The sequence below is a fragment of the Heptranchias perlo genome, unplaced genomic scaffold (assembly GCF_035084215.1).
Source record: "Heptranchias perlo isolate sHepPer1 unplaced genomic scaffold, sHepPer1.hap1 HAP1_SCAFFOLD_517, whole genome shotgun sequence".
Taxonomy (NCBI): Eukaryota; Metazoa; Chordata; class Chondrichthyes; order Hexanchiformes; family Hexanchidae; genus Heptranchias; species Heptranchias perlo.
In genome coordinates, this window is record NW_027139534.1 from 102,874 (window position 1) to 163,923 (window position 61,050).

The 61,050-nt window shown below is 62.8% G+C and overlaps 1 protein-coding gene across 1 annotated transcript; it reads right to left on the bottom strand.

Moving 5' to 3' along the window:
- Positions 1–22,753: 22,753 nt before the first annotated feature.
- On the bottom strand, positions 22,754–60,287 carry LOC137314509 (GTP-binding nuclear protein Ran-like). Its single transcript, XM_067979822.1, has 7 exons — positions 60,184–60,287; positions 56,031–56,092; positions 52,370–52,454; positions 50,920–51,045; positions 35,468–35,655; positions 26,032–26,202; positions 22,754–23,141 (listed from the first exon to the last, which is right to left on the bottom strand). Exons 2-7 carry the CDS (start codon positions 56,070–56,072, stop codon positions 23,097–23,099), a joined length of 657 nt encoding a protein of 218 aa, XP_067835923.1. The 5' UTR covers positions 56,073–56,092; positions 60,184–60,287; the 3' UTR covers positions 22,754–23,096.
- Positions 60,288–61,050: the final 763 nt, after the last annotated feature.

Below are 61,050 nucleotides of genomic sequence, written 5' to 3' on the forward strand. Positions count from 1 at the left end.
TTCCACCCGGTGTCTCACCCTTTTACACACGCTCCCCGGTTCGACCCGGTGTTTTACCCTTTTACACACGCTCCCCGGTTCCACCCGGTGTCTCACCCTTTTACACACGCTCCCCGGTTCCACCCGGTGTCTTACCCTTTTACACACGCTCCCCGGTTCCACCCGGTGTTTTACCCTTTTACACACGCTCCCCGGTTCCACCCGGTGTTTTACCCTTTTACACACGCTCCCCGGTTCCACCCGGTGTCTCACCCTTTTACACACGCTCCCCGGTTCCACCCGCTGTCTCACCCTTTTACACACGCTCCCCGGTTCCACCCGGTGTTTTACCCTTTTACACACGCTCCCCGGTTCCACCCGGTGTCTCACCCTTTTACACACGCTCCCCGGTTCCACCCGGTGTCTCACCCTTTTACACACGCTCCCCGGTTCCACCAGGTGTCTCACCCTTTTACACACGCTCCCCGGTTCCACCCGGTGTCTCACCATTTTACACACGCTCCCCGGTTCCACCCGGTGTCTCACCCTTTTACACACGCTCCCCGGTTCCACCCGGTGTCTCACCCTTTTACACACGCTCCCCGGTTCCACCCGGTGTCTCACCCTTTTACACACGCTCCCCGGTTCCACCCGGTGTCTCACCCTTTTACACACGCTCCCCGGTTCCACCCGGTGTTTTACCCTTTTACACACGCTCCCCGGTTCCACCCGCTGTCTCACCCTTTTACACACGCTCCCCGGTTCCACCCGGTGTCTCACCCTTTTACACACGCGCCCCGGTTCCACCCGGTGTTTTACCCTTTTACACACGCTCCCCGGTTCCACCCGGTGTCTCACCCTTTTACACACGCTCCCCGGTTCCACCCGGTGTCTCACCCTTTTACACACGCTCCCCGGTTCCACCCGGTGTCTCACCCTTTTACACACGCTCCCCGGTTCCACCCGGTGTCTCACCCTTTTACACACGCTCCCCGGTTCCACCCGGTGTCTCACCCTTTTACACACGCTCCCCGGTTCCACCCGGTGTCTCACCCTTTCACACACGCTCCCCGGTTCCACCCGGTGTTTTACCCTTTTACACACGCTCCCTGGTTCCACCCGGTGTCTCACCCTTTTACACACGCTCCCCGGTTCCACCCGGTGTCTCACCCTTTTACACACGCTCCCCGGTTCCACCCGCTGTTTCACCCTTTTACACTCGCTCCCCTGTTCCACCCGGTGTTTTACCCTTTTACACACGCTCCCCGGTTCCACCCGGTGTTTTACCCTTTTACACTCGCTCCCCTGTTCCACCCGGTGTTTTACCCTTTTACACACGCTCCCCTGTTCCACCCGATGTTTTACCCTTTTACACACGCTCCCCGGTTCCACCCGCTGTCTCACCTTTTTACACACGCTCCCCGGTTCCACCCGGTGTTTTACCCTTTTACACACGCTCCCCGGTTCCACCCGGTGTCTTACCCTTTTACACACGCTCCCCGGTTCCACCCGGTGTCTCACCCTTTTACACACGCTCCCCGGTTCCACCCGCTGTCTCACCCTTTTACACATGCTCCCCGGTTCCACCCGGTGTCTTACCCTTTTACACACGCTCCCCGGTTCCACCCGGTGTCTCACCCTTTTACACACGCTCCCCGGTTCCACCCGGTGTTTTACCCTTTTACACACGCTCCCCGGTTCCACCCGGTGTCTCACCCTTTTACACACGCTCCCCGGTTCGACCCGGTGTTTTACCCTTTTACACACGCTCCCCGGTTCCACCCGGTGTCTCACCCTTTTACACACGCTCCCCGGTTCCACCCGGTGTCTTACCCTTTTACACACGCTCCCCGGTTCCACCCGGTGTTTTACCCTTTTACACACGCTCCCCGGTTCCACCCGGTGTTTTACCCTTTTACACACGCTCCCCGGTTCCACCCGGTGTCTCACCCTTTTACACACGCTCCCCGGTTCCACCCGCTGTCTCACCCTTTTACACACGCTCCCCGGTTCCACCCGGTGTTTTACCCTTTTACACACGCTCCCCGGTTCCACCCGGTGTCTCACCCTTTTACACACGCTCCCCGGTTCCACCCGGTGTCTCACCCTTTTACACACGCTCCCCGGTTCCACCAGGTGTCTCACCCTTTTACACACGCTCCCCGGTTCCACCCGGTGTCTCACCATTTTACACACGCTCCCCGGTTCCACCCGGTGTCTCACCCTTTTACACACGCTCCCCGGTTCCACCCGGTGTCTCACCCTTTTACACACGCTCCCCGGTTCCACCCGGTGTCTCACCCTTTTACACACGCTCCCCGGTTCCACCCGGTGTCTCACCCTTTTACACACGCTCCCCGGTTCCACCCGGTGTTTTACCCTTTTACACACGCTCCCCGGTTCCACCCGCTGTCTCACCCTTTTACACACGCTCCCCGGTTCCACCCGGTGTCTCACCCTTTTACACACGCGCCCCGGTTCCACCCGGTGTTTTACCCTTTTACACACGCTCCCCGGTTCCACCCGGTGTCTCACCCTTTTACACACGCTCCCCGGTTCCACCCGGTGTCTCACCCTTTTACACACGCTCCCCGGTTCCACCCGGTGTCTCACCCTTTTACACACGCTCCCCGGTTCCACCCGGTGTCTCACCCTTTTACACACGCTCCCCGGTTCCACCCGGTGTCTCACCCTTTTACACACGCTCCCCGGTTCCACCCGGTGTCTCACCCTTTCACACACGCTCCCCGGTTCCACCCGGTGTTTTACCCTTTTACACACGCTCCCTGGTTCCACCCGGTGTCTCACCCTTTTACACACGCTCCCAGGTTCCACCCGGTGTCTCACCCTTTTACACACGCTCCCCGGTTCCACCCGGTGTCTCACCCTTTTACACACGCTCCCCGGTTCCACCCGGTGTCTCACCCTTTTACACACGCTCCCCGGTTCCACCCGGTGTCTCACCCTTTTACACACGCTCCCCGGTTCCACCCGGTGTCTCACCCTTTTACACACGCTCCCCGGTTCCACCCGGTGTCTCACCCTTTTACACACGCTCCCTGGTTCCACCCGGTGTCTCAACCTTTTACACACGCTCCCCTGTTCCACCCGGTGTTTTACCCTTTTACACATGCTCCCCGGTTCAACCCGGTGTTTTACACTTTTACACATGCTCCCCGGTTCCACCCGCTGTCTCACCCTTTTACACACGCTCCCCGGTTCCACCTGGTGTCTCACCCTTTTACACACGCTCCCCGGTTCCACCCGGTGTCTCACCCTTTTACACACGCTCCCCGGTTCCACCCGGTGTCTCACCCTTTTACACACGCTCCCCGGTTCCACCCGGTGTCTCACCCTTTTACACACGCTCCCCGGTTCCACCTGGTGTCTCACCCTTTTACACACGCTCCCCGGTTCCACCCGGTGTCTCACCCTTTTACACACGCTCCAAGGTTTCACCCGGTGTCTCACCCTTTTACACACGCTCCCCGGTTCGACCCGGTGTCTCACCCTTTTACACACGCTCCCCGGTTCCACCCGGTGTTTTACCCTTTTACACACGCTCCCCGGTTCCACCCGGTGTCTCACCCTTTTACACACGCTCCCCGGTTCCACCCGGTGTTTTACCCTTTTACACACGCTCCCCGGTTCCACCTGGTGTCTCACGCTTTTACACACGCTCCCCGGTTCCACCCGGTGTCTCACCCTTTTACACACGCTCCCCGGTTCCACCCGGTGTTTTACCCTTTTACACACGCTCCCCGGTTCCACCCGGTGTCTCACCCTTTTACACACGCTCCCCGGTTCCACCCGGTGTCTCACTCTTTTACACACGCTCCCCGGTTCCACCCGGTGTTTTACCCTTTCACACACGCTCCCCTGTTCCACCTGGTGTTTTACCCTTTTACACACGCTCCCCGGTTCCACCCGGTGTCTCACCCTTTTACACACGCTCCCCGGTTCCACCCGGTGTCTCACCCTTTCACACTCGCTCCCCTGTTCCACCCGGTGTTTTACCCTTTTACACACGCTCCCCGGTTCCACCCGGTGTCTCACCCTTTTACACACGCTCCCCGGTTCCACCCGGTGTCTCACCCTTTTACACACGCTCCCCGGTTCCACCCGCTGTTTCACCCTTTTACACTCGCTCCCCTGTTCCACCCGGTGTTTTACCCTTTTACACACGCTCCCCGGTTCCACCCGGTGTTTTACCCTTTTACACTCGCTCCCCTGTTCCACCCGGTGTTTTACCCTTTTACACACGCTCCCCTGTTCCACCCGATGTTTTACCCTTTTACACACGCTCCCCGGTTCCACCCACTGTCTCACCTTTTTACACACGCTCCCCGGTTCCACCCGGTGTTTTACCCTTTTACACACGCTCCCCGGTTCCACCCGGTGTCTTACCCTTTTACACACGCTCCCCGGTTCCACCCGGTGTCTCACCCTTTTACACACGCTCCCCGGTTCCACCCGCTGTCTCACCCTTTTACACATGCTCCCCGGTTCCACCCGGTGTCTTACCCTTTTACACACGCTCCCCGGTTCCACCCGGTGTCTCACCCTTTTACACACGCTCCCCGGTTCCACCCGGTGTTTTACCCTTTTACACACGCTCCCCGGTTCCACCCGGTGTCTCACCCTTTTACACACGCTCCCCGGTTCGACCCGGTGTTTTACCCTTTTACACACGCTCCCCGGTTCCACCCGGTGTCTCACCCTTTTACACACGCTCCCCGGTTCCACCCGGTGTCTTACCCTTTTACACACGCTCCCCGGTTCCACCCGGTGTTTTACCCTTTTACACACGCTCCCCGGTTCCACCCGGTGTTTTACCCTTTTACACACGCTCCCCGGTTCCACCCGGTGTCTCACCCTTTTACACACGCTCCCCGGTTCCACCCGCTGTCTCACCCTTTTACACACGCTCCCCGGTTCCACCCGGTGTTTTACCCTTTTACACACGCTCCCCGGTTCCACCCGGTGTCTCACCCTTTTACACACGCTCCCCGGTTCCACCCGGTGTCTCACCCTTTTACACACGCTCCCCGGTTCCACCTGGTGTCTCACCCTTTTACACACGCTCCCCGGTTCCACCCGGTGTCTCACCATTTTACACACGCTCCCCGGTTCCACCCGGTGTCTCACCCTTTTACACACGCTCCCCGGTTCCACCCGGTGTCTCACCCTTTTACACACGCTCCCCGGTTCCACCCGGTGTCTCACCCTTTTACACACGCTCCCCGGTTCCACCCGGTGTCTCACCCTTTTACACACGCTCCCCGGTTCCACCCGGTGTTTTACCCTTTTACACACGCTCCCCGGTTCCACCCGCTGTCTCACCCTTTTACACACGCTCCCCGGTTCCACCCGGTGTCTCACCCTTTTACACACGCGCCCCGGTTCCACCCGGTGTTTTACCCTTTTACACACGCTCCCCGGTTCCACCCGGTGTCTCACCCTTTTACACACGCTCCCCGGTTCCACCCGGTGTCTCACCCTTTTACACACGCTCCCCGGTTCCACCCGGTGTCTCACCCTTTTACACACGCTCCCCGGTTCCACCCGGTGTCTCACCCTTTTACACACGCTCCCCGGTTCCACCCGGTGTCTCACCCTTTCACACACGCTCCCCGGTTCCACCCGGTGTTTTACCCTTTTACACACGCTCCCTGGTTCCACCCGGTGTCTCACCCTTTTACACACGCTCCCAGGTTCCACCCGGTGTCTCACCCTTTTACACACGCTCCCCGGTTCCACCCGGTGTCTCACCCTTTTACACACGCTCCCCGGTTCCACCCGGTGTCTCACCCTTTTACACACGCTCCCCGGTTCCACCCGGTGTCTCACCCTTTTACACACGCTCCCCGGTTCCACCCGGTGTCTCACCCTTTTACACACGCTCCCCGGTTCCACCCGGTGTCTCACCCTTTTACACACGCTCCCTGGTTCCACCCGGTGTCTCAACCTTTTACACACGCTCCCCTGTTCCACCCGGTGTTTTACCCTTTTACACATGCTCCCCGGTTCAACCCGGTGTTTTACACTTTTACACATGCTCCCCGGTTCCACCCGCTGTCTCACCCTTTTACACACGCTCCCCGGTTCCACCTGGTGTCTCACCCTTTTACACACGCTCCCCGGTTCCACCCGGTGTCTCACCCTTTTACACACGCTCCCCGGTTCCACCCGGTGTCTCACCCTTTTACACACGCTCCCCGGTTCCACCCGGTGTCTCACCCTTTTACACACGCTCCCCGGTTCCACCTGGTGTCTCACCCTTTTACACACGCTCCCCGGTTCCACCCGGTGTCTCACCCTTTTACACACGCTCCAAGGTTTCACCCGGTGTCTCACCCTTTTACACACGCTCCCCGGTTCCACCCGGTGTCTCACCCTTTTACACACGCTCCCCGGTTCCACCCGGTGTTTTACCCTTTTACACACGCTCCCCGGTTCCACCCGGTGTCTCACCCTTTTACACACGCTCCCCGGTTCCACCCGGTGTTTTACCCTTTTACACACGCTCCCCGGTTCCACCTGGTGTCTCACGCTTTTACACACGCTCCCCGGTTCCACCCGGTGTCTCACCCTTTTACACACGCTCCCCGGTTCCACCCGGTGTTTTACCCTTTTACACACGCTCCCCGGTTCCACCCGGTGTCTCACCCTTTTACACACGCTCCCCGGTTCCACCCGGTGTCTCACCTTTTTACACACGCTCCCTCGTTCCACCCGGTGTCTCACCCTTTCACACACGCTCCCCTGTTCCACCCGGTGTTTTACCCTTTTACACACGCTCCCCGGTTCCACCCGGTGTCTCACCCTTTTACACACGCTCCCCGGTTCCACCCGGTGTCTCACCCTTTCACACTCGCTCCCCTGTTCCACCCGGTGTTTTACCCTTTTGCACACGCTCCCCGGTTCCAACCGGTGTCTCACCCTTTTACACACGCTCCCCGGTTCCACCCGGTGTATCACCCTTTTACACACGCTCCCCTGTTCCACCCGGTGTTTTACCCTTTTACACACGCTCCCCGGTTCCACCCGGTGTCTCACCCTTTTACACACGCTCCCCGGTTCCACCCGGTGTCTCACCCTTTCACACTCGCTCCCCTGTTCCTCCCGGTGTTTTACCCTTTTACACACGCTCCCCGGTTCCACCCGGTGTCTCACCCTTTTACACACGCTCCCCGGTTCCACCCGGTGTCTCACCCTTTTACACACGCTCCAAGGTTCCACCCGGTGTCTCACCCTTTTACACACGCTCCCCGGTTCCACCCGGTGTTTTACCCTTTTACACACGCTCCCCGGTTCCACCCGGTGTCTCACCCTTTTACACACGCTCCCCGGTTCCACCCGGTGTTTTACCCTTTTACACACGCTCCCCGGTTCCACCCGGTGTCTCACCCTTTTACACACGCTCCCCGGTTCCACCCGCTGTTTTACCCTTTTACACACGCTCCCCGGTTCCACACAGTGTCTCACCCTTTTACACACGCTCCCCGGTTCCACCCAGTGTCTCACCCTTTTACACACGCTCCCCGGTTCCACCCGGTGTTTTACCCTTTGACACACGCTCCCCGGTTCCACCCGGTGTTTTACCCTTTTACACACGCTCCCCGGTTCCACCCGGTGTTTTACCCTTTTACACACGCTCCCCGGTTCCACCCAGTGTCTCACCCTTTTACACACGCTCCCCGGTTCCACCCGGTGTTTTACCCTTTTACACACGCTCCCCGGTTCCACCCCGGTGTTTTACCCTTTTACACACGCTCCCCGGTTCCACCCGGTGTCTCACCCTTTTACACACGCTCCCCGGTTCCACCCGGTGTCTCACACTTTTACACACGCTCCCCGGTTCCAGCCGGTGTCTCACACTTTTACACACGCTCCCCGGTTCCACCCGGTGTCTCACCCTTTTACACACGCTCCCCGGTTCCACCCGGTGTTTTACCCTTTTACACACGCTCCCCGGTTCCACCCGGTGTCTCACCCTTTTACACACGCTCCCCGGTTCCACCCAGTGTCTCACCCTTTTACACACGCTCCTCGGTTCCACCCGGTGTTTTACCCTTTTACACACGCTCCCCGGTTCCACCCGGTGTCTCAGCCTTTTCCACACGCTCCCCGGTTCCACCCGGTGTCTCACCCTTTTACACTGCTCCCCGGTTCCACCCGGTGTCTCACCCTTTTAAACACGCTCCCCGGTTCCACCCGGTGTCTCACCCTTTTACACACGCTCCACGGTTCCACCCGGTGTCTCACCCTTTTACACACGCTCCCCGGTTCCACCCGGTGTCTCACCCTTTTCCACACGCTGCCCGGTTCCACCCGGTGTCTCACCCTTTTACACACGCTCCCCGGTTCCACCCGGTGTCTCACCCTTTTACACACGCTCCCCGGTTACACCCGATGTCTCACCCTTTTACACACGCTCCCCGGTTCCACCCGGTGTCTCACCCTCTTACACACGCTCCCCGGTTCCACCCGGTGTCTCACCCTTTTACACACGCTCCCCGGTTCCACCCAGTGTTTTACCCTTTTACACACGCTCCCCGGTTCCACCCGGTGTCTCACCCTTTTACACACGCTCCCCGGTTCCACCCGGTGTCTCACCCTTTTACACACGCTCCCCGGTTCCACCCGGTGTCTCACCCTTTTACACACGCTCCCCGGTTCCACCCGGTGTTTTACCCTTTTTGCACACGCTCCCCGGTTCCACCCGGTGTCTCACCCTTTTACACACGCTCCCCGGTTCCACCCGGTGTCTCACCCTTTTACACACGCTCCCCGGTTCCACCCGGTGTTTTACCCTTTTACACACGCTCCCCGGTTCCACCCGGTGTCTCACCCTTTTACACACGCTCCCCGGTTCCACCCGGTGTTTTACCCTTTTACACACGCTCCCCGGTTCCACCCGGTGTCTCACCCTTTTACACACGCTCCCCGGTTCCACCCGGTGTTTTACCCTTTTACACACGCTCCCCGGTTCCACCCGGTGTCTCACCCTTTTACACACGCTCCCCGGTTCCACCCGGTGTTTTACCCTTTTACACACGCTCCCCGGTTCCACCCGGTGTCTCACCCTTTTACACACGCTCCCCGGTTCCACCCGGTGTCTCACCCTTTTACACACGCTCCCCGGTTCCACCCGGTGTCTCACCCTTTTACACACGCTCCCCGGTTCCACCCGGTGTTTTACCCTTTTACACACGCTCCCCGGTTCCACCCGGTGTCTCACCCTTTTACACACGCTCCCCGGTTCCACCCGGTGTTTTACCCTTTTACACACGCTCCCCGGTTCCACCCGGTGTTTTACCCTTTTACACACGCTGCTCGGTTCCACCCGGTGTCTCACCCTTTTACACACGCTCCCCGGTTCCACCCGGTGTCTCACCCTTTTACACACGCTCCCCGGTTCCACCCGGTGTCTCACCCTTTTACACACGCTCCCCGGTTCCACCCGGTGTTTTACCCTTTTACACACGCTCCCCGGTTCCACCCGGTGTTTTACCCTTTTACACACGCTCCCCGGTTCCACCCGGTGTCTCACCCTTTTACACACGCTCCCCGGTTCCACCCGGTGTCTCACCCTTTTACACACGCTCCCCGGTTCCACCCGGTGTTTTACCCTTTTACACACGCTCCCCGGTTCCACCCGGTGTCTCACCCTTTTACACACGCTCCCCGGTTCCACCCGCTGTCTCACCCTTTTACACACGCTGCCCGGTTCCACCCGGTGTCTCACCCATTTACACACGCTCCCCGGGTCCACCCGGTGTTTTACCCTTTTACACACGCTCCCCGGGTCCACCCGGTGTTTTACCCTTTTACACACGCTCCCCGGTTCCACCCGGTGTCTCACCCTTTTACACACGCTCCCCGGTTCCACCCCGATGTCTCACCCTTTTACACACGCTCCCCGGTTCCACCCGGTGTCTCACCCTTTTACACACGCTCCCCGGTTCCACCCGGTGTCTCACCCTTTTACACACGCTCCCCGGTTCCACCCTGTGTCTCACCCTTTTACACACGCTCCCCTGTTCCACCCGGTGTTTTACCCTTTTACACACGGTCCCCGGTTCCACCCGGTGTCTCACCCTTTTACACACGCTCCCCGGTTCCACCCGGTGTCTCACCCTTTTACACACGCTCCCTGGTTCCACCCGGTGTTTTACCCTTTTACACACGCTCCCCGGTTCCACCCGGTGTCTCACCCTTTTACACACGCTCCCCGGTTCCACCCGGTGTTTTACCCTTTTACACACGCCCCCCGGTTCCACCCGGTGTTTTACCCTTTTACACACGCTCCCCGGTTCCACCCAGTGTTTTACCCTTTTACACACGCTCCCCGGTTCCACCCGGTGTCTCACCCTTTTACACACGCTCCCCGGTTCCACCCGGTGTTTTACCCTTTTACACACGCTCCCCGGTTCCACCCGGTGTTTTACCCTTTTACACACGCTCCCCGGTTCCACCCGGTGTTTTACCCTTTTACACACGCTCCCCGGTTCCACCCTGTGTCTCACCCTTTTACACACGCTCCCCGGTTCCACCCGGTGTCTCACCCATTTACACACGCTCCCCGGTTCCACCCGGTGTCTCACCCTTTTACACACGCTCCCCGGTTCCACCCGGTGTTTTACCCTTTTACACACGCTCCCCGGTTCCACCCGGTGTCTCACCCTTTTACACACGCTCCCCGGTTCCACCCGGTGTTTTACCCTTTTACACATGCTCCCCGGTTCCACCCGGTGTTTTACCCTTTTACACACGCTCCCCGGTTCCACCCGGTGTCTCACCCTTTTACACACGCTCCCCGGTTCCACCCGGTGTTTTACCCTTTTACACACGCTCCCCGGTTCCACCCGGTGTTTTACCCTTTTACACACGCTCCCCGGTTCCACCCGCTGTCTCACCCTTTTACACACGCTCCCCGGTTCCACCCGGTGTCTCACCCTTTTACACACGCCCCCCGGTTCCACCCGGTGTCTCACCCTTTTACACACGCTCCCTGGTTCCACCCGGTGTCTCACCCTTTTACACACGCTCCCCGGTTCCACCCAGTGTTTTACTCTTTTACACACGCTCCCCGGTTCAACCCGGTGTCTCACCCTTTTACACACGCTCCCCGGTTCCACCCGGTGTCTCACCCTTTTACACACGCTCCCCGGTTCCACCCGGTGTCTCACCCTTTTACACACGCTCCCCGGTTCCACCCGGTGTCTCACCCTTTTACACACGCTCCCCGGTTCCACCCAGTGTTTTACTCTTTTACACACGCTCCCCGGTTCCACCCGGTGTCTCACCCTTTTACACACGCTCCCCGGTTCCACCCGGTGTCTCACCCTTTTACACACGCTCCCCGGTTCCACCCGGTGTTTTACCCTTTTACACACGCTCCCCGGTTCCACCTGGTGTTTTACCCTTTTACACACGCTCCCCGGTTCCACCCGGTGTCTCACCCTTTTACACACGCTCCCCGGTTCCACCCGGTGTCTCACCCTTTTGCACACGCTCCCCGGTTCCACCCGGTGTCTCACCCTTTTACACACGCTCCCCGGTTCCACCCCGGTGTTTTACCCTTTTACACACGCTCCCCGGTTCCACCCGTTGTCTCACCCTTTTACACACGCTCCCCGGTTCCACCCGCTGTCTCACCCTTTTACACACGCTCCCCGGTTCCACCCGGTGTTTTACACTTTTACACATGCTCCCCGGTTCCACCCGGTGTCTCACCCTTTTACACACGCTCCCCGGTTCCACCCGGTGTCTCACCCTTTTATGCACGCTCCCCGGTTCCACCCGCTGTCTCACCCTTTTACACACGCTCCCCGGTTCCACCCGGTGTCTCACCCTTTTACACACGCTCCCCGGTTCCACCCGCTGTCTCACCCTTTTACACACGCTCCCCGGTTCCACCCGGTGTCTCACCCTTTTACCCACGCTCCCCGGTTCCACCCAGTGTTTTACCCTTTTTCACACGCTCCCCGGTTTCACCCGGTGTCTCACCCTTTTACACACGCTCCCCGGTTCCACCCGGTGTCTCACCCTTTTACACACGCTCCCCGGGTCCACCCGGTGTCTCACCCTTTTACACACGCTCCCCGGTTCCACCCGGTGTCTTACACTTTTACACACGCTCCCCGGTTCCACCCGCTGTCTCACCCTTTTACACACGCTCCCCGGTTCCACCCGGTGTTTTACCCTTTTACACACGCTCCCCGGTTCCACCCGGTGTTTTACCCTTTTACACACGCTCCCCGGGTCCACCCGGTGTCTCACCCTTTTACACACGCTCCCCGGTTCCACCCGGTGTTTTACCCTTTTACACACGCTCCCCGGTTCCACCCGGTGTTTTACCCTTTTACACACGCTCCCCGGTTCCACCCGCTGTCTCACCCTTTTACACACGCTCCCCGGTTCCACCCGGTGTTTTACCCTTTTACACACGCTCCCCGGTTCCACCCGGTGTTTTACCCTTTTACACACGCTCCCCGGTTCCACCCGGTGTCTTACACTTTTACACACGCTCCCCGGTTCCACCCGCTGTCTCACCCTTTTACACACGCTCCCCGGTTCCACCCGGTGTCTCACCCTTTTACACACGCTCCCCGGGTCCACCCGGTGTCTCACCCTTTTACACACGCTCCCCGGTTCCACCCGGTGTCTTACACTTTTACACACGCTCCCCGGTTCCACCCGGTGTCTCACCCTTTTACACACGCTCCCCGGTTCCACCCGGTGTTTTACCCTTTTACACACGCTCCCCGGTTCCACCGGGTGTTTTACCCTTTTACACACGCTCCCTGGTTCCACCCGGTGTCTCAACCTTTTACACACGTTCCCCGGTTCCACCCGGTGTCTCACCCTTTTACACACGCTCCCCGGTTCCACCCCGGTGTTTTACCCTTTTACACACGCTCCCCGGTTCCACCCGGTGTCTCACCCTTTTACACACGCTCCCCGGTTCCACCCGGTGTCTCACCCTTTTACACACGCTCCCCGGTTCCACCCGGTGTCTCACCCTTTTACACACGCTCCCCGGTTCCACACGGTGTCTCACCCTTTTACACACGCCCCCCGGTTCCACCCGGTGTCTCACCCTTTTACACACGCTCCCCGGTTCCACCCGGTGTATCACCCTTTTACACACGCTCCCCGGTTCCACCCGGTGTCTCACCCTTTTACACACGCTCCCCGGTTCCACCCAGTGTTTTACTCTTTTACACACGCTCCCCGGTTCAACCCGGTGTCTCACCCTTTTACACACGCTCCCCGGTTCCACCCGGTGTCTCACCCTTTTACACACGCTCCCCGGTTCCACCCGGTGTTTTACCCTTTTACACACGCTCCCCGGTTCCACCTGGTGTTTTACCCTTTTACACACGCTCCCCGGTTCCACCCGGTGTCTCACCCTTTTACACACGCTCCCCGGTTCCACCTGGTGTTTTACCCTTTTGCACACGCTCCCCGGTTCCACCCGGTGTCTCACCCTTTTACATACGCTCCCTGGTTCCACCCGGTGTTTTACTCTTTTTACACACGCTCCCCGGTTCCACCCGTTGTCTCACCCTTTTACACACGCTCCCCGGTTCCACCCGGTGTTTTACCCTTTTACACACGCTCCCCGGTTCCACCCGGTGTCTCACCCTTTTACACACGCTCCCCGGTTCCTCCCGGTGTCTCACCCTTTTACACACGCTCCCCGGTTCCACCCGGTGTCTCACCCTTTTGCACACGCTCCCCGGTTCCACCCGGTGTCTCACCCTTTTGCACATGCTCCCCGGTTCCACCCGGTGTTTTACCCTTTTACACACGCTCCCCGGTTCCACCCGGTGTCTCACCCTTTTACACACGCTCCCCGGTTCCACCCAGTGTTTTACCCTTTTACACACGCTCCCCGGTTCCACCCGTGTCTCACCCTTTTACACACGCTCCCCGGTTCCACCCGGTGTTTTACCCTTGTACACACGCTCCCCGGTTCCACCCGGTGTCTCACCCTTTTACACACGCTCCCCGGTTCCACCCGCTGTCTCACCCTTTTACACACGCTCCCCGGTTCCACCCGCTGTCTCACCCTTTTACACACGCTCCCCGGTTCCACCCGGTGTTTTACACTTTTACACACGCTCCCCGGTTCCACCCGGTGTCTCACCCTTTTACACACGCTCCCCGGTTCCACCCGGTGTCTCACCCTTTTATACACGCTACCCGGTTCCACCCGATGTCTCACCCTTTTACACACGCTCCCCGGTTCCACCCGGTGTCTCACCCTTTTACACACGCTCCCCGGTTCCACCCAGTGTTTTACCCTTTTTCACACGCTCCCCGGTTTCACCCGGTGTCTCACCCTTTTACACACGCTCCCCGGTTCCACCCGGTGTCTCACCCTTTTACACACGCTCCCCGGTTCCACCCGGTGTCTCACCCTTTTACACACGCTCCCCGGTTCCACACGGTGTCTCACCCTTTTACACACGCCCCCCGGTTCCACCCGGTGTCTCACCCTCTTACACACGCTCCCCGGTTCCACCCGGTGTCTCACCCTTTTACACACGCTCCCCGGTTCCACCCGGTGTTTTACTCTTTTACACACGCTCCCCGGTTCAACCCGGTGTCTCACCCTTTTACACACGCTCCCCGGTTCCACCCGGTGTCTCACCCTTTTACACACGCTCCCCGGTTCCACCCGGTGTTTTACCCTTTTACACACGCTCCCCGGTTCCACCCGGTGTCTCACCCTTTTACACACGCTCCCCGGTTCCACCCAGTGTTTTACTCTTTTACACACGCTCCCCGGTTCAACCCGGTGTCTCACCCTTTTACACACGCTCCCCGGTTCCACCCGGTGTCTCACCCTTTTACACACGCTCCCCGGTTCCACCCGGTGTTTTACCCTTTTACACACGCTCCCCGGTTCCACCTGGAGTTTTACCCTTTTACACACGCTCCCCGGTTCCACCCGGTGTCTCACCCTTTTACACACGCTCCCCGGTTCCACCCGGTGTCTCACCCTTTTACACACGCTCCCCGGTTCCACCCGGTGTCTCACCCTTTTACACACGCTCCCCTGTTCCACCCGGTGCTTTACACTTTTACACACGCTCCCCGGTTCCACCCGGTGTCTCACCCTTTTACACACGCTCCCCGGTTCCACCCGGTGTCTCACCCTTTTCCGCACGCTCCCCGGTTTCTCCCGGTGTCTCACCCTTTTACACACGCTCCCCGGTTCCACCCGGTGTCTCACCTTTTTACGCACGCTCCCCGGTTCCACCCCGGTGTTTTACCCTTTTACACACGCTCCCCGGTTCCACCCGGTGTCTCACCCTTTTACACACGCTCCCCGGTTCCACCCGGTGTTTTACCCTTTTACACACGCTCCCCGGTTCCACCCGGTGTCTCACCCTTTTCCGCACGCTCCCCGGTTTCTCCCGGTGTCTCACCCTTTTACACACGCTCCCCGGTTCCACCCGGTGTCTCACCTTTTTACGCACGCTCCCCGGTTCCACCCCGGTGTTTTACCCTTTTACACACGCTCCCCGGTTCCACCCGGTGTTTTACCCTTTTACACACGCTCCCCGGTTCCACCCGGTGTTTTACCCTTTTCCGCACGCTCCCCGGTTCCACCCGCTGTCTCACCCTTTTACACACGCTCCCCGGTTCCACCCGGTGTTTTACCCTTTTACACACGCTCCCCGGTTCCACCCGGTGTCTCACCCTTTTACACACGCTCCCCGGTTCCACCCGCTGTCTCACCCTTTTACACACGCTCCCCGGTTCCACCCGGTGTCTCACCCTTTTACACACGCTCCCCGGTTCCACCCGGTGTCTCACCCTTTTACACACGCTCCCCGGTTCCACTCGGTGTCTCACCCTTTTCCGCACGCTCCCCGGTTCCACCCGCTGTCTCACCCTTTTACACACGCTCACCGGTTCCACCCGGTGTCTCACCCTTTTACACACGCTCCCCGGTTCCACCCGGTGTCTCACCCTTTTACACACGCTCCCCGGTTCCACCCGGTGTTTTACCCTTTTACACACGCTCCCCGGTTCCACCCGGTGTCTCACCCTTTTACACACGCTCCCCGGTTCCACCCGGTGTTTTACCCTTTTACACACGCTCCCCGGTTCCACCCGGTGTTTTACCCTTTTACACACGCTCCCTGGTTCCACCCGGTGTCTCACCCTTTTACACACGCTCCCCGGTTCCACCCGGTGTCTCACCCTTTTATACACGCTCCCCGGTTCCACCCCGGTGTTTTACCCTTTTATACACGCTCCCCGGTTCCACCCCGGTGTCTCACCCTTTTACACACGATCCCCGGTTCCACCCGGTGTCTCACCCTTTTACACACGCTCCCCGGTTCCACCCGGTGTCTCACCCTTTTACACACGCTCCCCGGTTCCACCCGGTGTCTCACCCTTTTACACACGCTCCCCGGTTCCACCCGGTGTCTCACCCTTTTACACACGCTCCCCCGTTCCACCCGGTGTCTCACCCTTTTACACACGCTCCCCGGTTCCACCCGGTGTCTCACCCTTTTACACACGCTCCCCGGTTCCACCCAGTGTTTTACCCTTTTTCACACGCTCCCCGGTTCCACCCGGTGTCTCACCCTTTTACACACGCTCCCCGGTTCCACCCGGTGTTTTACCCTTTTACACACGCTCCCCGGTTCCACCCGGTGTCTTACCCTTTTACACACGCTCCCCGGTTCCACCCAGTGTTTTACCCTTTTTCACACGCTCCCCGGTTCCACCCGGTGTCTCACCCTTTTACACACGCTCCCCGGTTCCACCCGGTGTTTTACCCTTTTACACACGCTCCCCGGGTCCACCCGGTGTCTCACCCTTTTACACACGCTCCCCGGTTCCACCCGGTGTTTTACCCTTTTACACACGCTCCCCGGTTCCACCCAGTGTTTTACCCTTTTTCACACGCTCCCCGGTTCCACCCGGTGTCTCACCCTTTTACACACGCTCCCCGGTTCCACCCGGTGTTTTACCCTTTTGCACACGCTCCCAGGTTCCACCCGCTGTTTTACCCTTTTACACACGCTCCCCGGTTCCACCCGCTGTTTTACCCTTTTACACACGCTCCCCGGTTCCACCCGGTGTCTCACCCTTTTACACACGCTCCCCGGTTCCACGCGGTGTCTCACCATTTTACACACGCTCCCCGGTTCCACCCGGTGTCTCACCCTTTTACACACGCTCCCAGGTTCCACCCGGTGTTTTACCCTTTTTCACACGCTCCCCGGTTCCACCCGGTGTCTCACCCTTTTACACACGCTCCCCGGTTCCACCGGGTGTCTCAACCTTTTACACACGCTCCCCGGTTCCACCCGGTGTCTCACCCTTTTACACACGCTCCCCGGTTCCACCCGGTGTTTTACCCTTTTACACACGCTCCCCGGTTCCACCCGGTGTCTCACCCTTTTACGCACGTTCCCCGGTTCCACCCGGTTTCTCACCCTTTTACACACGCTCCCCGGTTCCACCCGGTGTCTCACCCTTTTGCACACGCTCCCCGGTTCCACCCGGTGTTTTACCCTTTTACACACGCTCCCCGGTTCCACCCGGTGTCTCACCCTTTTACACACTCTCCCCGGTTCCACCCCGTGTCTCACCCTTTTACACACGCTCCCCGGTTCCACCCGGTATTTTACCCTTTTGCACACGCTCCCCGGTTCCACCCGGTGTCTCACCCTTTTACACACGCTCCCCGGTTCCACCCGGTGTTTTACCCTTTTACACACGCTCCCCGGTTCCACCCGGTGTCTCACCCTTTTACACACGCTCCCCGGTTCCACACGGTGTCTCACCCTTTTACACACGCTCCCCCGGTTCCACCCGTTGTCTCACCCTTTTACACACGCTCCCTGGTTCCACCCGGTGTCTCACCCTTTTACACACGTTCCCTGGTCGCACCCTTTCAACGGGTGGGGTTTATCTTTTTACACACGCCCCCTCGTCGCACCCTTCCACCGGGTGGGGTTTATCTCTTTACACACGCTCCCTGGTCGCACCCTTTCACCAGGTGGGGTTTATCTTTTTTTACATGTTCCCTGGTCGCACCCTTTCACCAGGTGGGTTTATCTCTTTACACACGCTCCCTAGTCGCACCCTTTCACCGGGTGGGGTTTATCTCTTTACACACGCTCCCTAGTCGCACCCTTTCACCGGGTAAGGTTTATCTTTTTACACACATTCCCTAGTTGCACCCTTTCACCTGGTGGGGTTCATCTTTTTACACACGCTCCCTAGTCGCACCCTTTCACCAGGTGGGGTTTATCTCTTTACACACGCTCCCTAGTCGCACCCTTTCACCGGGTGAGGTTTATCTCTTTACACACGCTCCCTAGTCGCACCCTTTCACCGGGTGGGGTTTATCTCTTTACACACGCCCCCTCGTCACACCCTTTCACCGGGTGGGGTTTATCTCTTTACACACGCTCCCTCGTCGCATCCTTTCACCAGGTGGGGTTTATCTTTTTACACACGCTCCCTAGTCGCACCCTTTCACCGGGTGGGGTTTATCTCTTTACACACGCTCCCTAGTCGCATCCTTTCACCAGGTGGGGTTTATCTTTTTACACACGCTCCCTAGTCGCATCCTTTCACCAGGTGGGGTTTATCTTTTTACACACGCTCCCTGGTCGCACCCTTTCACCGGGTGGGGTTTATCTTTTTACACACGCTCCCTGGTCGCACCCTTTCACCGGGTGGGGTTTATCTCTTTACACACACTCCCTGGTCGCACCCTTTCACCAGGTGGGGTTTATCTTTTTACACACACTCCCTGGTCGCACCCTTTCACCGGGTGGGGTTTATCTCTTTACACACGCTCCCTAGTCGCATCCTTTCACCAGGTGGGGTTTATCTTTTTACACACGCTCCCTGGTCGCACCCTTTCACCGGGTGGGGTTTATCTTTTTACACACGCTCCCTGGTCGCACCCTTTCACCGGGTGGGGTTTATCTCTTTACACACGCTCCCTAGTCGCACCCTTTCACCGGGTGAGGTTTATCTCTTTACACACGCTCCCTAGTCGCACCCTTTCACCGGGTGGGGTTTATCTCTTTACACACGCCCCCTCGTCACACCCTTTCACCAGGTGAGGTTTATCTCTTTACAGACGCCCCCTCGTTGCACCCTTTCACCAGGTGGGGTTTATCTCTTTACACACGCTCCCTCGTCGCATCCTTTCACCAGGTGGGGTTTATCTTTTTACACACACTCCCTAGTCGCACCCTTTCACCGGGTGGGGTTTATCTCTTTACACACGCTCCCTAGTCGCACCCTTTCACCGGGTGGGGTTTATCTTTTTACACACACTCCCTGGTCGCACCCTTTCACCGGGTGGGGTTTATCTCTTTACACACGCCCCCTCGTCACACCCTTTCACCGGGTGGGGTTTATCTCTTTACACACGCTCCCTCGTCGCATCCTTTCACCAGGTGGGGTTTATCTCTTTACACACGCTCCCTCGTCGCATCCTTTCACCAGGTGGGGTTTATCTTTTTACACACGCTCCCTAGTCGCACCCTTTCACCGGGTGGGGTTTATCTCTTTACACACGCTCCCTAGTCGCATCCTTTCACCAGGTGGGGTTTATCTTTTTACACACGCTCCCTAGTCGCACCCTTTCACCTGGTGGGGTTCATCTTTTTACACACGCTCCCAAGTCGCACCCTTTCACCAGGTGGGGTTTATCTTTTTACACACACTCCCTGGTCGCACCCTTTCAACGGGTTGGGTTTATCTTTTTACACACACTCCCTGGTCGCACCCTTTCAACGGGTTGGGTTTATCTCTTTACACACGCTCCCTAGTCGCACCCTTTCACCAGGTGGGGTTTATCTTTTTACACATGCTCCCTAGTCGCACCCTTTCACCAGGTGGGGTTTATCTCTTTACACACGCTCCCTGGTCGCACCCTTTCACCAGGTGGGGTTTATCTCTTTACACACGCTCCCTAGTCGCACCCTTTCACCAGGTGAGGTTTATCTCTTTACAGACGCCCCCTCGTTGCACCCTTTCACCAGGTGGGGTATATCTCTTTACACACGCTCCCTAGTCGCATCCTTTCACCAGGTGGGGTTTATCTTTTTACACACGCTCCCTGGTCGCACCCTTTCACCAGGTGAGGTTTATCTCTTTACAGACGCCCCCTCGTTGCACCCTTTCACCAGGTGGGGTTTATCTCTTTACACACGCTCCCTAGTCGCATCCTTTCACCAGGTGGGGTTTATCTTTTTACACACGCTCCCTGGTCGCACCCTTTCACCGGGTGGGGTTTATCTTTTTACACACGCTCCCTGGTCGCACCCTTTCACCGGGTGGGGTTTATCTCTTTACACACACTCCCTGGTCGCACCCTTTCACCAGGTGGGGTTTATCTTTTTACACACACTCCCTGGTCGCACCCTTTCACCGGGTGGGGTTTATCTCTTTACACACGCTCCCTAGTCGCATCCTTTCACCAGGTGGGGTTTATCTTTTTACACACGCTCCCTGGTCGCACCCTTTCACCGGGTGGGGTTTATCTTTTTACACACGCTCCCTGGTCGCACCCTTTCACCGGGTGGGGTTTATCTCTTTACACACGCTCCCTAGTCGCACCCTTTCACCGGGTGAGGTTTATCTCTTTACACACGCTCCCTAGTCGCACCCTTTCACCGGGTGGGGTTTATCTCTTTACACACGCCCCCTCGTCACACCCTTTCACCAGGTGAGGTTTATCTCTTTACAGACGCCCCCTCGTTGCACCCTTTCACCAGGTGGGGTTTATCTCTTTACACACGCTCCCTAGTCGCATCCTTTCACCAGGTGGGGTTTATCTTTTTACACACGCTCCCTAGTCGCACCCTTTCACCGGGTGGGGTTTATCTCTTTACACACGCTCCCTAGTCGCACCCTTTCACCGGGTGGGGTTTATCTTTTTACACACACTCCCTGGTCGCACCCTTTCAACGGGTGGGGTTTATCTTTTTACACACGCCCCCTCGTCGCACCCTTTCAACGGGTGAGGTTTATCTCTTTACACACGCCCCCTGGTCGCATCCTTTCACCAGGTGGGGTTTATCTTTTTACACACGCTCCCTAGTCGCACCCTTTCACCGGGTTAGGTTTATCTCTTTGCACACGCTCCCTAGTCGCACCCTTTCACCGGGTGGGGTTTATCTTTTTACACACACTCCCTGGTCGCACCCTTTCAACGGGTGGGGTTTATCTTTTTACACACGCCCCCTCGTCGCACCCTTTCAACGGGTGAGGTTTATCTCTTTACACACGCTCCCAAGTCGCACCCTTTCACCAGGTGGGGTTTATCTTTTTACACACGCTCCCTGGTCGCACCCTTTCACCGGGTGGGGTTTATCTTTTTACACACACTCCCTGGTCGCACCCTTTCAACGGGTGGGGTTTATCTTTTTACACACGCCCCCTCGTCGCACCCTTTCAACGGGTGAGGTTTATCTCTTTACACACGCCCCCTGGTCGCATCCTTTCACCAGGTGGGGTTTATCTTTTTACACACGCTCCCTAGTCGCACCCTTTCACCGGGTTAGGTTTATCTCTTTGCACACGCTCCCTAGTCGCACCCTTTCACCGGGTGGGGTTTATCTTTTTACACACACTCCCTGGTCGCACCCTTTCAACGGGTGGGGTTTATCTTTTTACACACGCCCCCTCGTCGCACCCTTTCAACGGGTGAGGTTTATCTCTTTACACACGCTCCCAAGTCGCACCCTTTCACCAGGTGGGGTTTATCTTTTTACACACACTCCCTGGTCGCACCCTTTCAACGGGTGGGGTTTATCTTTTTACACACGCCCCCTCGTCGCACCCTTTCAACGGGTGAGGTTTATCTCTTTACACACGCTCCCAAGTCGCACCCTTGCACCGGGTGGGGTTTATCTTTTTACACACGCTCCCTGGTCGCACCCTTGCACCGGGTGGGGTTTATCTCTTTACACACGCTCCCTAGTCGCACCCTTTCACCGGGTGGGGTTCATCTCTTTGCACACGCTCCCTAATCGCACCCATTAACCAGGTGGGGTTTATCTCTTTACACACGCTCCCTAGTTCCAGTACCCACACAAATTCGAGGTTTGCTCCCCATTCTCATGGGCGAGGGAGAACACACCACTACCCCCACCCCCCGACAAACGGGCCCCAGTGTCCATCCGGAGACGCCGCCAGCCTCGGCTTGTCGGAACCCGAGAGGACGAGACGCCCTCGAGGACCCCTCCGCTGCCCGCCGTCGGAGGAGCTGGCGCAGGCACGACGGGACGAATGGCCTCCTTCTGTGGCGCCCACGGGAGCGGGGCTAATGGGAGAGCTCTCTCAAAGGTGGAGGTGGGGGGAAGAATGCAGAGATGCGCCAACCCTGTTAAATCAGCCGGGCAGTCTTTCGGGGACAATACCACACATTCATCGATCGCCGATGTGGGATCTTGCTGTGCACAAATCGGCTGCCGTGTTACCACGCCTCGGAAAAAAACCGAAGCGCTCCCATCGGCCGTGAAGCTTGGGGGCGGCAGGCGCGGGCCGAGGCAGGAGGAGAGGGGTCGAAGGCCGGCGCGAAGAGCAGAGAGACGTGGGTGGAGGAGGGTTTGAGGGAGCTGACACGAGGGCGCTTGTCAAAATTTGACCCAGGGCGGACGCTAACCCCCCGAGGCGGGTCGCCGACCGAGCCCGTCGCCAGGTTCACGACCCTGCCCGCGCCCTCTCTCGGGCCACTCTGCGGTGTTTTGTTCGATTGCAAATCAGTTTTTTTTTTCACCCTTTTATTAATCAAAGTTCATGTAAAAAGTTCGCCAACACTTGCTGCAGATAAACCAACAACCCCACGAAAGACCCCTCTCCCCTCCCCCACGTGCCAGAATCTTCCGCTCCTGGTTCAGCCGAGTCGCACGGGAAGAGGAGGGAGGGCGATGGGAGGGGTGGGGAGCATTCCTCCAGAGCGCCAGGCAGCGACGGCGAGGGGGAGAGCAGGAGGAGGAGGAGGAGGGGTGGAATGGAAACGTCTCCTCGATGCGGTAAGTCTATAAAACTAGACCCGCTGGATGGCCCAGAGGCTCGAGAGGCCCTCCCTCCCTCCCGCCTCACAGATCATCGTCCTCGTCTGGGAGGGGGGCAAAGGAAGCAATCTGTCAGGGAGAGAGAGAGAGAGGGAGGTTAGTTATACTGCCGGCTGCTCCAACGCACAGCTCATGGGAGGCCGTGCATCTCAGTGAGAGACCCTGTATCACTGGGGATAGGGACCAGAGACTGTATATCACAGTGAGAGACCCTGTATCACTGGGGATAGGGACCAGAGACTGTATATCTCAGTGAGAGACCCTGTATCACTGGGGATAGGGACCAGAGACTGTATATCTCAGTGAGAGACCCTGTATCACTGGGGATAGGGACCAGAGACTGTATATCACAGTGAGAGACCCTGTATCACTGGGGATAGGGACCAGAGACTGTATATCACAGTGAGAGACCCTGTATCACTGGGGATAGGGACCAGAGACTGTATATCACAGAGAGAGACCCTGTATCACTGGGGATCGGGACCAGAGACTGTATATCACAGAGAGAGACCCTGTATCACTGGGGATAGGGACCAGAGACTGTATATCACAGTGAGAGACCCTGTATCACTGGGGATAGGGACCAGAGACTGTATATCACAGTGAGAGACCCTGTATCACTGGGGATAGGGACCAGAGACTGTATATCACAGAGAGAGACCCTGTATCACTGGGGATAGGGACCAGAGACTGTATATCACAGTGAGAGACCCTGTATCACTGGGGATAGGGACCAGAGACTGTATCACTGGGGATAGGGACCAGAGACTGTATATCACAGTGAGAGACCCTGTATCACTGGGGATAGGGACCAGAGACTGTATATCACAGAGAGAGACCCTGTATCACTGGGGATAGGGACCAGAGACTGTACATCACAGAGAGAGACCCTGTATCACTGGGGATAGGGACCAGAGACTGTATATCACAGAGAGAGACCCTGTATCACTGGGGATAGGGACCAGAGACTGTATATCTCAGTGAGAGACCCTGTATCACTGGGGATAGGGACCAGAGACTGTATATCACAGTGAGAGACCCTGTATCACTGGGGATAGGGACCAGAGACTGTATATCACAGTGAGAGACCCTGTATCACTGGGGATAGGGACCAGAGACTGTATATCACAGAGAGAGACCCTGTATCACTGGGGATCGGGACCAGAGACTGTATATCACAGAGAGAGACCCTGTATCACTGGGGATAGGGACCAGAGACTGTATATCACAGTGAGAGACCCTGTATCACTGGGGATAGGGACCAGAGACTGTATATCACAGTGAGAGACCCTGTATCACTGGGGATAGGGACCAGAGACTGTATATCACAGAGAGAGACCCTGTATCACTGGGGATAGGGACCAGAGACTGTATATCACAGTGAGAGACCCTGTATCACTGGGGATAGGGACCAGAGACTGTATCACTGGGGATAGGGACCAGAGACTGTATATCACAGTGAGAGACCCTGTATCACTGGGGATAGGGACCAGAGACTGTATATCACAGAGAGAGACCCTGTATCACTGGGGATAGGGACCAGAGACTGTACATCACAGAGAGAGACCCTGTATCACTGGGGATAGGGACCAGAGACTGTATATCACAGAGAGAGACCCTGTATCACTGGGGATAGGGACCAGAGACTGTATATCACAGTGAGAGACCCTGTATCACTGGGGATAGGGACCAGAGACTGTATATCACAGTGAGAGACCCTGTATCACTGGGGATAGGGACCAGAGACTGTATATCACAGTGAGAGACCCTGTATCACTGGGGATAGGGACCAGAGACTGTATATCACAGTGAGAGACCCTGCATCACTGGGGATAGGGACCAGAGACTGTATATCACAGTGAGAGACCCTGTATCACTGGGGATAGGGACCAGAGACTGTATATCACAGAGAGAGACCCTGTATCACTGGGGATAGGGACCAGAGACTGTATATCACAGAGAGAGACCCTGTATCACTGGGGATAGGGACCAGAGACTGTATATCACAGTGAGAGACCCTGTATCACTGGGGATAGGGACCAGAGACTGTATATCACAGAGAGAGACCCTGTATCACTGGGGATAGGGACCAGAGACTGTATATCACAGTGAGAGACCCTGTATCACTGGGGATAGGGACCAGAGACTGTATATCACAGTGAGAGACCCTGTATCACTGGGGATAGGGACCAGAGACTGTATATCACAGTGAGAGACCCTGTATCACTGCGGATAGGGACCAGAGACTGTATCACTGGGGATAGGGACCAGAGACTGTATATCACAGTGAGAGACCCTGTATCACTGGGGATAGGGACCAGAGACTGTATATCACAGTGAGAGACCCTGTATCACTGGGGATAGAGACCAGAGACTGTATATCACAGTGAGAGACCCTGTATCACTGGGGATAGAGACCAGAGACTGTATATCACAGAGAGAGATCCTGTATCACTGGGGATAGGGACCAGAGACTGTATATCACAGAGAGAGACCCTGTGTCACTGGGGATAGGGACCAGAGACTGTATCACAGAGAGAGACCCTGTATCACTGGGGATAGGGACCAGAGACTGTATATCACAGAGAGAGACCCTGTGTCACTGGGGATAGGGACCAGAGACTGTATCACAGAGAGAGACCCTGTATCACTGGGGATAGGGACCAGAGACTGTATATCACAGTGAGAGACCCTGTATCACTGGGGATAGGGACCAGAGACTGTATATCACAGAGAGAGATCCTGTATCACTGGGGATAGGGACCAGAGACTGTATATCACAGAGAGAGACCCTGTATCACTGGGGATAGGGACCAGAGACTGTATATCACAGTGAGAGACCCTGTATCACTGAGGATAGGGACCAGAGACTGTATATCACAGTGAGAGACCCTGTATCATTGGGGATAGGGACCAGAGACTGTATATCACAGAGAGAGACCCTGTTCGGTGAACTTACTGTGAGTTCCTGCTCGTAGCGCTCTGCCAGCTGTGGGTCCATCTGCACCTCGGGCGGTGCCAGGGCTGGCATGGCCACAAACTCCAGGTTGGGGTCACCGATCATCTTCCGGGCCAGCCAGAGGAACGGCTTTTCAAAGTTGTAGTTACTCTTGGCGGAGATATCGTAGTACTGTCGGGGGGGAAGGGGAAGGGGGAGGAGGGAGGGAGGAGAGGCGAGAGGAGGGCGGGAGAGAGGCGAGAGGGGGGAGGGGAGGAGAGGAGAGAGGGGGGCGGGAGGAGAGGCGAGAGGGGGGCGGGAGGAGAGGCGAGAGGGGGGGCGGGGAGGAGAGGCGAGAGGGGGGCGGGAGGAGAGGCGAGAGGGGGCGGGAGGAGAGGGCGAGAGGGGGGCGGGAGGAGAGGCGAGAGGGGGGGCGGAGGAGAGGCGAGAGGGGGGCGGGAGGAGAGGCGAGAGGGGGGCGGGAGGAGAGGCGAGAGGGGGGCGGGAGGAGAGGAGAGAGGGGGGCGGGAGGAGAGGAGAGAGGGGGCGGGAGGAGAGGAGAGAGGGGGGGCGGGAGGAGAGGAGAGAGGGGGGCGGGAGGAGAGGAGAGAGGGGGCGGGAGGAGAGGCGAGAGGGGGGCGGGAGGAGAGGAGAGAGGGGGGCGGGAGGAGAGGAGAGAGGGGGGCGGAGAGGAGAGGAGAGAGGGGGGCGGGAGGAGAGGAGAGAGGGGGGCGGGAGGAGAGGAGAGAGGGGGGCGGGAGGAGAGGAGAGAGGGGGGCGGGAGGAGAGGAGAGAGGGGGGCGGGAGGAGAGGAGAGAGGGGGGCGGGAGGAGAGGAGAGAGGGGGAGGGGGAGGAGAGGCGAGAGGGGGGCGGGAGGAGAGGAGAGAGGGGGGGCGGAGAGGAGAGGAGAGAGGGGGGCGGGAGGAGAGGAGAGAGGGGGGCGGGAGGAGAGGAGAGAGGGGGGCGGGAGGAGAGGAGAGAGGGGGGCGGGAGGAGAGGAGAGAGGGGGGGCGGGAGGAGAGGAGAGAGGGGGGGGCGGGAGGAGAGGAGAGAGGGGGGGCGGGAGGAGAGGCGAGAGGGGGGCGGGAGGAGAGGCGAGAGGGGGGGCGGGGAGGAGAGGGCGAGAGGGGGGGCGGGAGGAGAGGAGAGAGGGGGGTGGGAGGAGAGGAGAGAGGGGGGGCGGGAGGAGAGGAGAGAGGGGGGCGGGAGGAGAGGAGAGAGGGGGGGGCGGGAGGAGAGGAGAGAGGGGGGCGGGAGGAGAGGAGAGAGGGGGGCCGGGAGGAGAGGAGAGAGGGGGGCGGGAGGAGAGGAGAGAGGGGGGCGGGAGGAGAGGAGAGAGGGGGGCGGGAGGAGAGGAGAGAGGGGGACGGGAGGAGAGGAGAGAGGGGGACGGGAGGAGAGGAGAGAGGGGGACGGGAGGAGAGGAGAGAGGGGGACGGGAGGAGAGGAGAGAGGGGGGGGCGGGAGGAGAGGAGAGAGGGGGGGCGGGAGGAGAGGAGAGAGGGGGGGCGGGAGGAGAGGAGAGAGGGGGGGCGGGAGGAGAGGAGAGAGGGGGGCGGGAGGAGAGGAGAGAGGGGGAGGGGAGGAGAGGAGAGAGGGGGGAGGGGGAGGAGAGGAGAGAGGGGGGCGGGAGGAGAGGAGAGAGGGGGGGCGGGAGGAGAGGAGAGAGGGGGAGGAGAGGAGAGGAGAGAGGGGGGCGGGGAGGAGAGAGGGGGGGCGGGAGGAGAGAGGGGGGGCGGGAGGAGAGAGGGGGGCGGGGAGGAGAGGAGAGAGGGGGGCGGGAGGAGAGGAGAGAGGGGGGGCGGAGGAGAGGAGAGAGGGGGGCGGGAGGAGGAGGAGGAGAGAGGGTGGCGGGAGGAGAGGAGAGAGGGGGGCGGGAGGAGAGGAGAGAGGGGCGGAGGAGAGGAGAGAGGGGGGGCGGGAGGAGAGGAGAGAGGGGGGCGGGAGGAGAGGAGAGAGGGGGGCGGGAGGAGAGGAGAGAGGGGGGGCGGGAGGAGAGGAGAGAGGGGGCGGGAGGAGAGGAGAGAGGGGGGCGGGAGGAGAGGAGAGAGGGGGGGCGAGAGGAGAGGAGAGAGGGGGCGGGAGGAGAGGAGAGAGGGGGGCGGGAGGAGAGGAGAGAGGGGGGCGGAGAGGAGAGGAGAGAGGGGGGCGGGAGGAGAGGAGAGAGGGGGGCGGGAGGAGAGGAGAGAGGGGGGCGGGAGGAGAGGAGAGAGGGGGGCGGGAGGAGAGGAGAGAGGGGGGCGGGAGGAGAGGAGAGAGGGGGGCGGGAGGAGAGTGAGAGAGGGGGGCGGGAGGAGAGGAGAGAGGGGGGCGGGAGGAGAGGAGAGAGGGGGGCGGGAGGAGAGGAGAGAGGGGGGCGGGAGGAGAGGAGAGAGGGGGGCGGGAGGAGAGGAGAGAGAGGGAGGGCGGGAGGAGAGGAGAGAGGGGGGCGGGAGGAGAGGAGAGAGGGGGCGGGAGGAGAGGAGAGAGGGGGGCGGGAGGAGAGGAGAGAGGGGGGCGGGAGGAGAGGAGAGAGGGGGGCGGGAGGAGAGGAGAGAGGGGGGCGGGAGGAGAGGAGAGAGGGGGGCGGGAGGAGAGGAGAGAGGGGGGCGGGAGGAGAGGAGAGAGGGGGGCGGGAGGAGAGGAGAGAGGGGGGCGGGAGGAGAGGAGAGAGGGGGGCGGGAGGAGAGGAGAGAGGGGGGCGGGAGAGAGGAGAGAGGGGGGCGGAGGAGAGGAGAGAGGGGGGCGGGAGGAGAGGAGGAGAGGGGGGCGGGAGGAGAGGAGAGAGGGGGCGGGAGGAGAGAGAGAGGGGCGGGAGGAGAGGAGAGAGGGGGGCGGGAGGAGAGGAGAGAGGGGGGCGGGAGGAGAGGAGAGAGGGGGGCGGGAGGAGAGAGGAGAGAGGGGGGCGGGAGGAGAGGAGAGAGGGGGGCGGGAGGAGAGGAGAGAGGGGGGCGGGAGGAGAGGAGAGAGGGGGGCGGAGGAGAGGAGAGAGGGGGGGCGGGAGGAGAGGAGAGAGGGGGGCGGGAGGAGAGGAGAGAGGGGGGCGGGAGGAGAGGAGAGAGGGGGGCGGGAGGAGAGGAGAGAGGGGGGCGGGAGGAGAGGAGAGAGGGGGGCGGGAGGAGAGGAGAGAGGGGGGCGGGAGGAGAGGAGAGAGGGGGGCGGGAGAGAGAGAGAGGGGCGGGAGAGAGGAGAGGGGGAGGAGAGAGAGAGGGGGGCGGAGAGCGAGAGGGGGGAGGAGAGGAGAGAGGGGGGCGGGAGGAGAGGAGAGAGGGGGGGCGGGAGGAGAGGAGAGAGGGGGGCGGGAGGAGAGGAGAGAGGGGGCGGGAGGAGAGGAGAGAGGGGGGCGGGAGGAGAGGAGAGAGGGGGCGGGAGGAGAGGAGAGAGGGGGGCGGGAGGAGAGAGGGGGGCGGGAGAGGAGAGAGGGGGGCGGGAGGAGAGGAGAGAGGGGCGGAGGGAGGAGAGAGGGGGAGGAGAGAGGAGAGAGGGGGAGGGAGAGAGAGAGAGGGGGCGGGAGGAGAGGAGAGAGGGGGGGCGGGAGGAGAGGAGAGAGGGGGGGCGGGAGAGAGGAGAGAGGGGAGGAGAGGAGAGAGGGGGGCGGAGAGAGAGGGGGCGGGAGGAGAGGAGAGAGGGGGGCGGGAGGAGAGGAGAGAGGGGGGCGGGAGGAGAGGAGAGAGGGGGGCGGGAGGAGAGGAGAGAGGGGGAGGGGAGGAGAGGAGAGAGGGGGGAGGGGAGGAGAGGAGAGAGGGGGGCGGGAGGAGAGGAGAGAGGGGGGCGGGAGGAGAGGAGAGAGGGGGGCGGGAGGAGAGGAGAGAGGGGGGCGGGAGGAGAGGAGAGAGGGGGGGCGGGAGGAGAGGAGAGAGGGGGGCGGGAGGAGAGGAGAGAGGGGGGCGGGAGGAGAGGAGAGAGGGGGGCGGGAGGAGAGGAGAGAGGGGGGCGGGAGGAGAGGAGAGAGGGGGAGGGGAGGAGAGGAGGAGAGGGGGGAGGGAGGAGAGGAGAGAGGGGGGCGGGAGGAGAGGAGAGAGGGGGGGCGGGAGGAGAGGAGAGAGGGGGGGCGGGAGGAGAGGAGAGAGGGGGAGGAGAGAGAGAGGGGGCGGGAGGAGAGAGGGGGGCGGGGAGGAGAGGAGAGAGGGGGGCGGGAGGAGAGGAGAGAGGGGGGCGGGAGGAGAGGAGAGAGGGGGGCGGGAGGAGAGAGAGAGGGGGAGGGGAGGAGAGGAGAGAGGGGGGGGGGAGGAGAGGAGAGAGGGGGGCGGGAGGAGAGGAGAGAGGGGGGCGGGGAGGAGAGGAGAGAGGGGGGCGGGGAGGAGAGGAGAGAGGGGGGCGGGAGGAGAGAGGGGGGCGGAGGAGAGAGGGGGGCGGGAGGAGAGGAGAGAGGGGGGCGGGAGGAGAGGAGAGAGGGGGCGGAGGAGAGGAGAGGGGGGCGGGAGGAGAGGAGAGAGGGGGGCGGGAGGAGAGGAGAGAGGGGGGCGGGGAGGAGAGGAGAGAGGGTGGGCGGGAGGAGAGGAGAGAGGGGGGCGGAGGAGAGGAGAGAGGGGGGCGGGAGGAGAGGAGAGAGGGGGGCGGGAGGAGAGGAGAGAGGGGGGCGGGAGGAGAGGAGAGAGGGGGGCGGGAGGAGAGGAGAGAGGGGGGGCGGGAGGAGAGGAGAGAGGGGGCGGGAGGAGAGGAGAGAGGGGGGCGGGAGAGGAGAGAGAGGGGGGGCGAGAGGAGAGGAGAGAGGGGGGCGGGGGAGAGGAGAGAGGGGGGCGGGAGGAGAGGAGAGAGGGGAGGCGGGAGGAGAGGAGAGAGGGGAGGGGGAGGAGAGGAGAGAGGGGGGCGGGAGGAGAGGAGAGAGGGGGAGGGAGGAGAGGCGAGAGGGGGGGCGGGAGGAGAGGTGAGAGGGGGCGGGAGGAGAGGAGAGAGGGGGGCGGGAGGAGAGGAGAGAGGGGGGGCGGGAGGAGAGGAGGAGGGGAGGGGAGGAGAGAGAGAGGGGGGCGGGAGGAGAGGAGAGAGGGGGGCGGGGAGGAGAGGAGAGAGGGGCGGAGCGGGAGGAGAGGAGAGAGGGGGGGCGGGAGGAGAGGAGAGAGGGGGGGCGGGAGGAGAGGAGAGAGGGGGGCGGGAGGAGAGGAGAGAGGGGGGCGGGAGGAGAGGAGAGAGGGGGAGGGAGGAGAGGAGAGAGGGGGGCGGGAGGAGAGGAGAGAGGGGGGGCGGGAGGAGAGGAGAGAGAGGGGGCGGGAGGAGAGGAGAGAGGGGGGCGGGAGGAGAGGAGAGAGGGGGGGCGGGAGGAGAGGAGAGAGGGGGGCGGGAGGAGAGGAGAGAGGGGGGCGGGAGGAGAGGAGAGAGGGGGGCGGGAGGAGAGGAGAGAGGGGGGCGGGAGGAGAGGAGAGAGGGGGGGCGGGAGGAGAGGAGAGAGGGGGGCGGGAGGAGAGGAGAGAGGGGAGGCGGGAGGAGAGGAGAGAGGGGGGCGGGAGGAGAGGAGAGAGGGGGGCGGGAGGAGAGGAGAGAGGGGGGCGGGAGGAGAGGCGAGAGGGGGGGGGCGGAGGAGAGGAGAGAGGGGCGGAGGAGAGAGAGAGGGGGGCGGGAGGAGAGGAGAGAGGGGGGCGGGAGGAGAGGAGAGAGGGGGGGCGGGAGGAGAGAGAGAGGGGGGCGGGAGGAGAGGAGAGAGGGGGGGCGGGAGGAGAGGAGAGAGGGGGGCGGGAGGAGAGGAGAGAGGGGGGCGGGAGGAGAGGAGAGAGGCGGGGGCGGGAGGAGAGGAGAGAGGGGGGCGGGAGGAGAGGAGAGAGGGGGGGCGGGAGGAGAGGAGAGAGGGGGGGCGGGAGGAGAGGAGAGAGGGGGCGGGGAGGAGAGGAGAGAGGGGGGCGGGAGGAGAGGAGAGAGGGGGGGCGGGAGGAGAGGAGAGAGGGGGGGCGGGAGGAGAGGAGAGAGGGGGGCGGGAGGAGAGGAGAGAGGGGGAGCGGGGAGGAGAGGAGAGAGGGGGGCGGGAGGAGAGGAGAGAGGGGGGGCGGGAGAGAGAGAGAGAGGGGGCGGGAGGAGAGGATGAGAGAGGGGGCGGGAGGAGAGGAGAGAGGGGGGGCGGAGGAGAGGAGAGAGGGGGGGCGGGAGAGAGGAGAGAGGGGGGCGGGAGGAGAGGAGAGAGGGGGGGCGGGAGGAGAGGAGAGAGGGGAGGGGAGGAGAGGAGAGAGGGGGGCGGGAGGAGAGGAGAGAGGGGGGCGGGAGGAGAGGAGAGAGGGGGGCGGGAGGAGAGGAGAGAGGGGGGCGGGGAGGAGAGGAGAGAGGGGGGCGGGAGGAGAGGAGAGAGGGGGGCGGGAGGAGAGGAGAGAGGGGGCGGGGAGGAGAGGAGAGAGGGGGGCGGGAGGAGAGGAGAGAGGGGGCGGGAGGAGAGGAGAGAGGGGGGCGGGAGGAGAGGAGAGAGGGGGGGCGGGAGGAGAGGAGAGAGGGGGAGGAGAGGAGAGAGGGGGGCGGGAGGAGAGAGAGAGGGGGCGGAGAGAGGAAGAGGGGGGCGGGAGGAGAGGAGAGAGGGGGGCGGGAGGAGAGGAGAGAGGGGGGCGGGAGGAGAGGAGAGAGGGGGGCGGGAGGAGAGGAGAGAGGGGGGCGGGAGGAGAGGGAGAGAGGGAGGGCGGGAGGAGAGGAGAGAGGGGGGCGGGAGGAGAGGAGAGAGGGGGGCGGGAGGAGAGGAGAGAGGGGGGCGGGAGGAGAGGAGAGAGGGGGGCGGGAGGAGAGGAGAGAGGGAGGCGGGAGGAGAGGCAGAGGGGGGCGGGAGGAGAGGAGAGAGGGGGCGGGAGGAGAGGAGAGAGGGGGGGCGGGAGGAGAGGAGAGAGGGGGAGGCAGGAGAGGAGAGAGGGGTGCGGGAGGAGAGGAGAGAGGGGGGAGGGAGGAGAGGAGAGAGGGGGGAGGGAGGAGAGGAGAGAGGGGGGGCGGGAGGAGAGGGAGAGAGGGGGGGCGGGAGGAGAGGAGAGAGGGGGCGGAGGATAGGTGAGAGGGGGAGGAGAGGAGAGGAGAGAGGGGGCGGGAGGAGAGGAGAGAGGGAGGCGGGGAGGAGAGGAGAGAGAGGGGGCGGGAGGAGAGGAGAGAGGGGGGCGGGAGGAGAGGAGAGAGGGGGGCGGGAGGAGAGGAGAGAGGGGGGCGGGAGGAGAGGAGAGAGGGGGGCGGGAGGAGAGGAGAGAGGGGGCGGGAGGAGAGGAGAGAGGGGGCGGGAGGAGAGGAGAGAGGGGGGCGGGAGGATAGGTGAGAGGGGGAGGAGAGGAGAGAGGGGGGCGGGAGGAGAGGAGAGAGGGGGGGCGGGAGGATAGGTGAGAGGGGGAGGAGAGGAGAGGAGAGAGGGGGGCGGGAGGAGAGAGAGAGGGGGGCGGGAGGAGAGGAGAGAGGGGGGCGGGAGGAGAGGAGAGAGGGGGGCGGGAGGAGAGGAGAGAGGGGGGCCGGGAGGAGAGGAGAGAGGGGGGGCGGGAGGAGAGGAGAGAGGGGGGCGGGAGGAGAGGAGAGAGGGGGCGGGAGGAGAGGAGAGAGGGGGGCGGGAGGAGAGGAGAGAGGGGGGGGCGGGAGGAGAGGAGAGAGGGGGGCGGTAGGAGAGGAGAGAGGGGGGGCGGGAGGAGAGGAGAGAGGGGGGCGGTAGGAGAGGAGAGAGGGGGGCGGTAGGAGAGGAGAGAGGGGGGCGGGAGGAGAGGAGAGAGGGGGGCGGGAGGAGAGGAGAGGGGGGCGGGAGGAGAGGAGAGAGGGGGGCGGGAGGAGAGGAGAGAGGGGGGCGGTAGGGAGAGAGAGAGGGGGGCGGGAGGAGAGGAGAGAGGGGGGGCGGGAGGAGAGGAGAGGGGGGCGGGAGGAGAGGAGAGAGGGGGGCGGGAGGAGAGGAGAGAGGGGGGCGGGAGGAGAGGAGAGAGGGGGGAGGGGAGGAGAGGAGAGAGGGGGGCGGGAGGAGAGGAGAGAGGGGGGAGGGGAGGAGAGGAGAGAGGGGGGCGGGGAGGAGAGGCGGGACGGGGGCGGGAAGGGGACAGGAGGAGAGGGAGGGAGAAGAGGAGAGGAGGAGAGGGGAGGGGGAGAGGAGGGGAGGAGGGAGAGAGATAAAAAGTTGAGCTCCAAACAAACTGATGTCAACAACAAACACCAACAGGTTCAAGTGAGAGATGGAGAGTGATACGTGGGCTGGGATTGATTCACAAGGACCTGCCTTTAATCGAGCTCAAACATCTGAGAAAGCCTCACACCCCGTGAACTGGAGTGCAGATACACAGGGAAATACAGCTCCCCATCTGCACAGCACTGGAAGGAGTTACTGTCACATCTGTTGTTGCTGGACGAGAGATGCTGGCCTGGAGACTGGGAGAACTCACTCACTCCCTCTTCCGACAGGGTCTGCAACACCCACCTGAAACCCTGCTGCAGGCAGTCGAGGCCTCCCGAGCTCGACAGCGAGTGTTTGACGGGGACAGTGTCGAGGGAGCTTCACTCTGTATCTAACCCTGTACCTGACCCTGGGAGTGTTTGATGGGACAGTGCAGAGGGAGCTTTACTCTGTATCTAACCCTGTACCTGACCCTGGGAGTGTTTGATGGGACAGTGTAGAGGGAGCTTTACTCTGTATCTAACCCTGTACCTGACCCTGGGAGTGTTTGATGGGACAGTGTAGAGGGAGCTTTACTCTGTATCTAACCCTGCACCTGACCCTGGGAGTGTTTGACGGGACAGTGTAGAGGGAGCTTTACTCTGCATCTAACCCTGTACCTGACCCTGGGAGTGTTTGATGGGACAGTGCAGAGGGAGCTTTACTCTGTATCTAACCCTGTACCTGACCCTGGGAGTGTTTGATGGGACAGTGTAGAGGGAGCTTTACTCTGTATCTAACCCTGTACCTGACCCTGGGAGTGTTTGATGGGACAGTGTAGAGGGAGCTTTACTCTGTATCTAACCCTGCACCTGACCCTGGGAGTGTTTGACGGGACAGTGTGGAGGGAGCTTTACTCTGTATCTAACCCTGCACCTGACCCTGGGAGTGTTTGATGGGACAGTGTAGAGGGAGCTTTACTCTGTATCTAACCCTGTACCTGCCCTGGGAGTGTTTGATGGGACAGTGTAGAGGGAGCTTTACTCTGTATCTAACCCTGTACCTGACCCTGGGAGTGTTTGATGGGGCAGTGTAGAGGGAGCTTTACTCTGTATCTAACCCTGTACCTGACCCTGGGAGTGTTTGATGGGACAGTGTAGAGGGAGCTTTACTCTGTATCTAACCCTGTACCTGCCCTGGGAGTGTTTGATGGGACAGTGTAGAGGGAGCTTTACTCTGTATCTAACCCTGTACCTGACCCTGGGAGTGTTTGATGGGACAGTGTAGAGGGAGCTTTACTCTGTATCTAACCCTGTACCTGACCCTGGGAGTGTTTGACGGGACGGTGTAGAGGGAGCTTTACTCTGTATCTAACCCTGTACCTGACCCTGGGAGTGTTTGACGGGACAGTGTGGGGGGAGTGTCCAGGGACACAGACACCGTGTGGGTGGAGCGGGCTCCGTCCCCTTTACCTGCAGGTTCTTCTTCCTGTGGAAAATTATGGATTTGGCCTTGACTTTCCGATCCTTGATATCCACTTTGTTGCCACACAGGACGATGGGAATGTTCTCGCACACTCGCACCAGGTCACGATGCCAGTTGGGTACGTTCTTGTAGGTCACCCTGGCCGTTACATCGAACATGATGATGGCGCACTGTGCTATCGGGGGATAAACACACGGGGAGAATCAGTGAGGGCGGGAGTGAGGGAGGCGGCCAGCGAGGGAGAGAGAGGGAGTCGGCCAGCGAGAGAGAGAGAGGGAGGCGGCCAGCGCGGGAGAGAGAGGGAGGCGGCCAGCGAGGGAGAGAGAGGGAGTCGGCCAGCGAGAGAGAGAGAGGGAGGCGGCCAGCGAGGGAGAGAGAGGGAGGCGGCCAGCGAGGGAGAGAGAGGGAGTCGGCCAGCGAGGGAGAGAGGGGGAGTCGGCCAGCGAGGGAGAGAGGGGGAGGCGGCCAGCGAGGGAGAGAGGGGGAGTCGGCCAGCGAGGGAGAGAGGGGGAGGCGGCCAGCGAGGGAGAGAGGGGGAGTCGGCCAGCGAGGGAGAGAGAGGGAGTCGGCCAGCGAGGGAGAGAGAGGGAGTCGGCCAGCGAGGGAGAGAGGGGGGCGGCCAGCGAGGGAGAGAGAGGGAGTCGGCCAGCGCGGGAGAGAGGGGGAGGCGGCCAGCGAGGGAGAGAGAGGGAGGCGGCCAGCGAGGGAGAGAGAGGGAGTCGGCCAGCGAGGGAGAGAGGGGGAGTCGGCCAGCGAGGGAGAGAGGGGGAGTCGGCCAGCGAGGGAGAGAGGGGGAGTCGGCCAGCGAGGGAGAGAGGGGGAGTCGGCCAGCGAGGGAGAGAGGGGGAGTCGGCCAGCGAGGGAGAGAGAGGGAGTCGGCCAGCGAGGGAGGAGAGGGGGGCGGCCAGCGAGGGAGAGAGGGGGGCGGCCAGCGAGGGAGAGAGAGGGAGTCGGCCAGCGAGGGAGAGAGGGGGGCGGCCAGCGAGGGAGAGAGGGGGAGTCGGCCAGCGAGGGAGAGAGGGGGGCGGCCAGCGAGGGAGAGAGAGGGAGTCGGCCAGCGAGGGAGAGAGAGGGAGTCGGCCAGCGCGGGAGAGAGAGGGAGTCGGCCAGCGAGGGAGAGAGGGGGAGTCGGCCAGCGAGGGAGAGAGAGGGAGTCGGCCAGCGTGGGAGAGAGAGGGAGGCGGCCAGCGAGGGAGAGAGGGGGAGGCGGCCAGCGAGGGAGAGAGAGGGAGTCGGCCAGCGTGGGAGAGAGGGGAGTCGGCCAGCGAGGGAGAGAGGGGGAGTCGGCCAGCGCGGGAGAGAGGGGGAGTCGGCCAGCGAGGGAGAGAGAGGGAGGCGGCCAGCGAGGGAGAGAGAGGGAGTCGGCCAGCGAGGGAGAGAGGGGGAGTCTGCCAGCGAGGGAGAGAGAGGGAGTCGGCCAGCGAGGGAGAGAGAGGGAGTCGGCCAGCGAGGGAGAGAGGGGGAGTCTGCCAGCGAGGGAGAGAGAGGGAGTCTGCCAGCGAGGGAGAGAGAGGGAGTCGGCCAGCGAGGGAGAGAGGGGGAGTCGGCCAGCGAGGGAGAGAGGGGGAGTCTGCCAGCGAGGGAGAGAGAGGGAGGCGGCCAGCGAGGGAGAGAGAGGGAGGCGGCCAGCGAGGGAGAGAGAGGGAGGCGGCCAGCGAGGGAGAGAGGGGGAGTCGGCCAGCGAGGGAGAGAGGGGGAGTCGGCCAGCGTGGGAGAGAGGGGGGCGGCCAGCGAGGGAGAGAGAGGGAGTCGGCCAGCGAGGGAGAGAGGGGGAGTCGGCCAGCGAGGGAGAGAGGGGGAGTCGGCCAGCGAGGGAGAGAGGGGGAGGCGGCCAGCGAGGGAGAGAGAGGGAGGCGGCCAGCGAGGGAGAGAGAGGGAGTCGGCCAGCGAGGGAGAGAGAGGGAGGCGGCCAGCGAGGGAGAGAGGGGGAGTCGGCCAGCGAGGGAGAGAGGGGGAGGCGGCCAGCGAGGGAGAGAGAGGGAGGCGGCCAGCGAGGGAGAGAGAGGGAGGCGGCCAGCGAGGGAGAGAGAGGGAGGCGGCCAGCGAGGGAGACGGCCAGCGAGGGAGAGAGGGGGAGTCGGCCAGCGAGGGAGAGAGGGGGAGTCGGCCAGCGTGGGAGAGAGAGGGAGGCGGCCAGCGAGGGAGAGAGAGGGAGGCGGCCAGCGAGGGAGAGAGAGGGAGTCGGCCAGCGAGGGAGAGAGGGGGAGTCGGCCAGCGAGGGAGAGAGGGGGAGTCGGCCAGCGAGGGAGAGAGGGGGAGGCGGCCAGCGAGGGAGAGAGGGGGAGGCGGCCAGCGAGGGAGAGAGAGGGAGGCGGCCAGCGAGGGAGAGAGAGGGAGGCGGCCAGCGAGGGAGAGAGGGGGAGTCGGCCAGCGAGGGAGAGAGGGGGAGGCGGCCAGCGAGGGAGAGAGAGGGAGGCGGCCAGCGAGGGAGAGAGAGGGAGTCGGCCAGCGAGGGAGAGAGGGGGAGTCGGCCAGCGAGGGAGAGAGAGGGAGTCGGCCAGCGAGGGAGAGAGGGGGAGTCGGCCAGCGAGGGAGAGAGGGGGAGTCGGCCAGCGCGGGAGAGAGAGGGAGGCGGCCAGCGAGGGAGAGAGGGGGAGTCGGCCAGCGCGGGAGAGAGGGGGGCGGCCAGCGAGGGAGAGAGGGGGAGTCGGCCAGCGAGGGAGAGAGGGGGAGTCGGCCAGCGAGGGAGAGAGGGGGAGTCGGCCAGCGAGGGAGAGAGGGGGAGGCGGCCAGCGAGGGAGAGAGGGGGAGTCGGCCAGCGAGGGAGAGAGGGGGAGTCGGCCAGCGAGGGAGAGAGGGGGAGTCGGCCAGCGAGGGAGAGAGGGGGAGGCGGCCAGCGAGGGAGAGAGGGGGAGGCGGCCAGCGAGGGAGAGAGAGGGAGGCGGCCAGCGAGGGAGAGAGGGGGAGTCGGCCAGCGCGGGAGAGAGGGGGAGTCGGCCAGCGAGGGAGAGAGGGGGAGTCGGCCAGCGAGGGAGAGAGGGGGAGTCGGCCAGCGAGGGAGAGAGGGGGAGTCGGCCAGCGAGGGAGAGAGGGGGAGTCGGCCAGCGAGGGAGAGAGGGGGAGTCGGCCAGCGAGGGAGAGAGGGGGAGTCGGCCAGCGAGGGAGAGAGGGGGAGTCGGCCAGCGAGGGAGAGAGAGGGAGGCGGCCAGCGAGGGAGAGAGAGGGAGGCGGCCAGCGAGGGAGAGAGAGGGAGTCGGCCAGCGAGGGAGAGAGGGGGAGTCGGCCAGCGAGGGAGAGAGGGGGAGTCGGCCAGCGAGGGAGAGAGGGGGAGTCGGCCAGCGAGGGAGAGAGGGGGAGTCGGCCAGCGAGGGAGAGAGGGGGAGTCGGCCAGCGAGGGAGAGAGGGGGAGGCGGCCAGCGAGGGAGAGAGGGGGAGTCGGCCAGCGCGGGAGAGAGGGGGAGTCGGCCAGCGAGGGAGAGAGGGGGAGTCGGCCAGCGAGGGAGAGAGGGGGAGTCGGCCAGCGAGGGAGAGAGGGAGGCGGCCAGCGAGGGAGAGAGGGGGAGTCGGCCAGCGAGGGAGAGAGGGGGAGTCGGCCAGCGAGGGAGAGAGGGGGAGTCGGCCAGCGAGGGAGAGAGGGGGAGTCGGCCAGCGAGGGAGAGAGGGGGAGTCGGCCAGCGAGGGAGAGAGGGGGAGTCGGCCAGCGAGGGAGAGAGGGGGAGTCGGCCAGCGAGGGAGAGAGGGGGAGTCGGCCAGCGAGGGAGAGAGGGGGAGTCGGCCAGCGAGGGAGAGAGGGGGAGTCGGCCAGCGAGGGAGAGAGGGGGAGGCGGCCAGCGAGGGAGAGAGGTGGAGGCGGCCAGCGAGGGAGAGAGGGGGAGGCGGCCAGCGAGGGGGAGAGGGGGAGTCGGCCAGCGAGGGGGAGAGAGGGAGTCGGACAGCGCGGGAGAGAGAGGGAGTCGGCCAGCGAGGGAGAGAGAGGGAGTCGGCCAGCGAGGGAGAGAGAGGGAGTCGGCCAGCGAGGGAGAGAGAGGGAGTCGGCCAGCGAGGGAGAGAGGGGGAGTCGGCCAGCGAGGGAGAGAGGGGGAGTCGGCCAGCGAGGGAGAGAGGGAGGGAGTCGGCCAGCGAGGGAGAGAGAGGGAGTCGGCCAGCGCGGGAGAGAGGGGGAGTCGGCCAGCGAGGGAGAGAGGGGGAGTCGGCCAGCGAGGGAGAGAGGGGGAGTCGGCCAGCGAGGGAGAGAGGGGGAGTCGGCCAGCGAGGGAGAGAGGGGGAGGCGGCCAGCGAGGGAGAGAGGGGGAGTCGGCCAGCGAGGGAGAGAGAGGGAGTCGGCCAGCGCGGGAGAGAGGGGGAGTCGGCCAGCGCGGGAGAGAGAGGGAGGCGGCCAGCGAGGGAGAGAGGGGGAGTCGGCCAGCGCGGGAGAGAGAGGGAGTCGGCCAGCGAGGGAGAGAGAGGGAGTCGGACAGCGCGGGAGAGAGAGGGAGTCGGACAGCGCGGGAGAGAGAGGGAGTCGGCCAGCGCGGGAGAGAGGGGGAGGCGGCCAGCGCGGGAGAGAGGGGGAGTCGGCCAGCGCGGGAGAGAGAGGGAGTCGGACAGCGCGGGAGAGAGAGGGAGTCGGCCAGCGAGGGAGAGAGGGAGTCGGCCAGCGCGGGAGAGAGGGGGAGTCGGCCAGCGCGGGAGAGAGAGGGAGTCGGCCAGCGCGGGAGAGAGGGGGAGTCGGCCAGCGCGGGAGAGAGAGGGAGTCGGCCAGCGCGGGAGAGAGGGGGAGTCGGCCAGCGAGGGAGAGAGGGAGGGAGTCGGCCAGCGCGGGAGAGAGAGGGAGTCGGCCAGCGAGGGAGAGAGAGGGAGTCGGCCAGCGCGGGAGAGAGGGGGAGTCGGCCAGCGAGGGAGAGAGGGAGGGAGTCGGCCAGCGCGGGAGAGAGAGGGAGTCGGACAGCGCGGGAGAGAGAGGGAGTCGGCCAGCGAGGGAGAGAGGGGGAGTCGGCCAGCGAGAGAGAGAGGGGGAGGCGGCCAGCGAGGGAGAGAGGGGGAGGCGGCCAGCGAGGGAGAGAGGGGGAGGCGGCCAGCGAGGGAGAGAGGGGGAGGCGGCCAGCGAGGGAGAGAGAGGGAGGCGGCCAGCGAGGGAGAGAGGGGGAGGCGGCCAGCGAGGGAGAGAGAGGGAGGCGGCCAGCGAGGGAGAGAGGGAGGCGGCCAGCGAGGGAGAGAGGGGGAGGCGGCCAGCGAGGGAGAGAGAGGGAGTCGGCCAGCGAGGGAGAGAGGGAGGCGGCCAGCGAGGGAGAGAGGGGGAGGCGGCCAGCGAGGGAGAGAGGGGGAGGCGGCCAGCGAGGGAGAGAGGGGGAGGCGGCCAGCGAGGGAGAGAGGGGGAGGCGGCCAGCGAGGGAGAGAGAGGGAGGCGGCCAGCGAGGGAGAGAGGGGGAGGCGGCCAGCGAGGGAGAGAGAGGGAGGCGGCCAGCGAGGGAGAGAGAGGGGGACGGCCAGCGCGGGAGAGAGGGAGGCGGCCAGCGAGGGAGAGAGGGAGGCGGCCAGCGCGGGAGTGAGAGGGAGGCGGCCAGCGAGGGAGAGAGGGAGGCGGCCAGCGAGGGAGAGAGAGGGAGTCGGCCAGCGAGGGAGAGAGAGGGAGGCGGCCAGCGAGGGAGAGAGGGGGAGGCGGCCAGCGAGGGAGAGAGGGGGAGGCGGCCAGCGAGGGAGAGAGAGGGAGGCGGCCAGCGAGGGAGAGAGGGGGAGGCGGCCAGCGAGGGAGAGAGAGGGAGGCGGCCAGCGAGGGAGAGAGAGGGGGACGGCCAGCGCGGGAGAGAGGGAGGCGGCCAGCGAGGGAGAGAGGGAGGCGGCCAGCGAGGGAGAGAGGGAGGCGGCCAGCGCGGGAGTGAGAGGGAGGCGGCCAGCGAGGGAGAGAGGGAGGCGGCCAGCGAGGGAGAGAGAGGGAGTCGGCCAGCGAGGGAGAGAGAGGGAGGCGGCCAGCGAGGGAGAGAGGGAGGCGGCCAGCGCGGGAGTGAGAGGGAGGCGGCCAGCGCGGGAGAGAGGGGGAGGCGGCCAGCGAGGGAGAGAGGGAGTCGGCCAGCGAGGGAGAGAGAGGGAGGCGGCCAGCGAGGGAGAGAGAGGGAGGCGGCCAGCGAGGGAGAGAGAGGGAGACGGCCAGCGAGGGAGAGAGGGGGAGGCGGCCAGCGAGGGAGAGAGAGGGAGGCGGCCAGCGAGGGAGAGAGGGGGAGGCGGCCAGCGCGGGAGAGAGAGGGAGGCGGCCAGCGCGGGAGAGAGAGGGAGGCGGCCAGCGAGGGAGAGAGAGGGAGGCGGCCAGCGCGGGAGTGAGAGGGAGTCGGCCAGCGCGGGAGAGAGGGAGGCGGCCAGCGCGGGAGAGAGAGGGAGGCGGCCAGCAAGGGAGAGAGAGGGAGGCGGCCAGCGAGGGAGAGAGAGGGAGTCGGCCAGCGAGGGAGAGAGAGGGAGTCGGCCAGCGAGGTAGAGGCGGCCAGCAAGGGAGAGAGAGGGAGTCGGCCAGCGAGGGAGAGAGAGGGAGGCGGCCAGCGAGGGAGAGAGAGGGAGGCGGCCAGCGAGGGAGAGAGAGGGAGTCGGACAGCGCGGGAGAGAGAGGGAGTCGGCCAGCGAGGGAGAGAGAGGGAGTCGGCCAGCGAGGGAGAGAGGGGGAGTCGGCCAGCGAGGGAGAGAGGGGGAGTCGGCCAGCGAGGGAGAGAGGGGGAGTCGGCCAGCGCGGGAGTGAGGGAGGCGGCCAGCGAGGGAGAGAGGGGGAGTCGGCCAGCGAGAGAGAGAGAGGGAGGCGGCCAGCGAGGGAGAGAGGGGGAGTCGGCCAGCGAGGGAGAGAGGGGGAGTCGGCCAGCGAGGGAGAGAGGGAGTCGGCCAGCGAGGGAGAGAGAGGGAGGCGGCCAGCGAGGGAGAGAGAGGGAGGCGGCCAGCGAGGGAGAGAGAGGGAGGCGGCCAGCGCGGGAGACGGCCAGCGAGAGAGAGAGAGGGAGGCGGCCAGCGAGGGAGAGAGAGGGGAGTCGGCCAGCGAGGGAGAGAGAGGGAGGCGGCCAGCGCGGGAGACGGCCAGCGAGGGAGAGAGGGGGAGTCGGCCAGCGAGGGAGAGAGAGGGGAGTCGGCCAGCGAGGGAGAGAGGGGGAGGCGGCCAGCGAGGGAGAGAGAGGGAGGCGGCCAGCGAGGGAGAGAGAGGGAGGCGGCCAGCGAGGGAGAGAGAGGGGGAGGCGGCCAGCGAGGGAGAGAGGGGGAGGCGGCCAGCGAGGGAGAGAGAGGGGGAGGCGGCCAGCGAGGGAGAGAGAGGGAGGCGGCCAGCGAGGGAGAGAGAGGGAGGCGGCCAGCGAGGGAGAGAGGGGGAGGCGGCCAGCGAGGGAGAGAGGGAGGCGGCCAGCGCGGGAGAGAGAGGGAGGCGGCCAGCGAGGGAGAGAGAGGGAGGCGGCCAGCGAGGGAGAGAGAGGGAGTCGGCCAGCGAGGGAGAGAGAGGGAGTCGGCCAGCGCGGGAGAGAGAGGGAGTCGGCCAGCGAGGGAGAGAGAGGGAGGCGGCCAGCGAGGGAGAGAGAGGGAGTCGGCCAGCGAGGGAGAGAGAGGGAGTCGGCCAGCGCGGGAGAGAGAGGGAGTCGGCCAGCGAGGGAGAGAGGGGGAGGCGGCCAGCGCGGGAGAGAGGGGGAGGCGGCCAGCGCGGGAGAGAGAGGGAGGCGGCCAGCGAGGGAGAGAGGGCCAGCGCGGGAGAGAGAGGGAGTCGGCCAGCGAGGGAGAGAGAGGGAGGCGGCCAGCGCGGGAGAGAGGGGGAGGCGGCCAGCGAGGGAGAGAGGGAGGCGGCCAGCGCGGGAGAGAGGGAGGCGGCCAGCGCGGGAGAGAGAGGGAGGCGGCCAGCGAGGGAGAGAGGGGGAGGCGGCCAGCGAGGGAGAGAGGGGGAGTCGGACAGCGCGGGAGAGAGAGGGAGGCGGCCAGCGAGGGAGAGAGGGGGAGGCGGCCAGCGAGGGAGAGAGGGGGAGTCGGCCAGCGAGGGAGAGAGAGGGAGGCGGCCAGCGAGGGAGAGAGGGGGAGGCGGCCAGCGAGGGAGAGAGAGGGAGGCGGCCAGCGAGGGAGAGAGGGGGAGTCGGCCAGCGAGGGAGAGAGGGGGAGTCGGACAGCGCGGGAGAGAGGGAGGCGGCCAGCGCGGGAGAGAGGGAGGCGGCCAGCGAGGGAGAGAGGGGGAGTCGGCCAGCGAGGTAGAGAGGGGGAGGCGGCCAGCGAGGGAGAGAGGGGGAGTCGGCCAGCGAGGGAGAGAGGGGGAGTCGGCCAGCGCGGGAGAGAGGGAGGCGGCCAGCGCGGGAGAGAGGGAGGCGGCCAGCGAGGGAGAGAGAGGGAGTCGGCCAGCGAGGGAGAGAGAGGGAGGCGGCCAGCGAGGGAGAGAGAGGGAGGCGGCCAGCGAGGGAGAGAGGGGGAGTCGGCCAGCGCGGGAGAGAGAGGGAGTCGGCCAGCGAGGGAGAGAGGGGGAGGCGGCCAGCGAGGGAGAGAGAGGGAGTCGGCCAGCGCGGGAGAGAGGGAGGCGGCCAGCGCGGGAGAGAGGGAGGCGGCCAGCGAGGGAGAGAGGGGGAGTCGGCCAGCGAGGTAGAGAGGGGGAGGCGGCCAGCGAGGGAGAGAGAGGGAGGCGGCCAGCGAGGGAGAGAGAGGGAGGCGGCCAGCGAGGGAGAGAGGGGGAGTCGGCCAGCGCGGGAGTGAGGGAGGCGGCCAGCGAGGGAGAGAGGGGGAGTCGGCCAGCGAGAGAGAGGGGGAGTCGGCCAGCGAGGGAGAGAGGGGGAGGCGGCCAGCGAGGGAGAGAGGGGGAGTCGGCCAGCGAGGGAGAGAGAGGGAGGCGGCCAGCGAGGGAGAGAGGGGGAGTCGGCCAGCGCGGGAGTGAGGGAGGCGGCCAGCGAGGGAGAGAGGGGGAGTCGGCCAGCGAGGGAGAGAGAGGGAGGCGGCCAGCGAGGGAGAGAGGGGGAGGCGGCCAGCGAGGGAGAGAGAGGGAGGCGGCCAGCGAGGGAGAGAGAGGGAGGCGGCCAGCGAGGGAGAGAGGGGGAGTCGGCCAGCGCGGGAGTGAGGGAGGCGGCCAGCGAGGGAGAGAGGGGGAGTCGGCCAGCGAGAGAGAGGGGGAGTCGGCCAGCGAGGGAGAGAGAGGGAGGCGGCCAGCGAGGGAGAGAGAGGGAGGCGGCCAGCGAGGGAGAGAGAGGGAGTCGGCCAGCGAGGGAGAGAGAGGGAGTCGGCCAGCGCGGGAGAGAGAGGGAGTCGGCCAGCGAGGGAGAGAGGGGGAGGCGGCCAGCGCGGGAGAGAGAGGGAGGCGGCCAGCGAGGGAGAGAGGGCCAGCGCGGGAGAGAGAGGGAGTCGGCCAGCGAGGGAGAGAGAGGGAGGCGGCCAGCGCGGGAGAGAGGGGGAGGCGGCCAGCGAGGGAGAGAGGGAGGCGGCCAGCGAGGGAGAGAGAGGGAGGCGGCCAGCGCGGGAGAGAGGGGGAGGCGGCCAGCGCGGGAGAGAGGGAGGCGGCCAGCGCGGGAGAGAGAGGGAGGCGGCCAGCGAGGGAGAGAGGGGGAGGCGGCCAGCGCGGGAGAGAGGGAGGCGGCCAGCGCGGGAGAGAGAGGGAGGCGGCCAGCGAGGGAGAGAGGGGGAGGCGGCCAGCGAGGGAGAGAGGGGGAGTCGGACAGCGCGGGAGAGAGAGGGAGGCGGCCAGCGCGGGAGAGAGGGGGAGGCGGCCAGCGAGGGAGAGAGGGGGAGTCGGCCAGCGAGGGAGAGAGAGGGAGGCGGCCAGCGAGGGAGAGAGGGGGAGGCGGCCAGCGAGGGAGAGAGAGGGAGGCGGCCAGCGAGGGAGAGAGGGGGAGTCGGCCAGCGAGGGAGAGAGGGGGAGTCGGACAGCGCGGGAGAGAGGGAGGCGGCCAGCGCGGGAGAGAGGGAGGCGGCCAGCGAGGGAGAGAGGGGGAGTCGGCCAGCGAGGTAGAGAGGGGGAGGCGGCCAGCGAGGGAGAGAGAGGGAGGCGGCCAGCGAGGGAGAGAGGGGGAGTCGGCCAGCGAGGGAGAGAGGGGGAGTCGGCCAGCGCGGGAGAGAGGGGGAGTCGGCCAGCGCGGGAGAGAGGGGGAGGCGGCCAGCGAGGGAGAGAGAGGGAGTCGGCCAGCGCGGGAGAGAGGGGGAGGCGGCCAGCGAGGGAGAGAGAGGGAGTCGGCCAGCGCGGGAGAGAGGGAGGCGGCCAGCGCGGGAGAGAGGGAGGCGGCCAGCGCGGGAGAGAGGGAGGCGGCCAGCGAGGGAGAGAGGGGGAGTCGGCCAGCGAGGTAGAGAGGGGGAGGCGGCCAGCGAGGGAGAGAGAGGGAGGCGGCCAGCGAGGGAGAGAGGGGGAGTCGGCCAGCGCGGGAGTGAGGGAGGCGGCCAGCGAGGGAGAGAGGGGGAGTCGGCCAGCGAGAGAGAGGGGGAGTCGGCCAGCGAGGGAGAGAGAGGGAGTCGGCCAGCGAGGGAGAGAGGGGGAGGCGGCCAGCGCGGGAGAGAGGGGGAGTCGGCCAGCGAGGGAGAGAGGGGGAGTCGGCCAGCGAGGGAGAGAGGGGGAGGCGGCCAGCGAGGGAGAGAGGGGGAGGCGGCCAGCGCGGGAGAGAGAGGGAGTCGGCCAGCGAGGGAGAGAGAGGGAGTCGGCCAGCGCGGGAGAGAGAGGGAGGCGGCCAGCGAGGGAGAGAGGGGGAGGCGGCCAGCGCGGGAGAGAGAGGGAGGCGGCCAGCGAGGGAGAGAGGGGGAGTCGGCCAGCGAGGGAGAGAGGGGGAGTCGGCCAGCGAGGGAGAGAGGGGGAGTCGGCCAGCGAGGGAGAGAGGGGGAGTCGGCCAGCGCGGGAGAGAGGGGGAGTCGGCCAGCGAGGGAGAGAGAGGGAGTCGGCCAGCGCGGGAGAGAGAGGGAGTCGGCCAGCGCGGGAGAGAGAGGGAGTCGGCCAGCGCGGGAGAGAGAGGGAGTCGGCCAGCGAGGGAGAGAGGGGGAGTCTGCCAGCGAGGGAGAGAGGGAGTCGGCCAGCGAGGGAGAGAGGGGGAGTCGGCCAGCGAGGGAGAGAGAGGGAGTCGGCCAGCGAGGGAGAGAGGGGGAGTCGGCCAGCGAGGGAGAGAGGGGGAGTCGGCCAGCGCGGGAGAGAGGGGGAGTCGGCCAGCGAGGGAGAGAGGGAGTCGGCCAGCGAGGGAGAGAGAGGGAGTCGGCCAGCGAGGGAGAGGGGGAGTCGGCCAGCGAGGGAGAGAGGGAGTCGGCCAGCGCGGGAGAGAGAGGGAGTCGGCCAGCGAGGGAGAGAGGGGGAGTCGGCCAGCGAGGGAGAGAGGGAGTCGGCCAGCGCGGGAGAGAGGGGGAGTCGGCCAGCGCGGGAGAGAGGGGGAGTCGGCCAGCGCGGGAGAGAGGGGGAGTCGGCCAGCGAGGGAGAGAGGGGGAGTCGGCCAGCGAGGGAGAGAGGGGGAGTCGGCCAGCGAGGGAGAGAGGGGGAGTCGGCCAGCGAGGGAGAGAGAGGGAGTCGGCCAGCGAGGGAGAGAGGGGGAGGCGGCCAGCGAGGGAGAGAGGGGGAGTCGGCCAGCGAGGGAGAGAGGGGGAGTCGGCCAGCGAGGGAGAGAGGGGGAGTCGGCCAGCGAGGGAGAGAGGGGGAGTCGGCCAGCGCGGGAGAGAGGGGGAGTCGGCCAGCGAGGGAGAGAGGGAGTCGGCCAGCGAGGGAGAGAGGGAGTCGGCCAGCGAGGGAGAGAGGGGGAGTCGGCCAGCGAGGGAGAGGGGGAGTCGGCCAGCGCGGGAGAGAGGGGGAGTCGGCCAGCGAGGGAGAGGGGGAGTCGGCCAGCGCGGGAGAGAGAGGGAGTCGGCCAGCGCGGGAGAGAGGGGGAGTCGGCCAGCGAGAGAGAGAGGGAGTCGGCCAGCGAGGGAGAGAGGGGGAGTCGGCCAGCGAGGGAGAGAGGGGAGTCGGCCAGCGAGGGAGAGAGGGAGTCGGCCAGCGAGGGAGAGAGGGGGAGTCGGCCAGCGCGGGAGAGAGGGGGAGTCGGCCAGCGCGGGAGAGAGGGGGAGTCGGCCAGCGAGGGAGAGGGGGAGTCGGCCAGCGAGGGAGAGGGGGAGTCGGCCAGCGCGGGAGAGAGGGGGAGTCGGCCAGCGAGGGAGAGGGGGAGTCGGCCAGCGCGGGAGAGAGGGGGAGGCGGCCAGCGCGGGAGAGAGGGGGAGTCGGCCAGCGCGGGAGAGAGGGGGAGTCGGCCAGCGAGAGAGAGAGGGAGTCGGCCAGCGAGGGAGAGAGAGGGGGAGTCGGCCAGCGCGGGAGAGAGGGGGAGTCGGCCAGCGAGGGAGAGAGAGGGGGAGTCGGCCAGCGAGGGAGAGAGGGGGAGTCGGCCAGCGAGGGAGAGAGGGGGAGTCGGCCAGCGAGAGAGAGAGAGGGAGTCGGCCAGCGAGGGAGAGAGAGGGAGTCGGCCAGCGAGGGAGAGAGGGAGTCGGCCAGCGAGGGAGAGAGGGGGAGTCGGCCAGCGCGGGAGAGAGGGGGAGTCGGCCAGCGAGGGAGAGAGGGGGAGTCGGCCAGCGAGGGAGAGAGGGGGAGTCGGCCAGCGAGGGAGAGAGGGGGAGGCGGCCAGCGAGGGAGAGAGGGGGAGGCGGCCAGCGAGGGAGAGAGGGGGAGTCGGCCAGCGAGGGAGAGAGGGGGAGTCGGCCAGCGAGGGAGAGAGGGGGAGTCGGCCAGCGAGGGAGAGAGAGGGAGTCGGCCAGCGAGGGAGAGAGAGGGAGTCGGCCAGCGAGGGAGAGAGAGGGAGTCGGCCAGCGAGGGAGAGAGGGGGAGTCGGCCAGCGAGGGAGAGAGGGGGAGTCGGCCAGCGAGGGAGAGAGGGGGAGGCGGCCAGCGAGGGAGAGAGGGGGAGTCGGCCAGCGAGGGAGAGAGGGGGAGTCGGCCAGCGAGGGAGAGAGGGGGGCGGCCAGCGCGGGAGAGAGGGGGGCGGCCAGCGCGGGAGAGAGGGAGGCGGCCAGCGAGCCAGCGCGAGAGAGAGGGGGGCGGCCAGCGAGCCAGCGCGAGAGAGAGAGGGGGGCGGCCAGCGCGGGAGAGAGGGGGAGTCGGCCAGCGCGGGAGAGAGGGGGGCGGCCAGCGAGCCAGCGCGAGAGAGAGGGGGGCGGCCAGCGAGCCGGTGCGAGAGAGAGAGGGAGGCGGCCAGCGAGCCAGCGCGAGAGAGAGAGGGAGGCGGCCAGCGAGCCAGCGCGAGAGAGAGAGGGAGGCGGCCAGCGAGCCAGCGCGAGAGAGAGAGGGGGGCGGCCAGCGAGCCAGCGCGAGAGAGAGAGGGAGGCGGCCAGCGAGCCAGCGCGAGAGAGAGAGGGAGGCGGCCAGCGAGCCAGCGCGAGAGAGAGAGGGAGGCGGCCAGCGAGCCAGCGCGAGAGAGAGAGGGAGGCGGCCAGCGAGCCAGCGCGAGAGAGAGGGGGGCGGCCAGCGAGCCGGTGCGAGAGAGAGAGGGAGGCGGCCAGCGAGCCGGTGCGAGAGAGAGAGGGAGGCGGCCAGCGAGCCAGCGCGAGAGAGAGAGGGAGGCGGCCAGCGAGCCAGCGCGAGAGAGAGAGGGAGGCGGCCAGCGAGCCAGCGCGAGAGAGAGAGGGGGGCGGCCAGCGAGCCAGCGCGAGAGAGAGAGGGAGGCGGCCAGCGAGCCAGCGCGAGAGAGAGAGGGAGGCGGCCAGCGAGCCAGCGCGAGAGAGAGAGGGAGGCGGCCAGCGAGCCAGCGCGAGAGAGAGAGGGAGGCGGCCAGCGAGCCAGCGCGAGAGAGAGGGGGGCGGCCAGCGAGCCGGTGCGAGAGAGAGAGGGAGGCGGCCAGCGAGCCGGTGCGAGAGAGAGAGGGAGGCGGCCAGCGAGCCAGCGCGAGAGAGAGGGGAGCGGCCAGCGAGCCGGTGCGAGAGAGAGGGGGGCGGCCAGCGCGAGAGAGAGGGGAGCGGCCAGCGAGCCGGTGCGAGAGAGAGGGGGGCGGCCAGCGCGAGAGAGAGGGAGGCGGCCAGCGAGCCGGCGCGAGAGAGAGGGAGGCGGCCAGCGAGCCAGCGCGAGAGAGAGGGGGGCGGCCAGCGAGCCGGTGCGAGAGAGAGGGAGGCGGCCAGCGCGGGAGAGAGGGGGGCGGCCAGCGAGCCGGTGCGAGAGAGAGGGAGGCGGCCAGCGCGGGAGAGAGGGGGGCGGCCAGCAAGCCGGTGCGAGAGAGAGGGGGGCGGCCAGCGCGGGAGAGAGGGAGGGGGGCGGCCAGCGCGGGAGAGAGGGGGGCGGCCAGCGAGCCGGTGCGAGAGAGAGGGGGGCGGCCAGCGCGGGAGAGAGGGAGGCGGCCAGCGAGCCAGCGCGGGAGAGAGGGAGGCGGCCAGCGAGCCGGCGCGAGAGAGAGGGAGGCGGCCAGCGAGCCAGCGCGAGAGAGAGGGAGGCGGCCAGCGAGCCAGCGCGAGAGAGAGGGAGGCGGCCAGCGAGCCAGCGCGAGAGAGAGGGGGGCGGCCAGCGAGCCGGCGCGAGAGAGAGGGAGGCGGCCAGCGAGCCGGCGCGAGAGAGAGGGGGGCGGCCAGCGAGCCGGCGCGAGAGAGAGGGAGGCGGCCAGCGAGCCGGCGCGAGAGAGAGGGAGGCGGCCAGCGAGCCGGCGCGAGAGAGAGGGGGGGCGGCCAGCGAGCCGGCGCGAGAGAGAGGGAGGCGGCCAGCGAGCCGGCGCGAGAGAGAGGGGGGCGGCCAGCGAGCCGGCGCGAGAGAGAGGGAGGCGGCCAGCGAGCCGGCGCGAGAGAGAGGGAGGCGGCCAGCGAGCCGGCGCGAGAGAGAGGGGGGCGGCCAGCGAGCCGGTGCGAGAGAGAGGGAGGCGGCCAGCGAGCCGGCGCGAGAGAGAGGGGGGCGGCCAGCGAGCCGGTGCGAGAGAGCGGGAGGCGGCCAGCGCGAGAGAGAGGGAGGCGGCCAGCGAGCCGGCGCGAGAGAGAGGGAGGCGGCCAGCGAGCCGGCGCGAGAGAGAGGGGGGCGGCCAGCGAGCCGGCGCGAGAGAGAGGGAGGCGGCCAGCGAGCCGGCGCGAGAGAGAGGGGGGCGGCCAGCGAGCCGGTGCGAGAGAGCGGGAGGCGGCCAGCGCGAGAGAGAGGGAGGCGGCCAGCGAGCCAGCGCGAGAGAGAGAGGGAGGCGGCCAGCGAGCCAGCGCGAGAGAGAGAGGGAGGCGGCCAGCGAGCCAGCGCGAGAGAGAGAGGGGGGCGGCCAGCGAGCCAGCGCGAGAGAGAGAGGGAGGCGGCCAGCGAGCCAGCGCGAGAGAGAGAGGGAGGCGGCCAGCGAGCCAGCGCGAGAGAGAGAGGGAGGCGGCCAGCGAGCCGGCGCGAGAGAGAGGGAGGCGGCCAGCGAGCCGGCGCGAGAGAGAGGGAGGCGGCCAGCGAGCCGGCGCGAGAGAGAGGGAGGCGGCCAGCGAGCCGGCGCGAGAGAGAGGGAGGCGGCCAGCGAGGGAGAGAGGGGGAGTCGGCCAGCGAGGGAGAGAGGGGGAGTCGGCCAGCGCGGGAGAGAGGGGGAGTCGGCCAGCGAGCCAGCGCGGGAGAGAGCGAGACCCGGCGCGCCAGACACAGAAACCACCTCCGCTCTGAGCGATCGGGTGCGGAGACCCCGGTTCAGACTCACCTTGGATGTAGTAGCCGTCTCTCAGGCCTCCGAACTTCTCCTGGCCGGCCGTATCCCACACGTTGAACCTGATGGCCCCTCTGTTTGTGTGAAATATCAGGGGGTGCACCTCCACTCCCAGGGTCGCTGCCAGAAACAAAGCGGGGAGGGGTGAGGCAGGCACGGACCGTGCTGGCAACAGAGGCCCGAACTACGCACCCGATATCGGGGAACTCTTCCCACCCCAGAGCCCCCCCCCCCCCCGCTATGTCGGAGAACCGCTCTCACCCCACAATATCAGGGACTCCAACCAAAGCGTTGAGCACAGCCCTATACTCCCAACAGGATAAAACCAACAGTGGAGAAAGACTGCAGCCAAGTTGGCCGGGCTCAGAGAGTCCGATCTGTGGGCCCAGCCAGAGAGGAGGAGGGAAACTGGGGAATGTTCCCCCTCGGAGCAGAGAAGGTTAAGGGGAGATTTCCCAGAATGGGACCAGGGGATGAGGGACCTCAGTTATGTGGGAGAGACTGGAGAAACTGGGAATTGTTCTCCTCAGAGCAGAGAAGGTTAAGGGGAGATTTCCCAGAATGGGACCAGGGGATGAGGGACCTCAGTTGTGTGGAGAGACTGGAGAAACTGGGAATTGTTCTCCTCAGAGCAGAGAAGGTTAAGGGGAGATTTCCCAGAATGGGACCAGGGGATGAGGGACCTCAGTTGTGTGGAGAGACTGGAGAAACTGGGAATTGTTCTCCTCAGAGCAGAGAAGGTTAAGGGGAGATTTCCCAGAATGGGACCAGGGGATGAGGGACCTCAGTTGTGTGGAGAGACTGGAGAAACTGGGAATTGTTCTCCTCAGAGCAGAGAAGGTTAAGGGGAGATTTCCCAGAATGGGACCAGGGGATGAGGGACCTCAGTTGTGTGGAGAGACTGGAGAAACTGGGAATTGTTCTCCTCAGAGCAGAGAAGGTTAAGGGGAGATTTCCCAGAATGGGACCAGGGGATGAGGGACCTCAGTTATGCGGAGACTGGAGAAACTGGGAATTGTTCTCCTCAGAGCAGAGAAGGTTAAGGGGAGATTTAATCGAGGGGTTTGAAATCAGGAGGGGTTTTGATCGAGTAAATAAGGAGAGAGTGTTTCCCAGTGGGCAGGAGGGTCGGGAACCAGAGGACGCAGATTGAAGATAATCGGGGAAAGAGGGGGAGACGAGGAGAATGTTTTTTTACGCAGCGAGTTGTGATGATCTGGAATTCGCTGCCTGAAAGGGCGGAGGGAGCAGATTCAATAATAACTTTCAAAAGGGGGGAATCGGAGAGATACTCGAAGGGGGTAAAAATTTACAGGGCGACGGGGGGAAAGAGCAGTGAGTGATTGGAGAGCTCGCTCACAGGGCCGAGCGGCTGTGTGGTTCCACGGAGAGTGCAGAGTTTGGAGCGGTCGGACGCGGGGACCCCCCCCCCCCGACTCCTTACCTACATATTTCTTCTCAAATTCTCCGCTGATGTGCCTCTTGACGAAGGTGGTTTTCCCAGTTCCGCCATCGCCGACCAGCACGAGCTGAAAGACGGGAGAGAGAGAGAGAGAGAGAGAGGGTCAAGGAGAGGGGCAATGGCCAGCTCCCGCTGCGTTTGTACAGACTCCGCGACGGCCCACGGTCCCCATCTGCGCCCTCGGGATGTGTGGGGCTTGGCATCGCTGGCAAGGCAGGCATTACCCACCCCCTCCCAGCTTGCCAGCCTCGAGGTGGCGGCGGTCGGCCGCCTTATTGAACCAGACGGGTAGCGGGTTTTTTTTGATACAACTGAGTGGTCCATTCCAGAGGGCGGTTCGAAGAGTCGACTAACGGTGGGTGCTGGGGGACTGGAGTCACGAATAAACCCAGACCGGGCGGGGACTGGAGTCACGTCTAGGCCCAGACCGGGTAAGGTCGGCAAGTGTCCTTCCCCTTAAAGGGACATGAGTGAATCCAGTGGGGTCTTTCACCAGAAACCCGCAGCCTTCCGTCACTCTTACCGAGACAAGCTTTTGATTTCCAGATTTTTAACGCTGAATTCGAGTTCTCAAACTGCGGCGGTGGGAATTATATCGAGCAGAGAAACAGCTCCATGCCGGAGTTTATGCTCCACACGAGCCTCCTCCCTCCCCTCTTCATCTCACCCAATCACCATATCCTTCTATTCCTTTCTCCCTCATGTGTTTATCCAGCTTCCCCTTAAATCCATCTACGCTATTTAACCAAGGCATATGGAGACCAGAACTGTGCGCAGTGCTCCAAGTGTGGTCTAACCAAGGTATATGGAGACCAGAACTGTGCACAGTGCTCCAAGTGTGGTCTAACCAAGGTATATGGAGACCAGAACTGTGCACAGTGCTCCAAGTGTGGTCTAACCAAGGTATATGGAGACCAGAACTGTGCACAGTGCTCCAAGTGTGGTCTAACCAAGGTATATGGAGACCAGAACTGTGCACAGTGCTCCAAGTGTGGTCTAACCAAGGTATATGGAGACCGGAACTGTGCACAGTGCTCCAAGTGTGGTCTAACCAAGGTATATGGAGACCAGAACTGTGCACAGTGCTCCGAGTGTGGTCTAACCAAGGTATATGGAGACCAGAACTGTGCACAGTGCTCCAAGTGTGGTCTAACCAAGGTATATGGAGACCAGAACTGTGCACAGTGCTCCAAGTGTGGTCTAACCAAGGTATATGGAGACCAGAACTGTACACAGTGCTCCAAGTGTGGTCTAACCAAGGTATATGGAGACCAGAACTGTGCACAGTGCTCCAAGTGTGGTCTAACCAAGGTATATGGAGACCAGAACTGTGCACAGTGCTCCAAGTGTGGTCTAACCAAGGGATATGGAGACCAGAACTGTGCACAGTGCTCCCAGTGTGGTCTAACCAAGGTATATGGAGACCAGAACTGTGCAGAGTGCTCCAAGTGTGGTCTAACCAAGGTATATGGAGACCAGAACTGTGCACAGTGCTCCAAGTGTGGTCTAACCAAGGTATATGGAGACCGGAACTGTGCTCAGTGCTCCAAGTGTGGTCTAACCAAGGTATATGGAGACCAGAACTGTGCACAGTGCTCCAAGTGTGGTCTAACCAAGGTATATGGAGACCAGAACTGTGCACAGTGCTCCAAGTGTGGTCTAACCAAGGTATATGGAGACCAGAACTGTGCACAGTGCTCCAAGTGTGGTCCAACCAAGGTATATGGAGACCAGAACTGTGCACAGTGCTCCAAGTGTGGTCCAACCAAGGTATATGGAGACCAGAACTGTGCACAGTGCTCCAAGTGTGGTCTAACCAAGGTATATGGAGACCAGAACTGTGCACAGTGCTCCAAGTGTGGTCTAACCAAGGTATATGGAGACCAGAACTGTGCACAGTGCTCCAAGTGTGGTCCAACCAAGGTATATGGAGACCAGAACTGTGCACAGTGCTCCAAGTGTGGTCCAACCAAGGTATATGGAGACCAGAACTGTGCACAGTGCTCCAAGTGTGGTCTAACCAAGGTATATGGAGACCAGAACTGTGCACAGTGCTCCAAGTGTGGTCTAACCAAGGTATATGGAGACCAGAACTGTGCACAGTGCTCAGAGTGTGGTCTAACCAAGGGATATGGAGACCAGAACTGTGCACAGTGCTCCAAGTGTGGTCTAACCAAGGTATATGATGACCAGAACTGTGCACAGTGCTCCAAGTGTGGTCTAACCAAGGTATATGGTGACCAGAACTGTGCACAGTGCTCCGAGTGTGGTCTAACCAAGGGATATGGAGACCAGAACTGTGCACAGTGCTCCAAGTGTGGTTTAACCAAGGTATATGATGACCAGAACTGTGCACAGTGCTCCAAGTGTGGTCTAACCAAGGGATATGGAGACCAGAACTGTGCACAGTGCTCCAAGTGTGGTCCAACCAAGGTATATGGTGACCAGAGCTGTGCACAGTGCTCCAAGTGTGGTCTAACCAAGGGATATGGAGACCAGAACTGTGCACAGTGCTCCAAGTGTGGTCCAACCAAGGTATATGGAGACCAGAACTGTGCACAGTGCTCCAAGTGTGGTCTAACCAAGGTTCTATATAAGTTTAACATAACTTCTCTGCTTTTCAATTCTATCCCCCTTGGTTTGCCTGCATGCAGTGGTTACGTTCTCTGGAGTCCTGTAATCTAACCGCCGTACCCGATAACCATTCTGTGATAACCATAGCACAGGCTGTCGGGACCCACAAAGACCGAGGGTGAGTGGGTTAACTCGAGAGGAATGCTGCAAGAAGCAGACGCATGTGAACTTAACCCAATCAGGATTACGCAGGAACAGGAGGAGGCCCTCGAGCCTGTTCCACCATTCAATGAGATCATGTCTGATCTGTATCTAAACCCCATTTACCCCCCTTGGTTCCCGAACCCTTAATCCCCTCACCCGACAAAAATCGATCGATCTCAGGTTTGAAATTCCCAATCAACCCCCGGCCCCGACAGCTTTTTGGGGGGAGAGAGTTCCAGATTCCCCACTCCCCTTTGTGTGAAGAAATGCTTCCTGACATCACCCCTGGACGGGCCCAGCTCTCATTTTAAGATTCTGCCCCCTTGTTCCGGACTCTCTCCCCCCGTGACCAGAGGAAATAGTTTCTCTCCATCGACCCTATCGAATCCTTCAAACCCCTCGATTAGATCACCCCTTAATCTTCTACACTCGAGGGAACACAAGCCCGGTCTGTGCGACCCGGCCTCGGGATTTAACCCTTTTAGCCCCTGGTGAATCTGGGCCGCACTCTCCCTCCGAGGGCCGATATATCCTTCCCGAGGGGGCGGTGCCCAGGACTGGACGCAGTTCCTCCAGGCGGGGTCTGAGCAGAGCTCTGTCCGGCTGAAGCATCTTTCCCTCACTTTTTGTACCCCAATCCCCGTCACCACTGTGCCCAGTACAGTCGCCCGTGTCCTTGTAATCGTTCTGGCCAATATGTGCGGTACCCCCGTTCCCTCCAAGACCACTGGGAGGGGGACGAAGGGGGGAGGACAGAGAACAGATTACTGCAGTGAAGGAATTTACCAGTTAGGCAGCCACCCTCTACTCCCTCCCTCTCCGTTCGCAGACGATCTGGGGGGGGGCCCGGCTCTGAAGTACTTACCTTAAACTGAACTACATTTTCTTGTTGCTGTGGTTGAGTCATGTCTGAGTTTTATCAGTGCCCTGCGGGGAGGGGGGGAAAAAAAAAAGAGAAGAAACAACAGAATGTATTTCACTTCAGAAATATTTTTATTAAATGGTGAGAAACTCTTACGTGTTGGTGTTCACAGAGATTTGAGTGTCCTCGTCCACAAAGCACAGAAAGTGTACACTGCAGGTCCAGCAGACAATGAGTAAGGAAGTCTTACTACAATTGTACAGGGCTCTGGAGAGACCTCACCTGGAGCACTGTGTACAGTTTTGGTCTCCTTATCTAAGGAAGGATAGACTTGCCTTAGAGGCGGTGCAATGAAGGTTCACTAGATTGATTCCTGGGATGAGAGGGTTGTCCTATGAGGAGAGGTTGAGTAGAATGGGCCGATACTCTCTGGAGTTTAGAAGAACGAGAGGCGATCTCATTGAAACAGATAAGATTCTGAGGGGGTTTGACAGGGTAGATGCTGAGAGGCTGTTTCCCCCCGGCTGGAGAGTCTAGAACCAGGGGGCATAGTCTCGGGATAAGGGGTCGGCCATCCTAGACTGAGATGAGGAGGAATTTCTTCACTCGGAGGGTTGTGAATCTTTGGAATTCTCCGCCCCAGAGGGCTGTGGATGCTCAGTCGTTGAGAATATTCAAGACGGAGATGGATGGATTTTTGGACTCGAGGGGAATTGAGGGATTGGGCAGGAAAGTGGAGTTGAGGTTGAAGATCAGCCATGGTCTTACTGAATGGCGGAGCAGGCTCCATAAGAGATAGGAGCAGGAGCAGGCCATTCGGCCCCTCGAGCCTGCTCCGCCATTTAGTGAGATCATGGCTGATCTGATTTTTACCTCAACTCCACTTTCCCCGCCCTTTCCCTATATCCTTTGACTCCCTCGCCGATCAAAAATTGGTCCAACTCAGCCTTGAAATGGATTCGATGACTCGGCCTCCACGGCTTTTCGGGGTAAAGAATTCCAAAGATTCACGACCCTCTGGGAGAAGAAATTCCTCCTCATTTCCGTCTTAAACGGGCGACCCCTTATTCTGAGACTATGCCCCCTAGTTTTAGATTCCCCCATGAGGGGTAACATCCTCTCAGCATCTACCCTATCGAGTCCCCTCAGAATCTTGTACGTTTCAATAAGATCTCCTCTCATTCTTCTAAACTCCAATGAGTATAGACCCAACCTGTTCAATCTTTCCTCATAAGACGACCCTTCCATACCCGGAATCAACCGAGTGAACCTTCTCTGAACTGCCTCCAATGCAAGTATGTCCTTCCTTAAATAAGGGCACCAGAACTGTACGCAGTACTCCAGGTGTGGTCTCACCAGCACCCTGTACAGTTGGAGCATGACTTCCCTGCTTTTACACTCCATCCCCCTAGAAATAAAGGCCAATATTCCGTTTGCCTTCCCGATTACCTGCTGCACCTGTATGTTGACTTTTTGTGTTTCATGTACGAGGACACCCAGATCCCTCTGTACCGCAGCATTTTGTAATATTTCTCCATTCAAGTAATCTTTTGCTCCCACACTTCACGTTTTCCCACATTATATTCCATCTGCCAAATTTTTGCCCATTCTCTTAACCTGCCGATATCCACTTTCTGTCCTCCTCACAACTTGCTTTTCCACCTATCTTTGTATCATCAGCAAATTTGGCCACAAGACACTCTGTTCCTTCATCCAAGTCATTGATATACATTGTAAATAGCTGAGGCCCCAGCACTGAGCCCTGCGGCACCCCACTAGTTACAGATTGCCATTTTGAAAATGACCCTTTTATCCCGACTCTTTGTTTTCTGTTCGTTAGCCAATCCTCTATCCATGCCAGTATATTACCCCCAACACCATGAGCTCTTATCTTGTGCAGTAATCTTTTATCGAATGCCTGTTGGAAATCCAAATATGCTGCATCCATTGGTTCCCCTTTATCCACCCTGCCCGTTACTTCCTCAAAGAACTCTTAATAAATTTGTCAGACATGATTTCCCCTTCATAAAACCATGTTGACTCTCCTCGATTGTATTACGAGTCTCCAAATATCCTGCTGCTGCATCCTTAGTAATGGATTCTAGCATTTTCCCAATGACTAACCGGTTGAGAGTGACCGGCTTGCTGTCCCGGGACAGAAAGGCCCCCGTCTCGAGGGGCCGAATGGCCTACTCCTGGTTCTTATGTAGATCGAGCCAGAGCAAAGCCGTGCAGAGCAGGGCACCACGGTTCCAGTCGGTGCACCTTGCCTTCCACAGGCGGAAGACCGCAAGGGGTGAGTGAGGGAAGACCGAGTGAGACGGAGTTCGAGAAAGGACGGGAGGAAACTGGAGGAATTGGATTATCACCACCCACAGGGGGCTTCACAGGCCGGGAGTTACTTTTAAAAGGGAAAATCGGCACAAACAGCAAAGGAATAAATTCATCTGGGGGTTTTTTTTTTTTGGGAGATGTTGGTTGAGGGATAAATATTGGGTCTCAGGATCCCCCCGTCCCGTGCTCTTCTTCCAATAGGGGCTGAGGGATCGTTTACATCTGACGGACAGACAGACGGGGTTCAACGTTACAAGGAGACAGGTCACTGGAGAGTCCAGGACCAGAACCGCTCAACAGAGACGACCCCACTCGCCGGGGGCTGAGGGGAGGGCGCTGGCGGCCGAGGGAGGGGAGGGATTTGAAAACAAGGATGAGAATTTTAAAATCAAGGACCGGGTCTCTCCCTCCCTCCCTCCTCTTTCCCTCTATTCCACTCACTCTCCTCCTCTTCTTCTACTTTCCCTCCTCTATTCCACTCATCTCCCCACCTCATTCTTTCCCTCCGTCCCCCCCTTCTATCCCACCAACCACACACCCAACCCCAACAAACCCACCCACACACACTCACACTCCCCCTCTCCCCTCCCACTCCACACACACTCCCTCTCCCCTCCCTCTAACCAACTCCTCACTCCTACCTCCTCCTCACCTCCACCACTCTCCACCATCTCCCCTCCCTCCTCTCCTTCTCCACTCACTCTCCTCCTCTCCCCTTCCCTCCTCTCTCCACTCACCTCCCTCCTCTCTTCCACTCACTCTACCACCCTCCTCTCCCCTCCTCCTCTCTTCCACTCACTCTACCTCCTCCTCTCCCCTTCCCTCCTCTCTTCCACTCACTCTCCTCCTCCTCCACTCCCTCCCTCCTCCTCCACTCCACTCTACCACTCACCTCTCCCCTTCCCTCCTCTCTTCCACTCACCTCTCACCTCCTCCTCCTCTCCCCCTCTCCCTCCTCTCTTCCACTCACTCTACCTCCTCCTCTCCCCTTCCCTCCTCTATTCCACTCACTCTACCTCCTCCTCTCCCCTTCCCTCCTCTCTTCCACTCACTCTACCTCCTCTCCCCTTCCCTCCTCTATTCCACTCACTCTCCCTCCCCTTTCTTCACTCTCCCTCCTATTCCACTCACTCTCCCTCCTCTATTCCACTCACTCTCCCTCCCCTTTCTTCCCTCTCCCTCCTCTATTCCACTCACTCTCCCTCCTCTATTCCACTCACTCTCCCTCCTCTATTCCACTCACTCTCCCTCCTCTATTCCACTCACTCTCCCTCCTCTATTCCACTCACTCTCCCTCCTCTCCCCTTCCCTCCTCTATTCCACTCACTCTCCCTCCTCTCCCCTTCCCTCCTCTATTCCACTCACTCTCCCTCCTCTCCCCTTCCCTCCTCTATTCCACTCACTCTCCTTCCCCTCCCTGGGTCCACTTCCGGTTGTGACGTCTCATTCCCGCGCGCCCACAAATGGCGGGAGATCCCCTCGGCCCCGCCCCCCCCCCCCGGGAGTGGGTTGTGGGGGGAATGGAGAGATGTAAATAACCCCCCCCTGACCCCCCTCCTTCAAACTAACCCGCCGATAAACGGGCCGAGCGTCCCCCCGGAATCATCTCCATCCATCCCTCCATCCATCCCTCCATCCCTCCACAAGGCGCGCTGAGCGCACCTTCACTGCCATCATCATCATCTCCTCCCCCTCAAACCCCATCATCATCACTCAATATCGGCCGGAAAAGACGGCCCGGCCTGCCGGCCAGCGATATCGACCGGTTCCCCGTCGGGGGGAAGCGGGATGGCGGCGATCCGCGACCGATTGCGCCGCTCACCTGATTCAAAGATGTCCGCCGCTCTCTCCTGGCCGAGGGGGGAGGGGGAAGGAAGAAAGGCCCAAGCCCCGCCCCCTCCTCCTCCTCCTCACCCCGACGCGCATGCGTCGCGCCACCTCCCTCCCGCGCATGCGCGCCCCGGCGCTGGCCGCGCTCGACCGGCGAAAGGTTCGGGGGCGGGGCTGCGTCTCCGTGGCAACGGCGACGTCACAATCCCCGGCGGGCGGCGTCACGTGACCCCCCCCCCCTCAACCGCCGGCTCGCGCTGCCAACTGAATGGAACGCGTTTGAGTTTCAAATTCCAACCGTCACTGCGGCCAACCGCCCGCCCAAAGCAGACAAGATGGAGGCTTGGCCATTCTCAGACATGTATCTCCATGTTATAGATATAATAATGATCAATAATCATGCCAAATCGATACTGGAGCTATAGATACGCCCTCCAGAATTGAACCCACGACTCAATAGTCGTTTGTCTCACCACTTTGTTAGCTTCTATTTTGCTTGATGTGGAGATGCCGGTGATGGACTGGGGTTGACAATTGTAAACAATTTTGCTTGTAAGAGCATCAGTTGTGGACTCTTTTTTAACAATCCCACCGACTACTCTTCCGAAGAACTAGGAGCAGGAGGAGGACATCCGGCCCCCTTCGAGCCTGCTCCGCCATTCAACCAGATTATAAGAAGATGAGAAGCAGGAGCAGGCCATTCGGCCCCTTGAGCCTGCTCCGCCGTTCAATCGGTTCATGGCCGATCTTCGACCTCAACTCCACTTTCCCGCCCGATCCCTCGATTCCCCTCGAGTCCAAAAAAATCCATCCATCTCAGTCTTGAATATACTCAACGTCTGAGCAGCCACAGCCCTCA

Excerpts from the sequence above, each read along its gene's own strand:
- LOC137314509 (XM_067979822.1), bottom strand. The coding sequence starts at position 56,072 with ATGACTCAACCACAGCAACAAGAAAATGTAGTTCAGTTTAAG. Across the intron at positions 26,203-35,467 it reads ACAGGAAGAAGAACCTGCAG|TACTACGATATCTCCGCCAA; the intron begins GTAAAGGGGACG and ends CCCCCCCGACAG. Across the intron at positions 23,142-26,031 it reads GCTACGAGCAGGAACTCACA|ATTGCTTCCTTTGCCCCCCT; the intron begins GTAAGTTCACCG and ends TCTCCCTGACAG.